The 72,089-nt window shown below is 28.7% G+C and overlaps 4 protein-coding genes across 10 annotated transcripts in view; 1 reads left to right on the top strand and 3 right to left on the bottom strand.

The window, feature by feature from the left end:
* The window catches only part of LOC111035021 (neurogenic locus Notch protein), a 48,940-nt gene extending 41,001 nt beyond the window's left edge, over positions 1 to 7,939 (bottom strand). The window contains exons 1-2 of one of the 2 annotated variants that reach the window (XM_022316502.1): positions 7,328 to 7,939; positions 1,467 to 1,554 (exon numbers count right to left, since the gene is read on the bottom strand). In XM_022316502.1, coding sequence (XP_022172194.1) covers positions 1,467 to 1,554; positions 7,328 to 7,418 — 179 coding nt within the window. In that variant the 5' untranslated portion in view covers positions 7,419 to 7,939. The remainder of the gene's footprint in view (positions 1 to 1,466; positions 1,555 to 7,327) is intronic. The other variant, XM_022316503.1, reaches the window with a different exon arrangement.
* Positions 7,940 to 16,856: 8,917 nt separating this feature from the next.
* On the top strand, positions 16,857 to 24,614 carry LOC111035019 (hyaluronan mediated motility receptor). Of its 2 annotated transcripts, none has more exons than XM_022316501.1 (10): positions 16,857 to 17,067; positions 20,771 to 20,892; positions 21,690 to 21,836; positions 21,907 to 21,999; positions 22,055 to 22,240; positions 22,303 to 22,418; positions 22,500 to 22,687; positions 23,122 to 23,299; positions 23,765 to 24,065; positions 24,163 to 24,614. In XM_022316501.1, the coding sequence occupies exons 2-10, from the start codon at positions 20,839 to 20,841 to the stop codon at positions 24,337 to 24,339; spliced, it is 1,440 nt and encodes a 479-aa protein (XP_022172193.1). In that variant the 5' UTR covers positions 16,857 to 17,067; positions 20,771 to 20,838; the 3' UTR covers positions 24,340 to 24,614. The 2 variants fall into 2 exon arrangements, with proteins under 2 accessions (XP_022172193.1, XP_022172192.1); XM_022316500.1 differs by lacking the exon at positions 16,857 to 17,067 and adding an exon at positions 19,982 to 20,209.
* Positions 24,615 to 38,703: 14,089 nt separating this feature from the next.
* On the bottom strand, positions 38,704 to 49,977 carry LOC111035018 (polycomb protein Pcl). The gene is made up of 12 exons (XM_022316499.1): positions 49,506 to 49,977; positions 48,717 to 48,768; positions 47,673 to 47,801; positions 47,400 to 47,597; positions 46,539 to 46,673; positions 45,569 to 45,741; positions 44,940 to 45,135; positions 44,000 to 44,067; positions 43,657 to 43,827; positions 43,121 to 43,244; positions 41,796 to 41,927; positions 38,704 to 41,741 (listed from the first exon to the last, which is right to left on the bottom strand). The coding sequence occupies exons 2-12, from the start codon at positions 48,738 to 48,740 to the stop codon at positions 41,031 to 41,033; spliced, it is 2,061 nt and encodes a 686-aa protein (XP_022172191.1). The 5' UTR covers positions 48,741 to 48,768; positions 49,506 to 49,977; the 3' UTR covers positions 38,704 to 41,030.
* A 6,828-nt stretch (positions 49,978 to 56,805) lies between these two features.
* LOC111035022 (rho GTPase-activating protein 190-like) lies at positions 56,806 to 59,816 on the bottom strand. 5 transcript variants are annotated; one of them, XM_022316505.1, is made up of 5 exons: positions 59,479 to 59,816; positions 58,269 to 58,455; positions 58,026 to 58,173; positions 57,509 to 57,598; positions 56,806 to 57,325 (listed from the first exon to the last, which is right to left on the bottom strand). In XM_022316505.1, the coding sequence occupies exons 1-5, from the start codon at positions 59,511 to 59,513 to the stop codon at positions 56,931 to 56,933; spliced, it is 855 nt and encodes a 284-aa protein (XP_022172197.1). In that variant the 5' UTR covers positions 59,514 to 59,816; the 3' UTR covers positions 56,806 to 56,930. The 5 variants fall into 5 exon arrangements, with proteins under 5 accessions (XP_022172197.1, XP_022172199.1, XP_022172200.1 ...); XM_022316507.1 differs by having other exon boundaries at positions 59,692 to 59,816; XM_022316508.1 differs by having other exon boundaries at positions 59,620 to 59,665.
* Between the last annotated feature and the right edge of the window lie 12,273 nt (positions 59,817 to 72,089).

Raw genomic sequence — 72,089 nt, 5'->3', positions numbered from 1 at the left:
ATAATTATTATCCTGGAGGAAAGCAAACCGTCCACAAAACGAGTTCACTTTATTTTTTTTTTATTTCTAGTTATAATCCAAAGAGTGAATTAAAAAAAACACAGCACAGACAAAGAAGTGGAAAAAAATATATACATTTAAATTATACATATTATTTTTCGAATATGATGTACTATATACGTATACTGTATAAACATATAAAAGACCCTACATACACACAACTTCTATTCCAACGCTAACATAGACAGATAATTAAATTTCCAGAATAGTTCAAATAAATATGCTCTAAAATAATATAAGACTTGGGTACTGCAGCAACACCATTGGTACAATAGTTATAAAAGTAATAATTATGAATACCACCGATGTGTTTTTCAACAACATTATTACAAAAAAAATATTGTATTAATATCAATCGATTTATTTGATCCCATGAAAATCAATGAAATTCTAAACACATAGGGACAATGAATCGTCTTGAATGGATAATATTTAAACTATTTCTTTCAGTAATTGCAGACCGATTTATGACATGTTTAATGTTTATGGTAAATTATATACACCTTACTCCTTCTCGCCGACCAAACAATAGATCATTTTAATTTAATTTTAATTTTACCGAATCGTCAGGCATCAAACTATTCAAATAACCTAATGTCAAATAATTGAAAAATAATGATGGCAACATTTGGTTAACATTAAATTCTATACCCATAAAATAATACATTATAACGTATGAATGGTCGCATTCCAATGTATACCAACTGGTATCTGGTAACGGGTAAATTACTGAAGTTTGATTGGATGTTAGAAACATAATATACCTATACGAGTAAGATAGTACCGAGTATAATATATTTATATGTATTCACATCTGGGTGTAAACATAAGTATAAATTTATAAAAAAAATGTAATATATCTAATCAAAATTATCTTAAAACACTTTAAAAGAAACCATAATTATATATTTTAAACATACTTAACGATAGTAGAATGATAAAAAATTAACAACTATCAGATCGCGTTACAAAAACATATCACATAGTATGTTAACACACCATCGTAAACAGCTTAGGTTAGTTATTCCATCATAAAAATATATATTAGTTTGAAGCCATTAAATTATAACAGTATTTTAAATCAAATGCAATCACGATAATTCCCAAAACCAATTGAATAGTATATATTTGTCCAGCCCTCACTTCTATCTATATTTAAATAGACTAAAATTTAAATAAAGTATTATAGTAAGTAAGCATTATTTTAAAAACACGTTCGGTCAATGACTGTTTTTTTTTCTGTAATTTGAATTGTTTTTACAATCGATAATTAACCATGAAACGATTTTAGTATACTCTCGAGCCAAATTGAGCAATCACGGTATTTGTGCACGGACATTGGTAAGCACACAAAACAATGGAGTCTCGTCGCTTAAAATCTAATTGTTGTTATTCTCTGTACTCACTTGCAAGCGTATTCTCCGGTCCTTTTCATGTAACAAGTACCTCCGTGAAGACATGGGTTAGGCGAGCATGACACGATCCCGGTAGACCCTAAAAATAAAAATATAATTAAAATAAATATTGGACATCGTATTTGTGTGTGTGTACACAGTTATGTGTATATTTATATTTTATATATATATTCTGAATTAGCATATTCCTCTGAAAGAGTATATTGAGTTTTGTTTATTCAGCGTTAAAAAAACGAGGACATACCGGGACACACCTCTCTGCGGTCAAACAACACTTTGATTATTATTTTAAGTTAAAATATTAAATACGTTATGTACACACATGGTTCTTAAACATTCCTGTTTGACCGACAATTTCTTTAAAAATGGACACACACTGAGCATGTGAGAGAAAAGGGTTGTAAAACTTAATACCACGAGCGCGTGAAAATGCATTTCAAGAGGGCAGATTATTTACGATGGGTCGTCGTGGAACGAATTGGTTATGTTCCAAGAAAGGGTGAACGATATCGTGAGAAACCCTGTCTCAGGGTTTCTGTAAATGATGGTATCGGTACTTCACACGACAGCCGGTGATTTTTGACCTAAATCTGTCCAAAATGGATCATTGTTTATTTGTAATGACCAAATCCATGACGCGTGTTTGTGTAAGCACGAGCTCAAAATAAAAATTTTTAAAAAAAGGAAGAAAATTCAATTGTGTCGCGCTATCCTTTAGTGAGCTCGAGCCTGGCTACTAAATGATGAACTCATCCGGTCCAGGTCCGTGCAGGAAGTATTCCATTAAGCGATCGTTAATTCGCCAACAGCTAGGCAACTGTCCATGATATCATCAAGGCGGCGGTGGCAGCGACGGCGGCGGCTTAATAGAATGAAATAAAAACGAGTTGCTCATATATATATATATTATATGCAGTAATATACACATACGTATATTATTATAGAAGAGTGCAAAGACAAAGAATCATGGCCCGGTCGCAATTCAATTCACTCAGTCCAAACAATGCGCCCAAGCGCAATAATCATTACACACAAATACACGATGGTACTTTTTTATCTTAGTTTTTTCCTTTATATATATATTATCTACCGTTATTAGTTTTATTGCGCTGTTGATGAACCACCATCGAATTACACACACATAGCGCAGTTTTATAGACATTAATAGTATATAAAAATAAGAAATTAAAAAATAGAAAATCAGAGGTTATATTCAGAGACAGACACACACACACACACACACACACACACACACACACATACATACAGTCTATCTTTATATATAATGTATAGTATTGTTGTGTTGAACACACGGCCGCCATGCAATAACCGACCGGATTGAATTGAACTTGTGTGTCAGTGCGTATGTATACGTACCGATGTGACCGCATAATACAATACAGTATTATTATACACACTTATATATGTATAATATGTAATATACGAGCGGGGCTGGCAACATGGCGGATGGAAGACGCGTATATTACGTACACGACTACAAGGAGACCACCGAAAACCTTGGCTATTACTACCTGTTGTTCGCCGCCGCCGCCGACTATTACACATTGAGCTCACACGTGCTCATCCGTCGTCACTTCCATAGACGAAACGACGAATAACCATACGACGATAACTTTTATACCTTTATAGGACATTTATCGGTTTTGAGACATTTGAAAAAAATCCTTAATAATATATTAAGCCATAAACACGGATTATAATATATATCGATGTATAATTAAAAGTACACAACGCTCAGACAAACTGAAATGTCACTTTAACCATATATATTTTCTATGTATATAATACATATTTACATTTTAAACTTCAAATGTCTTTGAAAAACATATTTCATCTAGAAACAACAATGAACGTAATTAGTGTGGCTGAATAGACAATTACACAATGATGTTAATTGAAATCGATCATTGATAATATTTAGTAATTAAAATACGATAGTAGGTGGATAGGTGGTAAACGTCATTCAGACACATTTAGTTTAAAAATCAAAAAAATCATAAACGTCCGGCCTCCACGGTTGAATGAGACATTTAATTGTATTAGTAAAATATATTAAACTGATAAAAATTGTATACTTTTATTCAACAGCTAGGTACCGGTAATAAGGTGAATATTGAATGCCTATAATACAATAAACAATACGCAGATTCTACATTTTATTAATGTTTCCTTAAGAGTTTTTATACCACCGCGCCGTGCAATACGTTAATAACTAGGTTTTTACATCTACATAATCAACATAATACGGATTATTAATTAAGAGACACAATGATGTCATCTCTAATAAATCTGTTATCAAATAAGCACTAATGAGTACCTAATGGCAAATTAAGTCTCCAAGAGAACACACACGAAGAGATTGTAAAAAAAATATATTGTGATTTGTAGTTTTTATCTGATTTATTTTTGAGGTAATTAAATTATTGAGAAAATTCAATATTGTAAACACGTTTGCCGCCCTAATTAATCAACTAATAACTATAACTATAATAATTTATAATACAGCATAAGAATGATTAATCTTTAACCACAGAGTATTATAATAATATACTGAATTAAACAATTAACTCTAGGGAAATGTAAAATAAAAATATTACGAAGGTATCTTATATGATACTAACTTACACGAGTATTTGATTTTTTTTCATTTATTTATCAACAGGTTCAGTATATGAGAACGACATAACATTAACATATTATTATTCTCATACATTATACAATTAATTAAGGAGCGGTGGACGTAAGTAATAGAGTATACAACTTTAAGTAAATACAAAAAACTAAATCAATAAATATTTCAAATCTCTAATAATTAGTGAGAACGTCGTGAGAACAAAATCAAACCACATTAATCCAAAGTAAAATTTGTTCGTATAGAATACTTATAATACCTATATTATTATTATGTCATTTCGTCCCAAGTAACTTTTTTTTTTATATCGTCGGTCCCGAGGTCGGCGTTTGTTCTGCTTTCTCGCTATACCTACAAGTTACAATACACATACAGGTAAAAGTGAGTTTTGTAAACGGAAAAATAAAAAGAATCTGAAACGATTCAGTTCTAATCGGCCATTATCTAGTCGAATAGGACGGGCATAAGAATAAAGCATATTACACTATTACAAAACTGAAATAACGTCTACGGCTGAGAATCAATTAATTTCCACTCAAATTCGCTGACGTGCACGTGTGGATGTCCGGGGCTTCAGAGACATACACAAGGTGGGTGGAAATTGGTGGCTAGGTCATAGAAATAAAAGACTTATATTCCGCAGAACACCGGGTCCGCAGCCGAGTAATTTTGACGTTGTCATCGCATTCGTCCGCCGATCACAGCATGCTCGTTTTGTTTTTTGATACGATAAATTAAAAAAATTGCATAGTCACGAGCTCGCGCATCTTAAACCGTCACCACCAACAGTACAGCACTGTTCTGTTCGACAAAAACGATGACATTTTGGTGGCAATTTGTTGCCTGTTTGCCTCGATAACAATATTGAATATAGTGTAATTTATTGTATTATGTTTATTTATATGACGTATATTATAATATTTGTACATAGATGATAACCACCGTCGCCGCCGCCAACCGATTGAAACGACTCGAGCGGGACCTCCGATTTTCGGTTGGGTCTAGTGTCCTGTGTTTTTGCGGCGCTCCGCATGAGGCCACTTGTTTGCCGAACGCGTGTTGGGCGGACGCCCGAAAAATACAGTGTATACATATTATAATATGAAACAGCTGCAACTTCATACTCGGTGGCGGCGGCGGTTACGGCACACATACCGGACGGAGGAGTGAAAAACGTAGAGAGAGCTGTGGAGAGGAAGAGAGAGAAAGAGAGTAGAGAGAAAGAGAGAGAAGAGAAAGAGGAGCTCGTCGTCGTTGCGCAGATGTTCTGACGGACGGGCGGCTCGACGAAGGCGGCGGGTAGGGGTTGTTTTGTGTGTGCACGGCGCGTGAGGGTTTTTCGGGCGCCCCGGCCGACCGTGACGACAATATTCACCCGGCCCGCGTGCAGCGGTGACGGCGGACAGGGATACCCAAAGCACTGCGCCCCGTCGACTGGAGCGTTCCAGACACGAATACTTGGGTGGTGTGCAGTAAGGGGGAGGGCGAAAAACCGTTACGACTGGCCCCAACAACAAAACGCGAATTTCTAATGCGGGCCCGAGTTGATATGATTATTAATAATTATGCTATCGTGCGTCGTTACGATGCGTCAATACGAGTACGGTGCACTCGATTCACGAATAGGTATAAAAATATAAAAATTATTATTATTATATTATTACGATATTATACGAAACCAAATAGTCGAAGGATTTCCTAAAATATGCTATGTATTAAAATATGTACGTTGATGTCAGACGCTTGATTTAAAACTTCTATTCGGTTGAGTCATTTGCGATCAAGTTTAGATTTGTCGCGGGTTAGGTGTCCGATTGGATCAGTCGTGTAAACAAACATAATATAAAAATATATTATACCTTGTACTATAAAATAAATAAATGATAATACGTCAATACCGTACGGCGCGAGTCCGACGAGACGCATAATAATAAACGCTAATTGGACGATAACAATGTTACGCGGACTGGAGTGTGTGTGTTTGGTCTGGCGTGCAATTCACCAGCAGCCGCACACTAATTTAAAGCCAATGAACCAATTTAAATAGCCGATGTTACAGACGCCACGGTCACGGTTGAATATAAAATTTATAATAACATTATCATCATCGCCGTTGTCGCCGTAAAACCGTTTGTCAATCGCGCGGCCAAAGATTATACGCATCTACGAGTAGATTTGCGCGGACAAATTCACGTCGATAGCGCACACGTTGGGAACACCTGAGTCTTGGAAGTTATTACATTATATTTTTTTGGTTTCATTGTGATCCAGCTGTATGATGATGATTAAAGGTGCACACACGGACTGCTCTCGACGACTATCGATGTAACGACGACAGACACGCGCACGTCGAGGCTGATGTCACACAGGCGACTTGTTGATCGAAGACGGTGTATAATATTATTATACATATTTCATTGGATGATAATCGTTTTCAACTGAATAGTACTGCTTTGTTGTTATTAACTTTTGACTAAGTATTGTTATTATTATACCTACACGCCGTAAATGTCAACAATCGGCATAGCGATAGCGTTTGCGTCTTTGCGACGCCGATAACTCTGCCCAAATTTCAATCTGATAATGGCCTTAAGTGACTCGTAATATTCTGAAAGTATCTTTTGCCAAATCCACCACCGGAAACGTCTAGAATCCAGCGTTCAAATCTCTAAGGTCAAAAGTCGCAAGTTGCGTAACGCGTTCACAACAAACAGTCGTCGTTCCTATCTCCCAAAATTACGTTAAATAGCAATTTAAAGCGTCAACAGTCATAAAAAAATACCATTATTTACAATTATTAACATTTTTATTTCCCAAACTCCCACGTAGGATTTTAGGTCTTAACATTTTTGATAAATGAAATGAAAAAATTTAATATAATAGGAGTACCTACATACTACATACGATGAAAATATTACATAATATTATATCAAAGACACATCATTATAAAGGTTCGAAATTTGACCTGTAACAGCATGAAACCGATCAATGACAACAGGCAAAGAATACCCGGTCTAAGTTGGTCCAGGTAAACGAGGGTTTTATTGTCAAATATCACACAATATTTTACTTACATAACTCATACGGCAACAAGAATAATTTTTATCAAAAGCAAATGGCTATGATTCAAATTTATTTTTCTTAAAATATTTCAAAAGTTCATCTAATAATAATTATTGTTCTATTATTTTTTATTTACCTGATGCTCCATCGGGTCCCGCAGCTAACGTCCAGAATGCCAATAGTATGCACGTACCGACGAAAGTCCGGCCTGGATTTCTTCTCCTCATGGTTCGTCGTATTACTTGTCGAATAACGTCGTAATCGGCGCACCAATACGAGGTATAATTAAAATTAACAATAAAAAAATTCTATGAGATTTATCCGAACTCAACACAACACATGATTACCGTCCGTCTCGCACGCACTTTTTTTCACACACGAACAACAAAAATACGCATCCGGCCGACGGAACAGAAATAATAAAAAAAAATTTATTTATTTATTTAAAAGAGCACAAGCGATTCGGATTGAAAATCAAATATAATTTTATTATTACTATAAATCATAAAAAAAATGTAAATGCGGCTCAGACAACTACACGGAGCGCACGACACGACGGATTATTTGAAACTGCCAGACGGTCGGACCGCCATGAAAAATACCGATGCCGTATTCGTACGCCGCGGGATGGGGGCAAAGGACACCGGATGGGTCGACGAATTTTTGGTCAGAATTTGTCCCAGTTTTCGCAGAAATTTAGTTTGGGATGATGTCGAGCACTTCCACGATAAAAAATTGAAAAAAAAAATCTAAAAACACACGAAAACGAGAAAATAACCAAGGAACTGCTCTCGTTCGCTCCGCGGACTGGTTCCTTTCTTCCCTTGGGCGTCGTACGTTGCGCTGCCAAGCGGACGCCGTGCTCAACGACAACCACCTGCTCTTTCCAAATCCAGTGGTTATCAAAATGGTCGGTAAGCTTAACTCCTAGTGCTTTATTTTCTCCATCCGCCACCGTCACACATGGTTGATTCGAAATGCTGAAAAATAATATTAAATATATGTAAAAATTTCAAACGAAACCGACTAGCAAACAAAAGGAGTAGGCACAATATGAATTTAATATAAAAATGCGTTACGGTTGATTTTCTATTTCGCTTCTTCGCACGATACCTATGCCTACTTCATATAGATTATTATAATATTATATAAGATCTATATTGGCGTACAGTCGTTTAGATTTTGTTCATAAAAGCTTAACTTAAACAAGAAAGTCAACAACTATTGAAAACTCTCTTTATTTAGCTTTCTACGTCATTAACATAAGTTTTTTTCAAACGGACAGATTATATAGTAACATAGTATGAACATATTAATATAATATTATAATCTAATCGGTGTATATAGTTAAGATATACTAACCTAGTAGGTACCTTATAGGTACTAATGAACTACGAGTATAAGGCTATTTTATTAATTATATTCAGTTTTTCGTTGTCTTTGATAATAATATGAACTTATAAAACAGAAATTATTGTCAATCTATTCCATTATCACTATCCGTTATTTAGTCTCAGTGCATCGAAATAAATACATTTTAGATTTTCAAAGTAGTACATAGTTTCATAAGTTACATATAAATATAATATGTGAACCTAGTACCTACCTTTATGATAATTTTATTATATTTTCTATTTCCAATTAACTACAAAATTTAAATTATAAAATTTAATATTATTAAAATTAGCTGCTCATGAAGCTATATTTTAGTAATTATTTATTAAACATTTCACTATAAATAATAGTCATATATTCGTGTAGGTATACTATTTATTCAATCACACGTTTTAATCAATTATAATTATTCATTAAAACTCATTAAAGTGGTAAGTTTATTAATTTATAATATATCATACGAGTAAACGACTATATATTATTATTATAATTTATAATACGTGTAAATACATTTCATTGGTTTATTGCTTGTGATGAAAACTTACTTTTTTTCATAGAATTATGAAAATATTTCAAATATTCTTACTATAAAATGTTTTATTTATCAAAAGAAAAAAATCTTAAGTAAGTATAGCCATATAAGTATATCCGTGAACAATATTAATATAATTTGTTGGAAATCAATAACTTAAAAAGATTTTAAGTACAATTTACTCAAATACCTAGTCAGTCAACAAAATAAATGTATTCATTTTATTTCATATACAGAAATTCAAAACGGAATTTTACTCTAAATATCTAGTCGTAACCGAAATGTATTATTTTTCAAACAACTATAGTCATCTACCACTTTAACTGTGAGTTTAAATAGATTTATTAAATATTTTATTAGGTGTTAAATATTTATAACATCATTGAATCATATTTTTGAAGTGTTAGCAAAGCTTACGTTAGTCAAAAAAATTCCCAGACACTTGTATAATACTTATATTATATACCTTTTTAAAAAGCCAATCGGTTATTATATATAGTGGTATTTGAGTGGACCTGTCAATATGTATATTATGTTAAACCCGTTATAAGCGACCGTATCTGTGTTATTTTGATGAGACACTCATGCACGAGTAAAAATGTCTGATGCCTATTTTTTTTAAGAAAAGTCGTGCGTGTTTCGTGTATAACACCAAAATCAAAGGATATATTCTAATTGATAAAACAAAATTTCGATTATAGATCATTGCTATCATTTATGGTGCTCCAAATATCATAGTAATTCATATTCATTATACATTTTTAATCGGGGAACATCTAATTATTATAATAGTAAGTACAGTATTAACTACTCAAAAAGTAGTACTCACAAGTTACATAAAAAACTACTATCACAAGTATTCTAATATCAGTTGATTATTTATAAATTAATTATTATTATGTACACACAAAGACACCAAATAATTTTATTTTCTGATTTGAAATTTGAGCACTCTACACTCTTTATATTTTGTCGCACCCAAAATCTAGAACAGGAAACACGGGTATACTATAAAGAACTCCAATTTCGATATTATATTACAGACGTAACTACAACATCATTGCACAACGTGCACTTAGTCGCTTACTTAGTAATTCTACTCTAAATAACTCGTGTCTTTTTTTCTATTTATTCTTTATCCAAAATGTTTTTTACATCTTAAATTTATTTACACGGCTGTTAATTTGTTTCTAATAACCTAAACCAAGAGGCAAAAAGTCAAAATACAACTTTATTTATTGTTGGTTTTGAATTAATGTGAAAATCAATTTATATCTTTTAATATCTCATACAATATTATGTTTTCACTATATTATTTAAGTGTTCCTACCCGGCTAAATGTCTATACACAATTTTAAGAGTATTTAGTTATCTTCCTCCTGTGACCTGTATATTAACATTTTAACATATTTTTGCACCTATTGAATAATTAATATATATCATTACACCTAGTAAGCAACCTTTAAATTTCCTTTAATATCTACTTAAAATATTTAGTTATAATAATCATTATTCATTAATGTATTTTTGATTATCTACAATCAATTTGAATGATAATAGGTAGTAATGATTGTTTTTTACTGGAAATGACAATACAGTTTATACAATAACAATATAATACTGTATATAATGTGAACTACCTAGAAATGTCCAACCATTAATAATAAAATTGTAAAATAATACAATTTGATAAAAAAAAAATATATATTTTCATGAGCAAATATATAATTTAGAGCTAAAATAGTTTAACTCTAAAATACAACTGATTAAATTTAGGAATAAATTGAACATAGAATTCAATTTTCTTATTTGTAGTTGAAGTCTATTTTAACATATTATTCTGACTGATTATTTAGGTTTCTATAGTTCGTATACAAATATCTTAAATATCCGAATAGCAACTTTCACGTATAATATTATTAATTTTTTTTTTAAATATTGTAGGTATATAAACTATAAGGGGTTTATGCCCATATTAAATATATTAATTAAATATTTTATTATAATATGTCTATCTGATATCATACATTTATTAGATATCTATACATTAAATTATGCCCATTGATTAAATATAATATTATAATATATAAAATATTTTATATTTAATCAATGTCATATTTAACTATATTTTATTTTTCTTGCAGTTAATAGCTGCCTGTTTAGTGTTGTGTGTTCCATGCACCTATTTTGTATGCATCCATGCTTAACGTTTAAGTCATAGACATATTTTGAACATAAATATTTCATTTGATTAGAAAATATTATACTATACCATAATTATTTTTTGTTACCTATATTTCATTTCAGACTCGTAAAATAGGTATAGATGCCAGGAATTTGGCATGCTCATAAAGAGTACTATGCTTTATAATACTTGTTTTTATGTAGGTATACTAAAACGAAACAATTGTATAAGAAAACCTTATACATTTTTTACACAGCTAAACATGGTTTAGCGTCTTACAATATGCATAATGCAAATTATAAATATTTATAAAGAAATAATAAGATAATAACAGCATTAAAACTTTTAAGCTTTTATAATATTGTTTTAAATGATAAATATTTAACATATTATACTTTATACCTACCATATTATTTTTATCATATTTTATAATTTTACATCTTAAAAATTAAATGTTTAAAAAAAGTTACGTTTATAAAAAATGTAATATATATTACATAAAGATGCATTTAATCGTTGATATAAATTTCAAGTATTATCGCGATTAGCGGTTATCACGATTTGTGCATTGTTTTTTATACGCTTGAAATATAATAGACTCATAACAGTGAATAACACAATTCCTTACAATTTGTGTACGAATGAAATGGTATACCATTGCATACTATACTATATAGTATAAACTATAAACGGTCATGTTTGCGTGTGTACATAATGAATAATGATAAACCGAGATAAGTAATGGAGACAGTTTCATGAAAATAACCTGTGTCCGCGTTTTAATTGTACAATATAATTCTCGTTCAACGTTCGTTTATTATACATTCGTTTCTTCAATTTCATTACTCGTTATGCGACAAACATGATATTATTATTATTATTATTATTATTTTGCATTTTAACTCGGGAAAAAAATGTCGATGTAAACTCGGTACCTATGTGCAGGTAATAATATTATGTGCCCTGCTGACGTCCTTCTGCCTACACACCTAGATGACACTACAGTTATACCTTATACCAAGATGGATACTCAACGTTACTACACATACACTGCCACAATACGGACAATACGAAGACAAGAAGTTACATTACTACGATCGCACCCCAATTATATACACACATGACTAAAATATTCCTAGTCGTTAAATTAGTTTTACTTAATATTAGGTACCTACGTTATAATATCTTGTGCAATAATGATCAAATCGTTTAATAAGAGTACGAGCTCGGTCATAACGAATTCGACATTTAATAAGGTAGGTAGGTATATCAAGACGTGTTTTTCTGAAAAGTTATTAATTATCGTTTACCCGACTCGTAAATAAAGTAATCATTGTAATCACACGAGGATGCACGGACAAAATTTATGTTATAATGATCTTGGGTCATTTTTTTTTCTAAGTTTATTATTACTGTTTGAAAACATACTCTTGGGTCCTATATAAATATTCAGCCAACTGTATGAAATCACTATCTTGAGTGGGTTCTTTATGAGTTATGACTTATGACCATAAAAAATATGCAGGTACATAGGTACATCGAGAAACATTATTTTTAAAAGTTAAAAATAATTTATAGATTTTATGACTCTTTATTATAATAAAACAAATGCATTGGTCACGAACAGTGATATGAAAACGTATTCTTAATAAAGTAATTAAATGAAACAAATACACATATTGCACCATTCATGGGTGCATAGTTTATTTCGGTGTATACTGTATTGTGTTCTTTCATAGTCTTATACTCTGTAATGAATATATATGATATGAATAATGAGCTAACATTTTTTAGACCATTTGTTTTGTTCACAAATGCTGAAAAATTGTTGCTGTGCCTATATTTTACTGTGACTTATAAAAAGTTTATTGTTATCCGTCTTCCACAAACACAAAAAAAAATATAAACATCATATTATTTTTGTTCTTTAACACCGTTATATTTTTACTGCCCTGCTAGTAACATACAAAGGTACTTTGTTACCTTTATGGAAATCCTGTCTGTGGATGTACGAAAATATTTTATAATAACATAGGTACATACCATAAATATATACCTACTTTAAAAAAATATAAATGTATTGTGTGGACATAAATTATACCTACAGAAATCTAATACTGTCCCAGTAGTTATCTACACGTGTCTGTTTTGGTTTTAATAACTTATTAACAATATAGGTAATATATATATTAATTATAAACATTATAGATATTGATTATATTTTATATATTTTCGTCTAAACGTTCGTGATGACGTATACGTATAATTTACAAGTGTGTAGCATTATAAAAGATAACCAAATAAATATACATATATATATATATAATATAATGTTTGTTTAATAATTATATCCATGCGCATAATGACTACTGATTATAAAATCAAAAAAATCGAATATAAAATGTGTAGGCATTGGTATATTCTTTGATCATTTAAGTTCAAGCTAATAATTAAATTAAATTATATTTACAACATTAAATCTCCCAATAACGGAAACCTTTCAGACATCAGTAACTAAACAGATCGTTTTTTTTTCGTTTGAACAAAACAAAATGAAAAAAACACGATACGAGTTATAAATATTAAATAACGACTTTTATAATTATTGCATTAATATCCAATGTAAATAGCACCATCATACGGAAAATTATGTAGATAATTAAATTAAATCACACCCAAATGTTTTTAAACGTGTACAGGAATAATAGTCTGATTAAAATATAAACAAATGAAAATAATGCCGACCTACCGTATTCCAATCGAAGAATATACTAATAGCTCAATATAATTGTCTATTACATTTTCTTATTCTTGATAAAATATAAAGTAAATAATTATAATTTATATTATATTCATTATTAGATTCAGACTATACGATTTTGATTCACAGTGATTTGTATATTTATTTAATATATTCAACAGTATATTTTATACGGAGTGCAGCTTCCAATTACGTGCTTATAATATATAATAAAATGTTTTTGTTTTGCAGACAGCGATTTGTAAACCGTTCTCAGTAAACCAAGGTTTTCATCTTGTTAGGCATTTTAATAGATTGTTTAATACAGATAATCGTCAGAATTATCAAACCACGAGATCTAGTAATAGTTCTTAAGCCCAACAATGAATAGTGATTGACTTGAGCAGAAATTAAATTACCAAAAACAACAACCAACAACGGGTAGTTTACTTATACGTCCAACTTCTAAGAGACGTCGGTACATTTTTAGTTGATCCGATAACCATCGATTGATGTTCGATGTAGTGTTTATCAATTCTGATTGATGCACAAATAAAATGTGTTCTCCAGGGTAATGAGGAATTGTTGGATGGCATTTATGCATGTTGGATCAAAATGATGAAGTCAAACTGTCATTAAGCTAAAGGTTAATTGAAAGCCACTGGAAATCCGCTTTCTTTGTTAGACATTTAGTATGATAATAATAAATATCATTAATGGGAGTTAAGTCTTGAATAAGTGTACTTGGTAGGTATAATTATATGTGTATACATTCTTTCGCTGTAGGTAATTACAATAAATATTTTAACAAATATATTTCGATAAAAAATTGGATTATTCAAAAATATAATACAACAATTATTCAGATAATATAGTAATACTAAAATAGCATAAAATGTAAATGCTTATAATAATGCTAGCTATAATATAGTTGGACTTAAGGTTACCTATTAGATATTATAAAATACATTTAATTATTTAAAACTATTACAAAAATATTTTCATGAGATAACTATTTTTACAGTAAGTAAGATATCAATTATTTTTGTAAAAAAAAAAAAATAATTTGAATAAATGATTACTTTTAAAAAAGATACCAACGCAAAAATAAAAGAGATTATGTTCCTAAAATACTCGGGCATGTGAATTCAAATAATTCAATCACTTTTTAAATTATAAGAGTTTGAACCTGCAGACTCGAAATATTAGGTTTGATAAATTATACCCAAGGATTTTATGCAATCATTTTCGAGAAAAGAAAACCAGTCATCTTTTCGAACTATTCCATATTCAATGACCATGCGGCTGTACAGTGTACACATATTATATTAAATTAAACTCAACAACAATAATGCTAAACATTAAATAACCAACTTAAATAATTTATATTCAGGTATCTGAAGATTGACGGTTATTTAACATTTCACATACAGGTAGGTACAACTGTATAGGTATTTATTTCGTTCTTAGAGAGTTGTAGAGGTAACCTATACTTAAGACAAATATAATACACAAATAAAAACGCATGTCTAATTATATTAATGAATTATTTCCTCTGGTTATTATGAATTTAGTTACTATGAATAAATATAGTAGTATTTGTATTATAATTATACAATAATTATTATAGTAACATCACAAGTTCAGAGTTTAATCTATCGTAAATCAAATACTATTTACCTACCTAACAAATGTTTGTATTGACTTTTGCACAGTCACTTGACAACCATAGTCATAAACAGTATAATGTCGGTTTATAGGATACACAGAATATTGTGCATTTAATAATAGTTTAGACTGACTTTTGAGCCGTGACGTAAACATTGGTGCCCAAATGGCGTCAACCCACACATGTTATGAAACGGATCACCGATCATCGGTGTGATCTTGTATAATATGTCCACATTGAACACCTGATATAATTTTTAATTTTGTAAGTTCTTCATAACTATTTATATTAAGTGGTTTCAGACTTGTAATTTTGTTGTTCAACAAAATCATTATAATATAAATATTGAATTTAGAATATTGTTAACGATTTTAACTGACCAATACATCAAATGTTTTCTAATCATATCATTATTCATACTATTCCTTACAGCTATATAAGTATATTATAATATTATGTCTTATATAGAATATCCAATAGGTAACTTTTAAATACTTTTACGTTTTTAAAACCCCTTCAGCATTATAATACCTATAATGTATTCATATAATCATATTTCAGTTTCGTAATGAAGATCAAATTATCAAAGTATTTACATATTAATACGTACGATAAATTTGAAACGTTGAAAGTACAGTAAGGAAAAACATAAAATTACAACGATAAATAACATAAAAATATTATATTCATTAACTACCTTAGTTTTATTTTACAAAATAGTTAATACAATAATACTTCTTATTTGCTTACAAGTTCCATGACACAATTCGAAATAGACATTTAAAGATAGATAAGCTATACGAAAATATAAATTATGATGGGTAACGATTAGGTAGTGATTACATGGGTACAAAATACAACTAATATACATTTTACATTAGACTTCTTCGTTCTTAAGTAAATGCTATGGTTAATTAATATAAAAATACGAATCACATACAATCCTACCAATTATTTATTCGGCTAAAATAATATCAATGAAAAATAAAATATAATATATTTTACGCTATTGAATATTTCTATTACAGATTTAGAGACGTGCTTATCATACTGTAAAGTGTAGATAGTGGGTATACGTAGGTATATGGCGAAAAATTAGATTTCATGTACGTATGTTATTACGTATATCGTTAAATCTTAAAACCGGTCTCATTCGATTAGTCATGATGAACTATAGAGGAATATAACAATATAATAAACCCATTGAGTATAGATACATTATAATTTAGTATGTTACTTGATGTGCCATACACGTGATTCGTTCATGAAGAATGAGGATACCAAAATAACGGCGTTGCTGCAGACCCATATAGTTTCTGATTACGTCTTCGCGACCACGAGGTCAACATATACTTGTAAGATATTTTTTTAAACGTAAATAATTAATATTAGTTATTACTATAAACATGAATGAGGATTTATAAGTATTTATTTCTAATTAATTGTGCGGTATGAGTGTATGACAACAGATAATTGAATGAACGTTACATCGTTACATACCTACACTATTTGTTGAAACTTGAGTAGCTTGTAGACCTTCCTCTTGTTGAATTAATCTCAGTAATGGATTTCCGTGGACTCGAATCATTAGGTACAGAGACAATCATATTAATTAGGCATAAGATCAACTTGTCAATAACAATTTTCACTGACTCAAACTTATAATTTGAATCTTACTTGAAGTTTGAAACATTTACAAATTCCATTTAAAATAAAATACATTTTTATTTTCAGTTAAGTAACGTTTTTATTTTTTTTTTAAATTTACTGCTGCATACAAGATTTAAAAATAATTCTTATGAAGTTCTTTTAACGGGTTACCTATACTGAAGTATTAGACTTTATGTAGTTTCTACTATGTATTATGTACGAGGAATAATATAACTATTCCTAAGTCTATTAGAGGCAAATGGCCAAATAAGGCAATCAGATTTTACAGTTGTCTCACAAATAAAGCAAGTTTACACTGCTATTGCAGTTCTCAAGTTTTTAATTATTATTTATTGATAACATTATGATTCAAAACTGTTAACTGCTATAAATTGTGATCATAACATTTTTAAGTCCATAGTAGGTATAAGAAACAAGAATAAATTCAAAGTTTAAATTTCTACAATTATTTATAGTAAGAAATCCTTTTTTACTGTAGATAAAATGTAATTAAGTGAAGTTAATTGATAATACCAATCACCTACAGCTGTTACAAAACTATTCAATTTACGCAAAGTGTTACACAACTTTTACGTCTATAACTTATCCTGGATATCTGGAGTCCAGAGTTATTACTAAACAGAATACCACAAGTCTCCATACTATATAGTCGTATAATCGTATCATTCTCATATTTATAAATTAAAATGTATAATTTTATTGTATGTATATTGTACAAACATGTTTGTGATTATTATTATATGCATTAATTTATTTTTCATCGGTACTCTAGATGAAAATATATACTATAAATTTAATTAGATACCTCGTTTATAATTAAAAATTAAAAAGAAACGCACTTGTCATTTGTTGTTGCAGTAGCAACGAGCAGATGTTATTATTTTAGATCACACAGGCATGTCTCAGCTCAAGTTATTAATACAGTAATACAATATTCAATTATTTCATTTAGCTCATTTAGAGAGTACAATTTAAATTTAAAAAACCATCATAACACATGATATTCACGTGGACATACTGTTATACCAACACATACTTATGTACTTGGCATACATGTGTTGTCAATACTATATAGAGAAAATACATTTTAACAAAACAATAATGTTGGTGTACCCAAATAATATTTTTAGTTAAATATGGTAAGATAAACAACCGCTAAGACTCTTAATATATTTATGTATACCAGATACCTGGGATGTTTTTGTTTCAAGAAAAACCTAACGACCTCGTTTTGCTTTTCAATAGCACTATGTCGATTTGTCTGAATATATATATATATATATATATATATATATTTTATCTTCACAACAATTCATTATTGTACTTGTCCCCAACAGCGCCTCGATCAGAATATCAGATAGAATTTGTTGGTTGTACGTGCTACATATTAATATTTATGAATCCAGAATATTGAGCAAAACGAACGCCTAAAGACGGAATACGTTACTGTTCACTGTAGTGCGGCGTATTATCATAATTTATTTTATATTATCTTCCGACGTTCGTATCCTTCCATATTCTTGAAATATAAAGTATGATATAATATATTGTCCTTAATTTTTAACTTTTAGAATCCTAGTCACGAGCAGATTTGTATTGATGAAGATATATTTAAAATAAAAAAATAAGCAACTAAAAATCATCCTCACATAAACTAAAAATTAAATTAATTTTATAACGTAATATCAATAAATATTATCGTTTTAACTTGAATCCAAATTAATCGTTATCATAGAACACACAGTCTAGTTAGGAAATTACTAATTTAATTATCTATAATGTATTAACTATTAAATATAATAGAATCATAGGTATACTGTCTATTATAATATTCAACGAGTTAGTATATAATATAATTTAATAAAAGATTATTAACATCGCTTCGTAATTTCACACATGGGTATAATATTTGCTTCATCACTATATTTTATGTACCTACTACCTATATTATTTAAATTATGATTAAAGCACAATCAGCTGTTTTATACTCAGTTAACAGAGACGTATTGTCGTGTTGTAGATTTTGGTATCATTAAAATTTGTCCCCCTTCCACCTAACCAATCTAAGCTATATTATACAAAATATAATTTTTTTATTAGTAATTATAAATAAAAACTGGGTAACTCACTACTGCTCGTTGTAATGTGAAATAAGTAATTTAAACAAACCAACTTAATCTAAATATTTTTTTAATGTGGTTCTGTATAGAAAATTACAATACCTACCTATAAGTAATAGTGGACATTTTTAAGTATCTATATGATAGATATTTATTGAACCACAATTAAATAACTAATCGAGGAAAATGTGCTGTTTTTGATTAAATATCAATTTACAAAAAAATTGGCACTTCAAAATTAAAATACTTATAAAAAAAATTGCAACTATGTATTTCGTTGATTTTAAATAGCTGAACAACAAATAGCCAAAACTGTGTAAGTTATATTATTACTAATTTTTATTATCATTGTATATTATTTTATTTTTGGGAGATAGTCATGGAATCAAACACAAAAAAAATTAGTAATTTTTGGACAAAAAAAAATATTTTATAGATAAGCTACTGAAGTAGAAAGGGTAATAGTTATTTACGGTTCTGTTATTGATCAAACTGCATGTACCCACACCAAATCAAATGAACGCAAAATAGCAGTCGTTTTTTTTATTCAAATGAAATGTAACCACCGAGCGCAGTATTATTTTAATGCGAATAATATCCAATAAATAAATAATAATTATGCCAAGTAAACGTGAGAAATCATTGGTTCCTACTGAAGAACTAATAAAAAATATAAATGAGCTTAAAAAGAAGATTCAACTTTCTGGTAAGTAAAATATCATTCAACTGAGAACAATTAATAATAATCGTTAGATAAATTAAATAAATGTCAAATAATGAATATGTCATTATTTTTATTTTTTTGGAAACATTCTGATAATTGATAATAATTTTTATCAACAATAAATAACTCAATATAGAAAAACTAACACATTACATAGTATATACCAACACCCATAATAATATGAGACATTTACAATATATATTTTTTGTATGTATAATAATATGTAGAATATTGAAATATAAAATTTTTTTTTAAAAAGCAGAACAAAACTATTGTTTAGAACAACAAATCCAGTTACAGTTATGTGTGGTTAACCACGATCAGTGTAATCTTGTTTTCAAAATATAAAATAAATTGAAATTTCTTTATAGTTGTTCAATATACAATTTTTCTCATCCAATTATGAATTAGGCTATTAACGCATATGTTAACCACAGATAAATAAATATCAATAGATAAATTACATTTCATTATCAAAACAAAATGAGAATTACGTACAAAAATGGGAAATTTTTTATTAAAACATTATCATTTACATTTTAGAGGGACAAAAAAAAGCTCAATATGAAGAATGCGGGGAAGAAAAGAAAAAAAACAACGAGAAGATTCAAATGTTAAAACGTGACATCAAAGAAATGTACCAAATCAAAAGACAAGAATCCACGGTAGGTAATAAACTCAACTCTAAAAGACAAAACTACAATGTGATAATTCCTTAAAAAGCCTTCAAATACGATTGCAATTGTTCACTAGATATTATCAAATATGCATTAAAAAAAATACATATTTTATAATAAAATTTGGTTTAAGTATAAATTGAAAAAATATGGACTCTAATAGATTTATTATTTTACGACCCACTCTTATTGCTTAAACATCGTAATTATACATCAAATAAATGTATACGAACATTTTATTGGCTGATAATAATTATTATGGTATACCTATATATATACCTACTCTACATTATAATATCTGGTCGTATAAAGATCAAAGTGTGGGCATCGTAATACAATATTGCCCACGTTATGATTCACCAATAACACATTATCTGACGATCATCAATATTTTTATTAATTGACAACTTTTAAGACAAACAATGTATGAATTTCAAAATATATGTAAGACAGGCAGGCAATTATCGTAACAAAATTGTTATTTGTAATTTAGAAATTATAATTTAAAAAGAGTAAGTATATGAAAAATATGCAAACACAATAGTTTATCTAAGCACCTTTTATTATGATATAAACATTTAATAAGCTATAATATTTTAAGTGATATCAATAGTAGTATTCAAATTCATTTAAGTCCCTAGGCTCCACTCAAAAGTCATATCTCATATAAATTACAGTAATATGCAGTTTTGATATAAAGGCAAAAACAAGTATTCATATAAAATAAGATTTCAGCGTTGATTTCAATAATTGTTATAAACTCACACATAAATATATTTTTTCAGTGTGTAGACGCATTACCAGATGCAAAACCACATGAAAAAATCATAGTCTTAAAGAGAAAAAAATATCATGAAGCAATAGATATTTTGGATATGAAATTGATAGACACGAAGAAAAAAACAGATCTAATTAGACATGATATCAAACAGGTAGGTAGTGCATAATAACCAGTTGTAACCTAGATCTGTTTTTATGAGGTTCTTGACTGCGGTGTTATAGAAAAGGATCAAGTTGAACGACTTGTTCGGGAGATGGAGTGACGTGCGGTCAAAGGTTGTTTCTACTGTAGACAAGGATTCAAATACGACTAAGGTATTATAAAATATTCTTAATTTTTATATCTAAATTAATTTTGTGAAATTCGTAGACGCTTTCGGCACTTGAAAATCGATCACATCAAATCGAAATGAGCCGAATGGAAGCGTCACACGTGACACGTAAATATAGATCTATAAGAAATCGACTTTTGGAAGACTCTGTAGTTTTCGATTCCACGTTGAACAAATTAGAAAAAACAATAAAGACTCAACAACGGGAAATTCAACGACTAGAAGTAATTGTGCATTTTATCTGCAGTCAATACTTATTTACATTTATAATTTATTGTTTTAAAAGAAAATCAACGAAGAAGCCATTAAATCAAGGGACAAGACCAGGTTAGTATTGCAGAAAAAAGAAACTAACGCAGCTAATATTGCGAAATTTCGTATGAAGCAAGTAGAACAAATCAGGTGAGTTGAAATCTACATTGGTAAAGATTAACTATAGATTATTTAATGTATACGTGTCTATAATCTATATATTATATATAGAGCGCAAGTAGAAGAAAGAAAAACGGAACTAGAAAAATTGGAACGAAAAATATTTCCACCGGGACACAGAGCTACACACCAGGATTCGATTCCTAGTTCTTCGGAAGAACAACGGTTGGGAGATAATGGATCATCGGATAGTCAAGAAATTACTGACATGCCATATTTCAAACTGAAACAAGTCACTGGTAATGATTGTGTGAATAAGACTGTCAGAAAAAAGTGGTATGATCAACGGAGTTGGGTGGACGACCGGGGCGTGTGTCATTCATTTTGAATGCAATGATAAATCGTTTCATTGAAAAATGTAATTCCTAGTTGTGCTTGGTAACCAAAGGATGATCAAAATATTTTTTAAATAAATGTTTTCGATATTTACTTGAGTTTTAAAAAAAATTTAAATGTTCATCTTAAAGTAGTAACGCGTTTGCAATAATTATAAAATAGGTACACATCAAATTAAAATTTAAAAAATGTTTAACTTACATAGTCCTTGGTCTGTTCATAACTATTAGTTAGATACAATAATAAGCTAATAATTTACATAATTATAATAGTAGTTGTACCTATATACTACCTATTATGTATACCCACAAATAATTGACTTTACTTAACGCCGCAGGTTCAATTGACAGCGAAGACGTACGAAGAAAGTTTGTATCACAAAAAGAAACTAAAGAAAGACTAACTACTTTGAAAACTAACACTGAGAATCAAAAAAAGGATCTCCAGATCAAATGCCAACAGCTTAATGAGGAATTTGAACAATGTCGATTTTCTGACGCTCAAGACAAAGAACAGTAAAGATATCAAAAACATTTATTTATCTTCACTTATTTAACCATAATATATTATTATTAACCATACAATTATCACAAAATAGGCTACGAAATTAAAATTACTTACATTTATTCTGGGCCCCACTCACTCAAATACTAATTAAATATTTATTTTGAAAATATAACTATGAGTATCCGGGGCATTTTTCCTTCTTTTGACGAAACAACACTGTTATAAATTTATTCTATTTGTATAAAATTAACGAATAAATTAGAATATCCCCACACATTTTTTAACAAGCTGACTAATTGCATGCACAACAGTTTTAAGATACACGCAGTATAGATAACAATATTATACACTTTGTATAATATTAATAAATTATTAACTATAAGCCAGCTTAGTTCAAAAATACTCAAACATAATTCACTCTAAATTAATTATTTCATTGAATATTTTTTTCTTATAAATTATTGTTAATGCAGGAACGATGAAGAAACCGAAAATCTGAAGTTTAAAATTATCGAAGAGACGGATAGACTCGAGCGTTTACAAAAAGACAGGTCCGAATTGTCAAATCAAATCGACTCGACGCTTTTTAGACTGTACGAGATGTGCCTGGCATTAAAAGAAGCAGACAGCGCACCAGTGCCAGACAAATGTCCAAGTATTGATAAAGCTGACTGGTTAATATGCCTGCTACAAACCAAATATGAGAATGTAATAAGAAGTTGTGGAACTACTGATAAAGATCAACGTAATGCGAATGTGAAGATTAAAAACAACGTATGTACATTATAATGCACTAGAGCTATAAAAATCAAGAGTAAGATATGTAGGTACATTTATAATATTAAAAACATATTATTCTGCATGGTATTAGGACGTAGCAGTGCTGTGGTCATTGGACGACAATGTCGTGGAATCAGCGAACAAGGACGAAGAAGAAAAACCTGTTCCCAATAGATATCTAATTAAGAAACAAGCCCAAATCATGGTTGATTCCAAGAGTAAAAAAAAGGGGGTTAAAACACCAAAAGGAGCAACGCAAAAGACTTGACCAACTACCTCGATTTGAGAATAAATGGATTTATACAAACCGTCATAAATTATGACTCATAATAAAGCATTTACGCGTATTTACAGATTATTACCTACTATATTGTGTTACAGCATTTATTAATCTAGAATATTATCTACAAATTATTGAAATGATAATAATACTAGTGAAATTCACTGATGGCATTTTCGTATTATTTTACAATTGATACAATTCAACACAATTTATAGTAGATGTAATGATTCCATAAGAATAATTTGTAAAATAAAATTCGATTTTATACACACATAAGACAATAAATATAATTATTTTATTATCCAATAATTAATAAATGTAGGTCATCATTGATTATATTATAGTATTATACAACACAAGTTCACTCATATACATTATACATTATTAAACCATACGATCATCATCGATAAGAAATAAGGATTGCCAAAATTGTGTCACTATGGGTTTTCCAAAGTTGGATAGGGTTAAAAAAAAAGTTCTAAGAATAAAAATAAAACAGCATAAGATCTACTTAATTAAATGCCAATAAAAATTAAATTCCAAAATAATGGTTAGGTAATAATAATGTGTATTTGCATTGTGCATAATAAACAATAATAAACAATGTCACTGCCATAAGACTCTCTTAATAATAATTAAATACAATTTATTTCGAAAAAAAATAGTTTAATATCTGAGTATAATAACTAAGCTCAGATTTCAATGCAAATTTAATTTTTGTTTGTAAGATCTACAACAATATTTTCTAAGTACTACATTTGTTTCATCCACCATACTATTTTTCTTTAGCAGCTTATACTAAAAGACAATTTTTTTCGAATTTCTGAAATATTCTGTAATTGAAATACATTTGAAATTATTAACTGGAAGCTATAATCATTGTATTTTACCTTTTATACGAGTTATCGACGATTGTAGAAATACTAACACAGACTAATGCGTAGGTATGTCATATATTATAGATTAGTATAGTATACATAAACCTACTCAATATACCTATTACCTACCTGTATTGTAAATCAATTAATGCATTTCTTTCAAAACACTGATAACTATAAACTAGGTACCTATCAAAGAGAATCACGAAAGTCGAAAACCTAATCGTTTTGTAGAAATCCACTAAATACGTTAGTATCTGTCTGCGTATACTACGTGAAGTTTTTATGAATACAATAAATGAAAAATTGTTTAAAAAAACTCGAATCTGTATTTAAAAAATAAATAGGTGTAAAACATTAAAAGTATAAAATAAATGTTTGTTTTAAATGTAATACATTTTTGGATTTTAATCATTAGGTATATAAAGATATTGTATATTACCGTTAAGAGCATTCTTTACTTTTTGAAATTCATAACTGCATTTTTTAAAGAACATTGTTAGTAAAAGTATTTTTAAGCGTATTAAAATCCGAACCTTAATAATAACTCAAGTAGGTATGCATTAAAATAATAATTTACTATTTTATTAACATACATTATCTATTTAACATAATTGGGGATTATCATTAGATAATTTTCATGTATTCAGCTTACATATTTTTTCTGTTTTACCATGATAAATAATGAATATTGTGTATAATTATATATACATATATATGTATATTATATATATATATAAATACATTATGAATTATGATCTAGGTACTTAGCACTGATAAAATAATGGTATATCCATTTGGATAGATTACAATAATTTAAGAAAATGAAATGTCTTTATGTGAATACATTATAATATATTATAGAAACCAAATATTTGTTTGATAGGTATTATGCCTGTAAAAATTTAAAATACTCATCAAATAAACATTAATACAGGAAATGCTCTAGTTTTTACTGAAAGCCAGTCTGTCTATTAAAATTAATCAATCATTAAAATTTTGAACAAAGGGTAGTTATAAATTGTAATTAAATATAAATTATAACATCGGTACACAATTAAATTAGAATTAACGTCTTCATTGTTGCAGTGAAACTATTTTAATTATAATGCTAACTTGGAGAATCATACTACCTATACATTATATTGTTATAGAGTACCTAAATATAAAATAATAAAATAATATACTTGTTAACCAGAAAACTGGTGATAATTATGTAAGCATACAGAAAAATATTGCATGTCATTTATAAAATGCAGAAAAATAAAACGTCTTCAAGTGTTTTGGAAAAAAAGAGGTATGTATATACGAGTATATGCAGGTATGCAATTCAAAGATGACAACTGAATGAAGAAATTAAATATAAGACAAATTTAATTGGTACAATTATAAGTATTTAATTTAAATTAGTATTAAGCTGTGGAAGTACCTATTTTAACTGAGACATTAATATTCTTAACAATTGTTTTAAAAAAAAAACATTATTAGGTATTCATAAAACTTAAATGTAGTCTATAGATACCCAACTACTTTTATAAGACAAACATTTTTGCAAAAAGGCAAAATGGCAGTATTCAAAGAAAAATTAATGAAATCTTTATAGACTGTAGGTTTTTAATAAGACCATATTATATGCCTATTGCCTATAATATCCATACTTGAAACTTACAGAAAAAACGCAAAACCACATGCTTGTCATGATATATTTTTACTGATGGGGGAACTGAGGAAGTAAATGGGGGCTATTGCCCTAGTGTCAAAATTTAAGGTATTTTAGGGGACGACATTTTTAAGGAATGTTTTGTGTGTATGTGTGAGGGGAGCAAGGTTATCAACCAATGTATAATATGCACACGATATTTCAATATTTATTTTAGTTTGTTCGTTACTCTTGATTCGGCACTGATTGCCTGCTTACAGTCATACATATAGTTCTATACATTGTTCTCTACACTTAAGAACCGATGGATGACAAAATAGTCTAGATTGATAGGAGTCAACTATTTACTGGTGAAAAATTTCGGTCAATTTCTAGTTACGTTGGGTCCAACCATACAACAAGGGCTTACGGAAAGAACAAAATTAAATATATCAATGGTCAGAAATAACTCAACAGGAAAAACGATCACGCCTCGTAGAATAGTCGGAGCTTAATTATTTTTTTTTAATTTGAAAGAGGAAACTTTTATTAAATCACATTAGATTCCTATTTTTAATTACTCTAAATAACGATAGAAAAATACCTAAATTTCTAAGTAGGTGCTAAAAAATTTATAATTTTTTTTTATTACTATCCTGAAAATAGAGTTTGTAAACCGAAGACAAATGCAACGTATATAGTCTTTGTAGTTGAAATGAAAATAATTTATCAAAATCTGACTATTTACTCGAGAGATTTGAGGATTTTTCCTGTCCTTACAAATTCTTGTAGTAAAAACGCTGCGGCTCCAACATAGTTAAATGTATTATTATTTACCATATTAAAACATAGTTGGTATAGCTATACCTAGGTACATATTTATAATATAATGTTATCCAGATAATTTTATATCAGTTAAAACTAACAAATTTTTTGCCTTAACTATTAATTTTCATATTTATTGTTATAGAACTTGAATTATTATTAAATGAGGTGTTTTTATTTGACTTTGTCTCCTCACCCCCTCCTATTTTATATTTCAGGGGTGACGCTTTGTGTAACTCTGGCTTTATATATATAATACTGCTCTATTCATTGATATGATCAAAATATTGAAAAAATATCAAACTATTTTCTATTATATTCAAAGAATGATCGAACATAATTAGATTACACTATTATAAAAGAAGCTTTTTATTAAAAACTCAAAGTAGAATCAGTCAAAGAAATAATTTGCAATTTGCGAGTATGCCAGTACAATGTACAATGTTTGGTGTGTTTATTTTTTATCCGTGAGAAAAATTAAACTAAAGAGTAAAGCAATTAAACATTTTTTTTTTTTGTTTTGAGATTTAAATATTAATGATAAAACAAATAAATCCTGTTTCTCTTGTTACAAAACCTTGATGTTTAATTACTAATGAATAATGTTATACCTATTACACAGCGTTTCTATAGCCTATAATATCTACCCGATACCATTGGATGGACAATTAATAGGTAGGTACCTAGTATTATACTAATTAATAAATTAATACGTTCACCTCACATTGTAGTTGAAGTTAAGACCGTTTTGAATCTTGATAAAATCGTATGATTTTTTTCTTTATTTAGTATTAAGTATGCATCTTCAAACATGTAGCAATCAATAATTTTTATATATTTTATAGATCTTAACCCGTTTTGGCGTTAATCGCGCACATACCTAGGAACCTATGGTACCTTGTACAGTTGTACCTAAGTGTCCTAAGTATATAGTTTACATGAACTATTTTGCATGCTTGTGCAACATACAAGCTTTTTATTAACTACCTATCCAACGACCAACAGGCAACAGTATATTAAATATATTCACCTATAGATAAGAAAACACATAAGTATTGAATATTTAAACGCATATATGTGCAATTAGGTGATTCATGGCCGTAGGTATTCCAATGGCGGAGATTTCCAACTTTCCGAGACCCCTGAATTATCTTTAAAATTATTTTTGTTCTATAGGTATGATTTTTTTCCGTAGAACATTTCTATACGTGACACTCTTCTCCCCTCAACCCACCATACGTCCACACACACTCACACCGGTAAAAATTATGCTGCAGGACACGGCCATGAAATAATTAGTCTTTGGGAATATCAAAAATTGCTATTAACGGGTTAAAACCAGAAAATTACTTTAATTCGCATTCAACCGTGCAACACGACGTCGCGCATAGCATATAATATAATATAATATTTGTAATAAAAAAAGACATGATACCACATCGCGTGCCTATACAATAAATATTTTTTTAAGTATATAGTGTATTATTTTAACGATCAATATGATACGATACATAAAAAAAATTAGAAATATTATTACAACAACTTAGGTACTTCCGAGTTCCGATACAAACTCACAAAAACACTACTCTTAGAGTTGAAAACGTAAATAAGTCAACATTGCACCAGCCATCAGAAAAACTAACATCTACCGCCATTATTATATATTATTTAATTTACACTTGGTAGGATGGTTTGGTTCTTTTTATCGTTCAACGAATGTTCTTATAGAGACTGAAAGTATAATATAGATAGAGCCCCTGTTGAGTGATAGTCACAATCGACCAAGTACTCCGAAAAATTCTAAAAAAATACATTTTCGACAGTAGTCGAAGAAAATTACTTGTGACAAAATGTCCCCGAGGAAAAATCTCTGCAACGGTGAAAGATTTTTACAGTAGAAAAAAACCTCTAAAATTTAAAGTAGATAAGTACTTATTAAATAGTTTACTCCCCATGGATCTACTTATACGAAAACTTGATCACAGATTCATACTGAATATATACTGACAGTCCTTATATTATTTTGTATTAGTTTAATTAAAGGAATCTACCTCATAAGTAATTAATATCATATTACAAAATAAAAAAATGATAATTAATTAATAATTATATCACCAATTAATATTTAATATTGTTTAACTTAAACATTAAACCCTTCGGTTTTCTATTAATTAATTTTTTGCTTGAAGAATGTCTTTTTAGACAATTCAGTGAACATTTATCCACCTAAAATAGGTCATTATTAGGAAGATCTTATATTGTGAAATTCTTATGTTTTTACTTTCTATTCTTCACTTGTATACAATACTTACACAAAAAATATTTTGGCTGAATTAATTACCTATTTATGAATTATTATGAATTTACAACTTAAGCATTGATCAATATATAAATGTATATAGGTATTATAATAAAATTCTTAATCCCTATTTAAACTACCATAATATAATAATATTAACGTACCTATTATGTTATTTTATTGAATTTTACTCAGGTGGCAGTCTGCCAGTCTGTATAGGTTAGATATAATTAATCATCAAAGTTAAGTACGAATTTAATCAAACCGTATGTTATTTTATTTGTTACGAGATAAAATGCAAATATATACCACGCTACAAGTCAAATATACTAACGCTTCGTCATAATAATGTACTTGGCAAGCACCTACCTCTTAGGTGATTTCTATGCGCCCAACACCAAAAACGTAGTATAGTGTACTGTGTACACAAGTTCAATCAAATTATTATTATTATTTATATACCTATATTGGTAATTAAATCTTCAACAACAAAGGTTGTCAGCCTACAATAGCTCAATAACTAAAAATAATTATTAACAGGTATATAATATTATGTCCTCGTACACATATGATTACATTTATTTGGAAGATTCACAATTCATGTTTTAGATTTATTGAGTGAAAAAATGTCGTACGGATTGTTTCAGTGTTCTCTTCGTTAATGGCTTGGTAGTTGAAGTAGTATACCTAATAGGGTTGTTAAGAATTTTGCGGGCTTCGGAGTGTAACAGTTTATCGTTAGGTGCGTATGCTCTACTGTGGGTATTTCGTTGCAAATATCACATTCTGGTGCTGAGTCCTTGCCGATGAGGCGTAGGAGTGGGTTAGATGGGAGTGGCCTATTCTTGCTCGACTGATGATTAGGTACTTCCTCTATTCTTTTGATGTCAAGGGGAGGGGATGTTTCAATTGTTTTATGTTCTCTTTTTAATTTCTGAGTTTGGTTGAGTGATGTACATTTAGCAAGTATTTCTGCCATTCTTTAGCGAATTTGTAGTGGAAGTTTCAAATGAAATTATTGTTTAATTCTTATAAAATCATTGTACAACTTTATAAAATAGATAGGTTTTCAACACCGGTATTGGCGGTATTGCGGTGACAGATTACACAATATCTGCGGTAGATACGCAATATTTGGGTACGGCCGTATACGAATCGGGTTACCAGCAAATTATTTTGGATTCATTTTTATTAGTATAACGCTTTCAATATTCGATGAAGCTCTTCTGGCAGAGACGTCAATTTTAGTATACACAGAGCAGTATAACTATAGATATGTAATAACATTATGTATTAGGTACCTATACGCATTAAGCACACTCAATCTTAAGACTCGTAGAAATATTTCATCTGCACGACTATGCCTAAAATATGTATCATGTACCATATATAATATATATTATTGTGTACCAACATAATTACACATCAAATTAAATTGTATTCGCAAACTCATTTCATTTTTTAACTTTTCAATTTCACGTGCATAGGTATGGTTGTATCATAGGTTTGGTATCGAATGAGTTGGTGGTTACCACTGTCATACAGGGTCGGCGTTACACAATTTTGTCGGGGGGGGGTGTGAGATCAAGTATTGCCGACTCAAAGTTTCTAAAAAAAAAAATACGTGAAGTATAAAAATTCCTGGTTTTTCTGTGTTAAGATGAAGTAAAATAGTTAAAACAAAAACAAAATATAGAACTAAAACATTTTAAACCATTTTATGCGTAGTTAAAATATTTGTTACTTGTATTTCATACAGATGTAAAGATACAATTGGCTGTCGGAACTATTTTAAGATCTAAAAAATAAGTCGTGTACGAATATAAATCAATCAGTGTTTATCAACAACTCAAAAAATTAAGTAAAAAATTTTTTTTAATTTAGCAGACGGCAGATGGCAGTACATCATATTATTTAACAAAATAGATTATATACGGGTACTTGAGATAGGGATTGCCGAATGCCGATTAGCGATGGCAATGATATGCCGACGGACTTAACGTTGTACAATGTACAAAAACAAGTATATATTATAGTATTATAATACGGGTCCTTACTCCTTAGCCGACAATATCAGTCGGCAGTATTTAGATTTCTGAATCGGTAAATTCTCAACTACCGACTGCCGGGACCCGTTCCTATATTAAATATTTTTTTTTTTCAAAAAGTATAATTTCTTACGGACAACGGCTCCCTGAAATTGCCGACTGATAATTACAAAAAAATTCAACAGGGGGGGTGTGACGACCCACCATACCCCCATTGCCGCCGGCCCTGCTGTCATACCGGATTCACGTGAGGCGATGCAAACTGTATAATATAGATACCTATATTTCTGGCTAAAGGATGACAGGCAAGTAGGTACCTATAGACACTGTGTAGGAAGCAAATGTAAATAATATATATTTCGCAGTAGGTGCACACACGCCACATGCATAATAATATATTATATGTTCGTATATTACGCTGCATTGGACAAGTCTACAAACTATAGTCACATATATATTAAAATATATACCTATCTACTTATATATACCACGATAACGAGTTCTCAATTAAATTTAAGGCACGCCTCGGGATTTACTTAGGTATTTATTCGAAACCGAGCCATATTCCCATAGCATAATAATATATCGTATCGATAATAATATTATTATATGTATTATTATATTATAAGCCTAAGTGTAGGTACCCCGCCCGTTTTTATAGGACAATTATAATATAAATTAAATAGAATAATACTATATGAACTAATATTTTAAAGACAGGTTGTATAGATGCAAAATATAATATAATATGTACGTCGCGTAGTGGTTCTTCATGCGGGATCCAAGGGATATGCTAAATTAACGTAACAAGCTATACCTAGGTATTGAGCTAGGTATCTACAAAATATTATAGAGAAGGAAATCAGAAATGTAAGTAAGGTGGTGTGATGCTTAAGTCGTGCAGCTGGTGACACTGTATAACAGTCATTATTCAATTATATCGCGTGGTTGAGAGTAGAGGTAAACGATAAACACACTTTTTGTATATTATCTATAAACGCAACAGTTCAATGCGTCGATGTAGTCAATAATAATAATATATTATAAAAAAAAAATTTAACACACTTAACTCTAATAACTTTTGTTATAGAAGCTAATTGATAAAAACAATGTACAAATAATATATAGGTACATTATACATATACCTATAGTATACGTACATTTCCCCAGCTCCAATATTTAATACCCACGTTATTTGTTTGAATTTATTCAACTCGAATCGGAATTTGTTTGACATCGGGTACCACGGAGAATTCAAACAAATTCAAACAAATAACGTACTAAATATTGGCAAAAAAAAATAAGTGGAAAGTGCATTATTTACTAAGAGGGGGCTGGGGAAACAAAAAATGTTGTGAAAAATTTTATGGGGAAAAAAAATTCATGAAATTGATAAGTGGAGGGCTGGGAAAATGCACGTCACTTTAAGCAGGGGCGGACTGGCTATTTTCGATCCAGCGTACAAAATTAGTTTGGCGCAAATATAATACATATTTTTTTTTAAACTTACTAAAATTAGGAAAGAGTTAAATATAAATAACACATCACAATAAAAGTCAAATTTAAGAAAGGCCTCGACAGTGGTAATTGGGGCCCGGAGTGGTACTCGGATTATAGCACCCTGGGCCAGTCCAACCTTGCCTATAGGCTATAGGTACACAACTCATGAACAAACATTCTTTTAACTCGTCCCACAATTTATAAGTAAATGAGTACATCATCATTTATCGGGTCTGATAGGTAGGTATAACTAAGATAAATTATCAGTTTGAAAACGGTTATTAATTATTTTATTAGTTGAACCTTGACCATTTTCTGATTTTTGTGTTGAAGAAAATGTTGAAGAAATTAAGTTGATTTTATATAAAATTATCGATCAAGTGAGTAAAATTGATTTCTTAGAGCATGGGTAACAAGAAACTCAAAAACACAAAGCTAATTATTATATTCAATTAGTATTTAATAATGATAGTTTCACTTTTATTACTATGAGGTTTCCTTTTTTATTATCCATATTTAGATGACTTGCTTTCTTCTTTTAATGAAAGGTTCAAATCAAACTCAGACATTTTAACTTCACTCACTTGCTTGTTACCTTATATTTTCTAAGGTAAGCAATGGCCAGTAATATGCGTTTATTGCAGATGTTAAACCATTGTAGCAATTTAAAGGATGAGCAAGATTTTCAATTTAACATTTTGACGAGGTTGGTGGAGTTTACTTGATGACATGCGCCCAGACTTTAGATACACGTCAATTAATATCTATGAAAGAGTTATTTGCAATAATTTTAGAAATAAAAAGTATAAAAATGTTTTCTGTTATATTTATTTTAGAAAATGATCTTAGCACTACACACATCGATGTATTAGGTATTAGTGCGTGTCTTATTTATTTAACCTTACCTACTCGTAACAGTTGCTCATAAGCATTGACATCTAAATCAAAATTAAAACTGATTAAGACTTACCTGCAAAACTCGATTGGAAAAGAACGCATTTCCGCAACATAATCAGTCTATTGACTGTTGGAAGAGAAAACACAGCTAAATGCCTAAATTGGATATAAACAAAATTATTTATAATTTTTCTGCCATGAAAACACGAAATGTTAAATTTTACAAATATATTCAAATAATAATTATTAAAATATTAACTATGACGCACTAAAAAATCATTTATTTTAAAGTTATAGATAATAAGGACCGTTGTTTCGGTTTTATTTGAAAGTAAGGGACCCAGTCTGGACATTTTCACATTGTTATCGAGTTGCACCACTGCGTTAAACTGGCTTATGATTCTTATACACAAAATTTAAATAAAATATCTATTAAAATTCTTTAGACCTATGGTAGTACCTACATAAATATTTAACGGAGAATTTGAGTAGATAGCGACAAATTAAATGGAAGAGTGAAAAAACAGCATCAACTAACCCAAACTGTATGCATTATTATATATTATTAGATATATCTTTCTTAATGTCAAAACATTATTGAAAATAAACTCAATTTTACCTGTGGGCTGTAATAACAGCTTCCGTAGTCTGAAGCGTCATATCAAAACATATGTTAAACCTATTTGATAAATTCTAGAAGTGAAAATCGAATTAATGATTTGGCACCACTTATTGAATATATTCACGGGCCGACGAAGTAAATATCGAAAAATGATTGATTTATTTGTCTCGATAAAATAAAGTCGATTAGGTTTCCAAATTGAACTTGATTATTAGGTATTATTTTCTTCGTCATGCCTTATTCAATTTAATTAAGTACCTACCTATCTACCTATAATTTCTGGTGCCAAGCTATTTAGTTGTAATTTTCATTAGGTATAGGTACCCAACTATAATAAAACAATATTTATTATTATTTTATATTACCTACTTACCTACTTAAATTTTAAAACGGTTGGTTTATCATTCTAACGGTAATTATAAAATTAGTGCCTCCCCACAAAATAAATTTCTGGCTACGGTAAGTTTAGATAGGTACCTATCCACTGTAATATACTATATATATTTAATATTATATATACACGAACATACCTAAGCGTAAAATAGGTATATTTTAGATTTTAGATAATTAGTAAATTGCCTGTAGACTATATTATTACAAAATATATATTGTGCCTACAAATAATGAGTAGGTAGTTAGTGCGCTAGTCACTAATAAATAATAAAAGTTTACCGGCATCCAATAAGTTTTTTTTTTATAACTAGTTTAAAGTTGTTAAGTACCTAATTTTCCCATAGACACTTTGTAAAATATAATATTTACTATACATCACGAATTAAATAAGCGATTAATAATTTGTAGTCCAAAATTGTCCACCACTTCTCAGTATCAGTAGGAGAACCAAATAACCAATTCACTTTAACACTCCCTTCGCTAATTTCGAATTTTTTTTTTAGAAGACATGTTTTTCAACGCTGATTTCGGAACTGTTTGATTTTTTTGCAGAAATCAGTAATCTGGAAGTTATAGTCTTCCAAAGTTTACGATTTTATGTTTATACGCGTGCACGCCACACTACCTACTTTACTGCCACATACAAGCACGTCATGATCTGCTAGTATTGCCACTCGCTCGCTGCGCTAAGGTTGAACAAAAAAATTGAAATATCCCTCGACCTGTTGTGTAAAACCACCTTGTGAAGGTCTTGGAACGAAACAATGTTGTTGGAGATTTCAACATAGTCGATAACTAGTCTGTTGAATTAATTTAACTACGTATGTATATTATAATCTTAAGTTGCTACAGCGAGGCAGTGAAGTAGTGTAAAATCGCAAACTTCGGAAGGATACATCTAACTTCCAAAATAATGGTTTCACCAAAAAAATGTTAACAGTTTCGAAATCAAAGCTGAAAACCACATCTTTTAAAAAAAAAATTCATGAGAGGCGTGATAAAGTGCATCTACGTCAGTAGATATTCATTGTATGTACTTATATCCTCTACATCAGATGAATGAGTAGACTGCAGAAAACATATTGTGGATGTTAGAGCAAAAATAACAGGCCGACAATATTCGACTAGGTAGGTCGTTGGTATACCTATATATTAGCTGTTATTTTTTTAATATTTATGACGGGTAGTGTTTACTTATATTAATATATAATATCATTGTCGTTGTGTAGCAGGGGCGTAATATAGGTAACAAGCGTGAGCATGATTTAATCCCCAAGACGGCTGACTCGTCACAGGTAAAGACTAACTAGGTACTTTTTTTTCATAGGTACCTATAGTTGGTGTGTAGAGTGTACCTACTTATGTCTTATACCAATAGGTACTACTGTAACTGTAAGTAAATTTAGAATTAAACGTGTGCATCTAATATTTTACGATAAGGCTTAACTTTCAAAACCGATTGGTTTTGAATGCATTTATCTAGTTGTCCAAAGTCCAGCTAGACATACATTTTATAAGAAGTCGTTCACTGATTCAAAATACATCACCGCCCACCGACACACTGATGCCATCCTCAAACTTTGGAGTTAATCTTTAATATTATTATTACCTAATGAGGTCGGTATAGGTACCTATTGTAGTGCTGTTAGCTTAGCATCATTATTTGTATAATATCACACAGGGCAGTACAGGTGCCAGGCGCCTCAACCGTCCGTCGAGTCTGAAAAACCGCCGTTTCGGTCGATGTATTTGTTCACAGTAAAGTTGTTTGACTACCTTTTGTGTTAATTAGTTTGTGTTAATAAAGTCATTCATGTTTAAGTTTACTGTTATCATCCTTTCAATATATGTATAAACGAATAAAGACGTCGTTGTTTAAAAGTTTGTTAACACTACAGAAAATATTATGTCACCATATTCATATACCAACCTACCTATTAAATTATATAGGCCGAAAAGTGCTGCGTACGTATTGCTCAATGGGATACATTTCCCAACCGATTGACTAAAGGTAAAGAAGTACCTATGCAAATGTTTGCACATTCTTACAGCGAACCTACTATTCCTGTCTGAAGAAATAAGTACGTGGAAAAGTTACATGGAAATTTACGTCACTTTCTCATTTATAACACTCTGAATATTCTAGACTCTAGTAGTTCTTGGCCATACTATATTTATTAATTAAAAAAGTAGTAACAGACTCGACTCATCACTATTGATAATCGAATTAAAATCTTTAGCCTACATATTTTTGGCAAAAATCCACGTGGTAATAAATGTTGTTCTTGGATAAAGGAAAAAAAATTATTTCATCATAATATCATAAGCCAGTGACCATAATATTAGTGGCCGAATGAAAATCGATAGGTAGACCGCAGTGTACCGGAAACAGCGGCGGCCGATAGAATACATTTTGCGGTAGATGTAGACCGCATATTGGAAGACAGGCACCAAATAAATAAAAGATTAATATAGATGATGGATAGGTAACAAAAATACAATTACTATTAAATAGGTAACAGTCATATTATAATGGTAATCACAATATTCAAAGTAGCGACAATAGAAATAATTCTAAATGATATTGTGATTTATCCAAAACTTTGCTATATTTATATATTATAAATCTAGAAAAAAATCATAAAATAATTAAAATTCAGAAGTAGATCTGTTAAGCCAATTATTAAAACAATAGATTTTCATTCACAAACTTAAATTAAAATAATAAAAAAAGAAGGTATATCATATATAATTAAAATATTATTCAAAGATTTTGTTCTTAAACTATTATTGATATGCCAACTTCAAGACTTGCATATCTCACGTTCTAATGAAATTCAACTTATTTCTCTCAATTGTATATTTTTATAATATAATACACACATATTCATATGTAAATACTATTTGAATACATAAAAAATATTATATTCATTAAGGATAATCACAAAATATTTTATTAAGACAAGTACCTATTTGAAAGTGGTGCAATTTCCGACTTAAAATATACATCTCGCTATTATCGACAAATCAATGAGATACCTTAGAGGATACCATACCCATTTCCCTACTTCTGTGTACATTAAAAAAGTTTTGTTACACAGAAACGGCTGTTTTATTACTTATACTGAACAAATTGAACATTTTTTTAACTAAATCACTTTAAGAATAACAAAGATGTATTGGCCATGCAGAAATTTGGCATAAGACTGAAATCATTAACAATTTACAAATATGGGACTTTTAATAGAAATTACTGATGTAAAAATATTTTTTCACATCATAGAATCACTGTTTGATTTACACATATTGCAGAAATATAAATACAAAATATATGTATATTATTTTAGTGTGAATAATTCATTAGGTATAAGTAAAAAACTTGTATTTCTATTCCTCAAACGCCTTTCCTTACATTCTATTAAAAATACATAGGTACAATCACATAATAATATATGTATATAAATATATATTCATACATGTTTATATATTAATAAATAATCCTTTATAATTAAATGTCACAATTCCTTTAAAACAAAATTCTTTAAATACATTGACAAGAATTATTTTTATTATAATAAATAATCATAAATCATCACACATTAAGATTTATTGGGTTCTGAAAAGGTATTTATCATCTATAATAAGGCTACACAACTACATTTTAATTATAGTTATATTAAGAAATTGGGGCAAAAAAAAAAATAATAATAATAATTCGTTCTAAGGTATAAAAGCGGTATTGCAGACTTAATTAAACATACAAAATTATAAATAGATAATAAATGCATTATACACTATTTAAGATAATATTGAGTTTTTACTTCATACCATGTATGATTTGGAAAACTAAATTAATGTATTTGTATTGAAAATAATATTTATAGGAACATGCATCATATTTATGTCGAAGAAAATAAAAAAAAAAATGTTTAAAATTATAATTTCAGGTAGCCAAACCAAAATGTAAAGCCTAAATGATATAATTAACAGTCATCTCAATGGCAGTGATAATTTACATAATTAATCATTGATAATTTTACATAAGAGAACATTGATTATTTGATATAAGATATTTCAAATAGTTACTGTATTTGTACTTAAAAACCTGTCATAGAAAAAATATTCATTCATAGAAAAAAATATATAAACGTATTTGTTATAAATACGAATAGAACAAGCTTAATATGTATGGCAAAAAATTGTACTTTAATGTAATTATATGTAAAGAAAAATATCAAAATATCATCACAAATTGAAATATGTTTCTTAAGAAAAATTAATTTAAATGGTGGACAAGAGTATATATCTTTATGAAATTCCCCAAGATGTTAAAAATATCAATGTTATGGGGAATAAAATTCAAAACAATACAAAACGCATTAAAAAAAAAATTTCGAGATCTACAACACAATTTCAAACCCATAGAATGTATGAACAAAACACTAGAACATTTTATAATAACTACCCATAAAAAAGTCACTTATTTTTAAAGTTCTCAAATGCCATGACCTACCGCTACCAGAAATAATCATTTTCACGTTTTGGACACATGTTTCAGTCTTAACTCATACAATTCTTTACATCGATTAAAATTAAAAATGTTTTCATAGGTACAAATTACACTAAATTTATCTACATGATACTAGATAACCCATCAGTATAGGTATAAACAATTGAATTACACCCTTAAATCATAAACAATTTTTTCTATTTAAATTTATTACAATAGTTTTATATTAAATAAATATAATATTAATGGGATTATGTATTTTCATATTCAATTAAGTTAACTTTTTAAGAACAATTTTAAATTACCAAATCAGAAAATTATATAACTTTGGGATGGGTTGAGGACCAGTAAAATGTGATGTGGTAATTTCACCCAAAAAATTACCATAGCTATTGCGCCAATATCACTAAACTATAAATATGAACACAATTTAAGTTAAAAAATATATAATAATAATGAATACAACTTGTTCTTTTTTCCTCGCTTGTTTTTTTAAATTTTTACTTAAAACCTTGTGCGACCGTACACATTCAATAGCTTATGAAAGTAATTAATAAGTAGTAGGAAATTATTATAGGCATCAAATGTATAACAAATTTGTGCCGAACAATAGATATAGTTATAATTTTTAAAAAACAGTATCCAAAACACAATTTATTCAGAATAAAACTAAAATGTGTTTAGATAATGTTGAATGGTATAAAACTGAGCCAAATCCAATGTATTTTTATTAATACACGTTAGTATATAGGAATCATTTTTGTATCAACTAATTATTGCCAACATTCCATCAAAAATATAATATTGATTGTAACAATATAAATTTAATACAACTCTCATCACAATAGCTATGAATAGGAAATTAAGAATCAAAGCAGGAACGTTGATAATAACAGTAAAATACTAAGTTTGGTAATAGTAACAGAATATAGATGCATAACAGCTTACACAATCATCATTAAAATTTGTTATTAATTGTAATAACATTGTATTTTCTTTCTATGGGAATTTGAAATATATATTAAAAATCATATTGTAATGTTTACGATTATATAGAATAATATACTAGTCCCATCTAATTAAAAATTCTTCTGACCCATCTGGGTTAGTTCTTTTGCATAATATAGTATATTCTTCACCATTAGCAATTCTATTACTAGCACCAAAATACGAATGTACAAGAGTTTTGAGATCAGCTGTAGAGTCTACAGCATTCTCAGGTGAACAAGGTCTATTTACAGAGTGACTGTGATTTGCAAAGAAATCTGAATAAGATTTATACATTGGGCGACCATTACAGTTGGTCTTAGATTGGCGTTTTGTTGGAGTCGAACTGCTATTCTGTAAGCCATTTCGACGTAACCTCTTACGTTTAACTAAATACTGTCCATTACGATCAACGCGCAAATCTTTTTCACTTAAACGTCGTTTGGTAGTGCGAACTTGGGGTTGAGTAATTACAGGTGCTAAAGAAAGTGGTAAAGTAATTGATGAAGCAGAACGAGTCTCACGAGGAAGCGATGATCTAGCTATAGGCCGTCCATTTAATAAACGGTTAACACTAAGTCTAAGTCTCTGACTACGGCGGCTTTGAAGGTCCGTTGTACGCAACAAATCAACATCATCTTCGTCATCAAGGTCTTCATCATCATCTGGTTCATCTTCACTAGTCAGTTCTTCTTCAGATGCCGATATATATTTTTCTGGAGTGCTCTCAGTTGAACTGAGATCGAACGGTGATCGGCTTTCAGGAACTTTTTCTTTTTTTATTGATTTCTAAAATTTTAATAAAATAAAATTGAGTCAAACAAAAACTTAAATAAATATTACTTTAACTTTATTAGTAACCACACTCGAACTTCGAGAACTTCGTTTATTTGTCTCTATTTGTTGTTGCCTAATCCGTCTTTCAATTACAGATCTTGGAACAGGTACAATTGGACTGGCACTTTTAATACATACCTAAGACACATAAAATATAAAAATTAAAAAAAATCAAGCTATAGTAGTAGCACTAGTAGGTATTTAAAACTATGTCTATTAACATAAATATAAAATTATTATTGTTTATTAGTTCTTACCATTAAAATGATATATTAATGTTACAAATGTTACATTAAGCGCTACATATCAATAATAAGTGCAAGTTATTTGATGTTTAGTTGAAAAGAGCATACAATTAGAATTTATAAGTATAATAAAAATTATGAAAAAAAATTTCTGTAGTTTAGATATGACGTATACAAAAAATATAAGCAATATCAAAAATACATAATGGAAGTTAATAACAAATTTAAAAAGGTGGACAAGTCATTACAATGGATGTGTTAGATTTAAATTCAATGATAAGTCATTGAGTACGAAAAAATAATTCTGAGCGGAGACTGTCATCCTATCATTTATGTGCAGATAATCAAATTTCAAAAATGACTGAATGGCAAATATTGTAAAAATTTAAAAAATTCAAACACTCGTAAAAAATAATTGTTACTTCCCGGTAAACTTTTTTTTTGTTAATTGTAGAACTTATGGGGAATCTTTGACTAAAAATTTTAATGTGAGGAGTAATGAAAAGAAATTGTTTAATGAATTTTGTCCAAATGTGAATTTTAAATGCATATAAAAAATAATCTATGTATCTTTCATACTATTGAACTACTTTTTAAGCATCTTATGAGGACCCTTGCATTCTATTACAAAGTTATTTTTACTAAGTGAAAATTTTTGATTTTCTGTTATAAACGGTAACCTAAATATTTACCAATGAAAATGTCAGAAATATATGTTTCTTGGTCTGGACTAGGCTTAAGAATAGATCAAAAAATTAAAGTAATTCATAAGTAATCAATATAACATTAATTTACATTATATTGGGATGATAACTCAATTTTAAATATTATTAGTCTATATGATAAATTTTAATAAATATAAATGGCTAATAAACTAATGTTATCTGATATAAAGATGTCAATATTGGGAAAGCGAGATAGGAGAAATGTCTGATTTTACAAAATGTTCACTATCAACAATTATTACAATTTTACAGTTTTTGGTTTACTAGAGGATATAAAATGTTCGAAGTTGAATGTTAGATTAACATAGCCAATTGTGATTTACATCATTTTTTTTACAAAGAATAAATATTCAATACTTACATTATGTCCAATTGATGGAAGGCCTTTTGGTAACATCACAACATGTGAATCTTGATGTAAAAATTTCAATCCTTCCACTGAATACATTGACTCAGTAAGTCGTTCATTTATTACAAGATCAGTCCTAAGATAATTTAAATTAAATATATCAAGTTAAATTTATGCTCAATATTAAACTAAATATTTCCACAACAAATCAAAACTTTTAAATTCAATTTTCCAATAGTATGAAACATCAATTTTTAAATAACCATTTTGTGGAACTTAATTTTTAATTAGGTAAATAACAGATGGTGAACAGATGAGGCAACAGTATTATCAAGAACCTTCTCCGGCTTCAAATTCATACAGAAAATAATTTAAAAAACAAATCTATTAAATCAGTTGTTGTTAGCTGAATTTAAATAGAATTTAATATTATTAATAAGTTCTACAAATTGATTATCTAAAAATGTTGATAAAAATTAGTACAACAGATTTTTTGATTGGCCAAAATAAATTAGGATATAAAACTTTTTTGATATTAAAATACTTACTTTTTTGGAGGTGGTAATATATTGAGGTTAAGTTTATTGCGCAATTGGTGATGCAAAAGATTCTCATTAATTGGAACTTCTGCGGGTAACGTAAAACGTGGGGGCTTAGGTGGCAACTTCAGTCGGAGTCCCCACATGTTGGTGGGTTTTTTACCCTGGAATTCAAACCTACTGTAAAGTGGACAAATATAAATAATCAAATTTAATATAAATATTTAATAGAAGTTACAATGCAAAGCAAATTATATCATAATATATATACACATGGTAAACCATTTAGTTTTCAAAACTGAAAAATATTATGACATAATAGGTTTATTGATAATTTAAATTATATACTAACTGATTGGTGTCTTTGAGCAGGGAATTGACAACATAAACTTTCCTGTCATCAACAGGAACATTAAGAATCTGTAAAAAATTGTAATACCAATATAATATTAGCACAATATATTTTTCAAAAGTATTTTAATATAACTAATTACTCTTAACTATAACCTATAGTTAGATATTAAAAAATTGATAAGGAAACCGTACAACTAAAAACTATGTGATAAACTGATAACAAAAATTTATTTCACAAATTATTAGTATTGAGTAGTAAATTGATCTGAAAATATTGATTTATCAAGGGCAACATCAAAGCATACCCTGACACTTGTTTGATAAGTCTATATTATATTATATTCAATATGGTTAGCCAAACAAAAAGTTTGTCCATATCAAAAAATAAAATACACAATAACAAAAATAAAACTGACCACTTATTGGAGCACAGGGTAAAAACTTACAGATAACAGTAAACATAACCCCATTACATCAGGGGTCAGCAATAGGCGGCAGCCTGCATCTGGGTTGTGGTGGGAAAATAAATTGACTGTCCAAAAAATACTTTACTTTAATATTGATTTTTATTTCATTATTTGTCTTTGTAGACCTAAAATAACTTACTAAGCACAAAGTTTTTCTGAACCTCAAATTTTTTTTTCAAATCATCCTAACCCCGCAGAAATTAATCGTCAACCTCATACTTCAGACAATATCAAATGTACAAAAATAATATGAAATCAGAAACAGTTCATTTATAAGTGTATTCTTTAAGGCTATTGAGGCTAACATCCACGTATATTATTTAATTTCTTATGCACAATACAAATATGTCCGAAGTATTTATTTATCCCATGTGCCGTATGGCAGACTAAGAAAGTTTAAATTATGGTTTTACAACTTTATTTATTAGTTTTTATCAGAATAACTTATTTACTATGGAAAATAAAACATACTTTAGGAGGTAGATACATTGAAGTCCAATGGTTATCTAAATATGGAAGTATATTTATGTCCACATCATAATATTTCTGTGGTTTATAAGCTGTCATATTAAAAAGAGCAAGATGAACTAAATCTGACCATTCCAATTCAATACGACGTACAAATTCTGTACCCACATTGCACACTGAACACAAAAAGACATAGAACCTGAAACAAAAATATTTTAAGTGAATAATTACAATGTAATAAGATTGTGTCAATTGTTCACCCCCCCAAATAAGTACTAAATACAAAAGTTTAAGTAAAACTAAAAAATTAGATAATCAAAATGTACTTATACTTAATAAATAAAAATGGAGGTTACTAAAATTAAAAATATTTAACTATTGTTTAATTAAGGCTATAAATAATATTTGTTTAAAAAAAATGAATATTAACATTCTAGTAAGACTAAACAGTAAATAAATGACTTAAATGCAATTTATTCAAGTTGAGAATTGTATTATATTAAATAATATAAATAACTAGTTAGTTAAACAAAACATGAAGTAAATATAAAGGTGATTTTTAGTTTTTTAATTTTCTATAGATAGAAGAGTTTTTTGCAAATATTTTATTCAAATAGATTGTTTTAGCTTACCTATCGCCGAGATACAGAGGATATATCAATGAAGTGACACATTTTTCATGAAACCATTGTAAACATTTACCACATTGCAGCATATTTATGAACCAGTCACCCGGTCCTCCACAATAGCAATAGGTTCCTAAATTGTTAATTCGGTGATGTATATCCCATTGTAAAGCGTTCAACTAAAAAATAATAATTATTTTAAATGAAGAGATTAAATTATTTATTAGGGCTAGGATTTCAATGGATTTGCATACATTTTTAAATTTATTGGTCATTTTATCTATTTATTGCAGAAATAATGATCAAAAAAAAAAAGGGGTTTAAGATTGAAACTTATAAAAATATTATTTTAATTTTGTACTAACACTGAATATATGGTTTTAAATAAAATTATAAAATAAGGCTCCAACCAATTAGTCGATCACATACAAATTGTATCTAAGATATCAACACATAAAGCATGTACTAAAATGTTAATTGTACACACTCGTGTTTCTTTGCTCAGTATTTTGTGTTTTGTAAGAAATATTTTCTTATCATGCAATAATATTGTGTCAGTAGTGCATATGGCTGATTGTAAGATACCTCTAGCTGTTCCACAAGTGTTTACATTTTATTTTTTATATGCACAGAGTAGATTTTGAATTAAAAATTAAATTTAGTGATTATGAGGAATTGTAAAAGAATATGGTAATGAAATTTATTCCACTCATTTATTTTTATACTTGTAGTCTGAATATGTTAAACTTTTATTACACACAATTTTAACGGGTATGTATTTCATCAGTATAACATTTTTGTTATTTGAAAATAAAATAGTATGATTTATTAGTTAATAATTAATTTTTTTGACTTGTATTTTTTTTGGCATTTTTGAAATTTATGGGTAATAAATGCATTTTTTTAAAGGGAATTTTAATCCGAGCACTGTTGACTAATAATAAAAATTAGAATTCTAATAATACAGAAAACATACATCATAAGGTAGTTTAACAACTTTTGGAACAATTGTGCTCGATACAGAATTTGTAACTTGCAGTCTATTAATCTGTTGTTTTTCCTTACATTGAAAACATATCCATACAGTAATATCTGTAACTTCAACTTCCGGCTGAAAAAATAGAACCATTATTGATCTTATCTTATTTTTTATAGATACATTTAATAGTTAATACAAATTGCATTAGCATAAATATGTAATAAATATTAAATAAATATTTTTTATCAATTAAACCTAATAACAATTTAATAGAACAATCAATATCCCACACATAAAATAAACAATACCTACATAATTACCAAAGAACTTGTATATTGCTGAATTAAATAACATTTAATATTTCTTTTTAATAAGACAAATATTAATTTAATATAAATCAAAAATGGAGCAGTAGCCAATAAGAATTATCAACACAGTTGAAAAACAAGTAATACAATTTGATGTCACTCTAACAAAAAGCAATAAATTACAATATATACATCATACTGTATTATTATTTCATGTTATTAGGTACATTCTATTAAGGGGATTCCACTCAGTGATTTTGTCTTTGCCTAACACAAGGGTAAATCACTGGGTGGAATCTCCTTAACTGTATGATATAAGAGTTAGAACATAAATATATCAGTAAAATACATGTTGATAAAAAATATTGAAGATTAGCATGATTACTGATGGACCAATGAACAAAATTAATAGTTTTGTTTTTTATGTCTTATTATAGTTTATAATATGAAAATTACTATTTTTTAATAACTGTTTAAAAGATTTTACAACAAATTTTTATCAACCCGCCTTTTTTATATTTGAATAGTGGGTAGTAAAAATTATATTTACCTTGTGACATTTACGATGGTATACATTAGCACATTTATCACATACACAAATATCATCTGGCATAGCCTCGATATTGCACACATTGCAAAATTGGGTAGTCGTACTCGTACATGTCATCCGTGTAACATTTTTTAAGAATACCCATTTTACTGTATTATCACCAAACTTAACTAAACATTTAGATTCTTTATACCTCAACTAAAAGTAAAAAATAATGTTAGTATATGGCAAGTTTATACTTAATTGAAAAACATATAATTAAATATTATTTACTTTTGCTATAAATCCTAAATAAAATCGTTCATCATTTAAATGAACCAATACTTCTTCTCCACAAATATAACTCTTGCTTTCAACAGTTGTACTATCAGGAGTAGGGGCCTCGGGGCTCTCCCTTTTAATCTAAAAAATATACAATATCAATGGTAAGACTAAAATCAATTTCACTCTACAATAGATTCTTTTTTGTATAATAAGTGTAAAAAAGGATACTTGTACCATTTAAGTTTGATCTGGAGTTAAAAAACATAAAATTCTAAACAAATTATCTTGGACCAAAAATTAAAATTGAATTTATAAACTGATGTATACTTATTAGGTAAGTACCTGCATATACATATTTAAATATATTTTATCAGTATTGATGGAAATTTGCCCTCATAAGTTACTTATTAAAAATGAAAAGTGATAATATTTAGGCAGGTGCAATACCTTATTAGAAAGATGGAAAAATATATATTTATGGTTTTGTTTGATTTTAAAAGTCCAAATAACCATAATTCAATCAATAGGCAACCAAAAAATAGCAAATTATCAAAAATCAATTGTTTAGGCGCCAAGTGTTTTATCAATATAATTTGAACTTAAAAATTATAATAGATACAGGAAAATGATATGGATATTGAAAAATATTAATATATTAATGCCAGATTGCATGAACAATCACTAAACATTTAACAAATCAATAGTGGGCTATTGATCCCTTAAACACGGTTTAGCGGCCAATGATTGGTCCATTAAATTAATAATTTTTTCATGCAACCCAGCATAAATGTACTTATGTTATAGAAGATCTTTTATTATTTAGTTTTGTTATGGATAATTTTTAAAAATAAATTAAAAATGTTATGATAAATGAATAAAAGTGTTTAGTATTTTTCTATTCTCAAGAAATATACATACTACTTTATAGTTACAATTGATCAGTTGATAACAATCATGTTATTTTCAGAGATAAAAGAAATCAATATTAAGAACAATTCTATATTCTAATTAAATGTATGTAAAAATATAAAAAAATGACAGTAAATTTCTCACAGATTCCTTTTTGATCTGCAACATTTTGTCAGCTATTCATTGTCGAATAATCCTGCAAATAATACAATATAGTTAAAACCCATAAAACTGTTTCAATACCTATCAATAACAATAGGTACTTTCTAACTAGTCAATCGAGCAGTCTACTAGCCACCTACAATAGATGTATGGAATAGTCATACCATAGATATTCTACTCTGGACAAACTATTAGAACTTTTCTGTGGATAGACTGTACTACTGATAGTGAACAAAACATCAAACGCAAGACCAGTGATCCTAAACAGGGTTGTTGCGCCTAAATCAGCGTTCGACATCCGGAAACAAGTGTCTGTAAACACAGTCTCAAACTTTCCGGCCGTATAATACCTACGACCACAACTCGACTGTCGAGGCAACCAATCGCACCATAGACATAATATAGATGTTTATCAATCAACATTGACATCCACATTATGGTCTACGACTCGCACACACTACCAAACACACAAACACTATCACATACACACATGCAGCTTATACACATCCATTCAAATATTTCACACACGCACACATACACACACACACACACACACACACAATTTCCATTAGTACACAAATGTACTGGACTTGCCATCGTCACCGGGTTGAACGATAGGGACTATCTCCACGGCCAGAGCAAGCCTTTTTGGAGATGTCCACCGTTACTATTGCGGCCCGAAAGCACGGGGGACTGGACAAAGGCGTCCGGCGGACAGACAGAGACACGCCGCCTCCGACCTAGACCAGGACACGCCGTGGCCCAACTCACCATAAACGCAAACGACGACGACGACGAAAACGGCAGCAGCGATCCAATTCCTCGACTTCTCGTCAGCCTTTTGATTACATCTTCGATTGGACCGCGGCTGGGCTCGACGTCTGCGGTTGTGTTCATGGCCCCCGTCGGATCACTGAACTGCGGCCGCCCCGGGTGGCACCACTGCGCCGCCGCCGCCGTCGCCGCCACCGCCACCTGCCGACCAGTGTTATCAGTCAGCCTTGGTCGTCGGGTGGGCCGCCTCTGAATTTGTTTTTTCCTCGCGAAATGCCCATCAGAATATCAGACTGCGTGCAATTTACAATGTTTTTACTTTTTTCTCAGTGTTTACGACATAATAATTTAATAACAATGTCGTCGCCTACCCACAGGTACCTACGTGGCTACGTGTATTTCTGCGCGTTGTGTAGCTTATAATTGTCACGATGTGTTGATGTTGACAAAGATTGCACACGACTATAGAACCATTAGATCGTATTTCAATAATAATAATACTCGGTATAGATAATACAAATACGTCATAATATTATGCTTAATTAAATTGTTATCAACGTTGATTTAAATAACTAATAAGTAACGGTTAGTAATTGAGACTCGAGTGATAATAAGAATATGTAATACCGAACTAATCTGAGTAATTATAATAATTATTTATTTGATAAAAGTTAAAACCCTTTACACACCTGATCATTAATTTTATCTTAGCCTTGAAAAAAAATTGTAGATACCTATATCTACCATCGCAAAGTACTTTTTTAAATCTACATCCCAACATCCCATGCAGTATAGGAAGCGACGGTAGCATGGCAGAATTAAAAGCACAGTAACAATAGTACAAAAAATAATTCACAAATCTTCGATTTCCCAAGACCAATTTTTCCTACCTTACTATTTTGAATAAAATAAATTATAACTTTATCACTTAAAATTATTTTCTTTTTTAGTTGAACACACTTACATACGAGTACCTACATTATAATTTAAAGCACGGATTTCTATTAAATTGCATATTTTTGGATTTTTGTCAGTAATCTTTACGAATCATAATAGTTTGAAGTGACTTGACTTTTTTTTGCATATTTCTGAATATTTAATGGTTATTACATATTTTTACGGAATTCAAAATGTATTGCATATATTGATGCAAAATTTAAAAAAAATCAAAAATAATTTTTGTAGGCACTAAGTAGTAATTGAAATAATATCTATAACTATTGATTACGACTTAGATTTATATGTCTAATCTTAATAGGCCTCATGAATGCTCGTTTTTTTGTCAAAAACTACTAATTCCAACGATACGTAGGTACGTATCGACAATTATCACTATTTTTATTCTGAAAAAATATTTGAGTTCTCTTTAACATATCAAGGAAAAGATCTAGCCACATTTTTAACTGATGTGATTTAGATTGCAATGAATGTTATTAAAATTTCCAAAAATTTACTAAAATTTCAAACATTAATATTTGAATAAACTACCTAACTAAAATCATACAAATATGCCTCGATTGAACCCCCTACATGTTGTGGAAAATTAAAATATATATTTTCAAATCGCTCTTGCTATTCCTGGATCGAAGGAATTTAGATGTGTTTCATTTCCAATGTACCTGTTTACCAATTGGTCTAATTGATCTAATGAAGCCATATGAATTCTGAATGAAATCTTAATTTGTCGTAAGCACTAAACTTTACTTTTGAGTATCGACTTCAACCTTTTTTTTAAAAATATAATATAAACACAAAAATAATAATTATACTTTTAATTTTGAAGAATGGAAATTGTACATTTATAATTTATGCAGTTATACCTTATAAATTATAACTCGCCGTGTTCTACAAAAACTGATGTGTGTGCTACTGTCTACAGTGCAACAAAATTCTGTCGAAACCAGTCTTTAACAAGCTTTGTATCGCACCAGCAGCTCCTGCCTAACGAAACGCATGCGATTGATAGTGCATCAGTTTTCCGAGGTTAGCGATAAATCATAATATTATGTTATCATCTATATTATTCACAGGTGTCAGGTTTCTTGTAGAAATACTTAGCTACTATTGCTTACACAGTTATTTAGAATTTATTGTATTAGTTAGTATAATATGTATAGTATTATTGTATATTAGAATTAAATTAATTTTTTTTTATTAGTATTTACAGAGTATATTGTATATTTGTCTGAGTTAAAAAAATTCTGAGTAAAACATTTGTAAAAATGTAAAATAATAACTATTAATTATATTATTACATGTAGACTTTATCATCTCTTGATTTTTAATCAAGTAAGTATGGTAATTGAAATGAACAAAGTCTGAATCTTGAAAACTTAAAGAATTTTGTGTAAAGATAAAGGAAAATAATAAAAATGTAACTCAGTAATTATGAGTATGGAGGTAATTAAGCTAGCTTTAATATAAAATATTAATGAAAGAGATCCGATATCACAATCAAGCGGTATAACGATTTGAATTTTTAATTCACAAAAATGTCGACGTGAACGGTCTCAAAATTTATATTCTTTAACTTTTCTCCTAAGCTATAATAGTTAGAAAGTTGGTTGACAACTCATTAAAAATCGATTGTCAAGTAGAAACAAATAGTAAAATAAAAAATTTAAAATAAAATAATTTATTTTTTTACAGTTAAAAAAGGAGCTATTTTCAGCTAGATTTTGATTTAGCGGAGTAGATTTTCAAAACTGGAAAACAGATTTTGTTGTTTGGGGTTTTTTTAGATTCACATTAGCAAGGAGAAGTACAGTGAAAATTTTGAGAACTTTATATTTACTACAAAGCTTTAAAGCTGAAAACTATCAAAAAACACCCAATAAAATGTATTTTAATTTCTTTTAAAGCTCTGTAGTAAATTTATTACTTAAGTTAAAGTTCTGAAAATCTTCATGCACTTCTCCTATAGTCAATATAAATTCAAAAAGATCCCAAATAACAAAATCCCCTCTCCGGTTTCGGAGATCTATCTCACTAAGTGAAAATGAAGGGGCTGTTTTGAGGGGCTGTTCAAATCGACATTTTTCTGGATTCAAATTTTTATACCGTTTAGGAGTGACATAAGAAAATATTCATATTAGGTAAATTATTCGTCATCAAGTTTAATAAATAGGTAATTTAATAAATAAAACAATCAAAATGACTTTAATACCTTTTAAATTCAAATCAGTTATATTCAACCTACTATATTCTACTATATAATCTAATATCTTCTCAATAAATTAATTTGCAATTAATAATTTCCTTAGTATTTCCAGTATAAGTGTATAACTATTAATTGATGTATAATAAAATGTATACTTAGTAAGGTACCTAATATAGGCTGACAGGCCCATCATAGGGTCTGGAAAGTTTTGTAAAACGATTTATCATTGAATTCAAATTTAACAAAACCGTTACCTACAGCTAAGAGAAGAGTTACACTCGACACCTACTTGCCACTTTTTTATTAGTATTATTACTGTTGTTTATTGTTTGAATTGTAATAAATTATTTTAAAACACTGGATAATACTTTAAAAATATTTTTATATTATGCATAATAGAAAAATTAATACTTTATTCACGTAGTGATTCTAAATATTTTACAAAACAAACAATAAAACGTAGCATCTTACTTGATATTTTTTCTCTGAAAAGAAAATCTATAAATCATAAATATATTTTTGGGGGAGGGTTACCATGGTAACAAATAACAATAATAAATGTTATAAGCGTTACGAAAATCAGTCAGAAAAAAAGTTGTAGCCAGCCCAAAAGTATATTTATATTTCAAATGAAATATTGTTACCTACTAACAAAGTTTTTGTGCTGTATACAATTTTCGTTTCTAGGTGATTTCGCGTGGTCTCTTCGGGTTACAGTACCTTTTTTTTTAAATTTAACGAAAATCGTCTCCACCACCCTGCCAAACCCTAGCCTCTGCTTTTCCGTCGACGCCTCCTAAACGCACCTATCATCTGAGAGGAGCTCCTGCTCTGGTTCTAGAATGATATCAGGGACATCCTCGGGTCGTAACCACCGACTGATACACTGTTCAATCTCATGCTACCCACCGCTCAGTACAATGGAACAGAGTATGTTCCACTGAGTATTCCAGCTGCTAGCAGTGGTTGAATTGAGTACAGTACCTATAGGTTTCCCCTAGGAACCGATAGTTAATATATAATTACGTAACCATAGCGATGTCGTTGATACATTTTTAAATCATAATTTAAAAAACATATTTTATATGATTCTATGTACTGCAGAGTATATAATATATTATGCTACACTATTATGTGAACACATAAAATAACTAAATTTTTTTTATACACACAAATTCATAAAATATAATATAAGTATTGCAATAAATACTTATTTTATTCTGTCTTATAGTTTCTAGAAGAAATATTAGGAATGAATATCTTCATGCGTAGGTGGCATATTGTTCAAAAGTCAATGCGAGTTACGAATGTTTAGAAAAAAAACTAAAACCGGTAAACTCACTAATAACTCGATTTAAAAATAAGATTTTTTGACTAAAGGACGATGTAGGTTATTGAATGTATACGAACGGATACTGTTGTTAGAACCTATATATACATATATGTAAGCTATACTTCGATGTTATGTGGGACGATAAAGATTTCCCTTGAGATTCCACTGATGATATTAATGGTGGATATTATTTATATAAGCTGACTCCATCGAGTATCACAATATATAGGTACCCTAAATATGTTCGTATTTTACAGAAAAATCTTTTTTGGATGGGACCTAACAGCAAAAGTTCAAAACCAGTATCAGGCTTACGCACTCACAACAATTTCGTATTTGCAATAAATAAAACATATAATATATATTGCGATTTTTAATATTTGTGTTTTGTATGAACCCATTAGCTATTATAAGTTTATACATTTATACACTATACGTCTATACGGCACAATTTTCTCCTGTCCTTTTTTGGAATTAACAAGTACCTAACTACATATTTATGTTATATTGTAAATTGTAATACATATAGTTTATGCACTTATATCAAAGTACGTGACGATAGTTATTATTATTTCAAAGTATTATTCTAGTTATAACGTATTCACCGTTAAGCTTAACGTGATCAGTACTTCGACGATATATTGCCTATTAAGGATTTTTAATTGGACGACATTGATATGAATTTAGCGAACAGCTGTAGCCCAAGGTTAGATCGATCTGAATTTTTGCCGATATACATTTTGAATGTTTTTCCCTTACAAATTGATTTATATTATTTTAAGGAAATTTGTTGTTTGTAATAGACAGAACTATTCAGTATTGGTTGAAAATATATATGTTGTCACTATTGCGATTTGTTTTACCTAAACATAAATAGCTAGGTCATGCTACTTTAAACGTCTTACAATTGGTAAAATATTATATTTATATTGATTATGTAAAAAAAAATGTACTTATAAATAATATAAAGTATTTATTTCATGATGTTTGTATTATTTTTTTATCAATAAACATTTGACGATAGTAAATGGTTTTGACTTTTGATTTACCTTTTACTCTTTTATTTTTTTGAAACGGAATGTTGGTAACGAAACATTTACTAGTGAATTAGTAAATTGTCAGTTTTTGTAATATAAAATATAATAGCCATAATAATTTTACTTAATACCTATCAAAAAATTAATCGTTACAATTCCTTATAAGTTATGACTATATTATACGGGGATAAGAAATTGTATTATGCAAGATAGTTCATATCAACATTTTATGGTTCTTGCTCAATTCATAATTTAATAATAATTGACCAATTTGATGTTTTTTTTTTATTTGTAGAACAAATTTAACATTGTTTAGGTGTGATTGTTGTTGGAGGGGGTGTAGGGGCGTAGCACCCATGGTAATGTGACGGTTAATTTTGTGTGGAACGCTCTTTCATCCAACATCCGCTATGAGTCCCCCTTTAAATTTTAAGCACTGACCAAAAATGTTAAGAACTAGTAGTATAATAAATTCATTACCTACACTAATAAGTAATAACATTATTATATCAGTCTGTAAACTTGAAGCGTAGTTTATTCGATGACCTTTGGTCAAAAGATTAAATATTCAGATGGTAGCTTCAAATATCAATCAATCATACAATTTTGTATTCCGAAAAATATTACAACATTCAATAATTCGCTCGATACTTGTTAAGTCGTAATAGAAATTAAGATTATCAACAATCAATGGGCCAACAAACCATCTCATTTCAATGTACAGAAAAAACAAAAGAACATTAAATGAAGACAATATAATTCACTGACAGGTCATAATACATAGTAGGTAACTGAAAAAATCTGTACATTTTTTTCAGATTTATTTAAACCCCATGTCATAAAAATTAAAAACACGAATGTTGAGCGTACACAATCTGCAATTGAATTATTATTTTTAATTTTAAGTGACACATGTCAACATGAAATGTGATCCACGTATGACAATATATTTTTAACATGGATTTTATTTGGTACCAATCTTAGATCATATACATGATATATATGATATATATATCATATATATCATATATATGATCTAAGGTACCAATGTTTAAAATATATAGCATTTGTAGTAGTATGTGTATTTATTAACTTCGTCGAGTAATACAACACAGATATCTACCTACATTATGTCATTATCCACGACTATCTTCATATAATCATATACTGAACAATTAATTATATGATGAATAAACTTGTAATTTTTGTGCGATTTGTACAAATTTGTGAATAGCGTGTAGGAGTTATTCGTCATTCGCTATCCGTTATTCATCGGCAAAGATTGACCCAAAATGCCAAAACTATTCACGAATCATTCATGGTCTATCGCTCAGGTAGGCGGTTAAGTTAAACGATCAAATGGTAAGTTTCGTTGTCATTTGCCGGGTATCCATGAAAATTGTAGTAGTTGACTTATTGAGACCTTAACACATCTTTCCACCATTCTAATTATTTTAATTCTAAATTCATATAATTGAAGCCGAAGTTAATTAATAATTACGATTGTAACTATTAATTTGATTATATGCTTACGTTTCACACAGTTTAAGAAAAATCTAGTGTTTTGTACTTAATTTCAACTTAAATGTTTACATAAATTCAAGTTCTTAGAAATTCATTAATTGCTTACAACTCAATGAATAATAATTAAATGCTTATATTAATACAAATTATACAGTGGATTATAATAAATTGAAATAAGAATTTAGGTTACCTACTAACTAAAATTTAATTCCATTTTATAGTGTAGGTATAACTATTGAACAATTACAATTTATACATGCCTTAAGAGATAAGTAAAAAAAAATGTTATTCGTAGTTAGGTACTACGTTAATAGAAAATGATAAACATTTCTGTATTTACTTGTAATTGCACCAACGTCTGGTTTGCATCAATAGTAGTTTTTAATAGATTCCAAATAAGGAACTATTTTTGTACGGCCTTTAAATCTATCAATAATATGAGCTAGAGCAATAAAAGCGGCATCAACATTAACATTCAGATAAGCAGATGTTTCAACGATTGGTATAGCTTTCTTAAATTCGTTACGAGATACAAGTTTTTGAACTTCTTGAACATATGCTTCATTTAATTTATCATTTTTGGTAGTTACTAATACCACAGGTTTTTTTGTATCCTTTATATTTTTTAATATAGTAGTCACAGTTTCTAATTGTTTTTCTATACTACGACCAGGAACTTCACTGACATCAAACACGCATAAAAAACCATCAACATTGAATTTACCGGGAGGTAACACTTTTTGTTCAAATTTTTCTTCAATGCCTGAAATCAATGGAATAATATGTTAGAACAATATTGAAAAAAATACTTTTTTTTAATCTCGACTATTCATAAAAATGTATATAATAATATATTATATTAGGATACATTAGAAATAAAATAAAATATATTAATTCAACTATTTAAAACATATTTGTATTCAAATATGAAGAGTTTTGAACATACCTAATTGGCTTCTACAAATGTACATTAATTTTTCAGCTGATTCAATTTTAGTGGCCACGCAACGTTTGATGTATGGGTCCATTTTAACTCCTTAAAAATGTATACATATATAATAATTTAAAAAATATTTAACATAGCATTTTTTTTCTTAAATAAAATGCATGTATGCCGTATGGTATCAAATAAATTTAAAGATAGTAGTTTTGACCTTTAATAATAAAATTAATATTATTACACAAAAAAATATAATCTATAGGTACAGTTCTAATTAATAACGGATTAACTCGATTTTTTTTCAAACCTTTAAGTTATTATTTTTTTTAAATGCTCCTGGTACAATGATATTAAACAAGCTATGATCCCCTCAAAGGCATACATGTACTAAGTTTGGCCTTAATATAAATAAATAAAAAAGTCCCAGACTCTCAGATAGACTAGCCTGGACTGGACCAACATTGTTTATACTTTAAACCTTTACAGATGTATATAAATAGCTAAAACGAAATGGGTTATTTACCATTAAACGGTTGAAATGTTGAATCATCTAAAAATTCAGTTTGTTCAATTACACGAAATGTGTATTCAGTACCTTCTTCAGATGTTTTCATAACTTCTCCCCAGTATAAAAAATTATCATTATTAACAACTCGTCCACTAAAATCAGACTAAATATAGAAACAGAATTACATGTATGTTTATATTAAATTAATGTATTATTGTCTATTTTGTGATTCATAATTTCATATGTATAAACTATTACATTGCTTAGTAAAGAATTATGATCATCTTCGAAGTCATTAGATGATGATCTCATAAATCTATTACAAAGGCATGATTTCCCAATTCCCACTGCTCCTTTTTCTTTCTCTGCGCCAGAAAGTCCAACAACAGCAACATTAATACAGCGCGGTTTATCAGTTTTCTTAACATTTTGCTTTTCCAAACGACTATAGTTATACATATAAACAGAATTATGACTTTTGGATTAGAACATTATAGGTTCATATTTTATACTTCATAATATAACTTATTTTATTAACTATATTGTTTTAAAATAGGTAGATAACTAAATTTCCAACTACATTTAAGTATGCTTAGATAGATACTATATGAGGAAAGTATTAAGATAAAATTAATGATCTTAGTAAAATTTATAAAAATGGATCATGAAGACAAATATTGTAACTCAATGTATATAGCAATTAGCTTTATTTATTTATTATTATTTTATTATAGGTATTAGAGCAGAAAGCAAAAAAAAATTCTTTTTAAGATATAGGTATAGGTACTAGGTAGGTACCTAAATATATATATTTCCAAATACTTTTAATATTATAATATACTAAAATTAAACAATTACTTTAAGAAGTAAATATATGAAATTACCGAACTTAATTCGAAAATTTTTTTATTGTATCAAGCTTTATACGTTATTAAAAAAATTATTCAAATTAAAAACACTTGATATCAGCATGTGTTGTTTGAATATCTTACAAACGTAGTACAAAGCAAATTTGCATTTCGAAGAAACCATTTTGTGTTGTAAGTCTTAATATTACAGTAAATTGACTTATTAAAAATGTTAAGGTAAGAATATCTGTGTTCTCTTAACAGTTTTTTTTAATAATTTAATTTTAAAGCAAGTGATAAAGCCCGTTTCACTGTCACGCGTACGGTATACGGGGCTATAAAACGGGCCTTGCAAGTTAGTAAAATATTAAAATTTTAAAATGCTCGTAACTCGATTTAAAATTAAAATAATAATTAAAAATAAAACCCGATAATAGAACATAGATAATATTCTTACCTTTAAATTTGATAACAGGTCAATTTACTGTGTTATTAAAAGTTACAACACAAACGGATTCTGCGAAATGCAAATTTGCTATGTTCCACGTTTGCAAGACAAGGATAACACACGTGGACATCACGTCCTCTTGATGTAATACCAATGTATCATTGAATCATACCAAATCGTGTTGTCCTTAAAACGTTGGTAACTCATAACAATGTTTTGTTCAGTACAATCAAGACGTAGAATTTAAGTATTTAACTGTACTGTATTATAATACATATTTTTAAAAAAACCAATACAACATTTTATGTTATACCTAGTTATTAGTTAAGTATATGCATTATACAATTTCAATAATCAAACTAAAAAAATTATAAAAAATAATTACAATTATAACTGAAAGTTAAATAGAATTTGAGAAAAATTCACAATATTTTATTGCATATATTGAACATAATGTGTTTACAAAGGTAAAAATTGTGTTGTACTGACGGTATTAAGTGATAAAATGATAATCGAATGAGTATAAATGTGTATTCACAATATTTATCGATTACACTGTGTACCTACCACAGATTATGAATCATAAGCCGTAAGCATATAACTCATCATGACGCATAATTTTTAACATTATCATGCAGTTTAAATTAGTCTTGACTTTTAAAATAGGTAAATATGTGAAGTTTAATATTATTTTTTTTGTTCAAGGTTTCTTGGTCATCATTTGGCATAATGGTGGCATAGACAATAGCGTAGTGTGTTCTCACCACAAAAATTATAAAAAAAAAACATATATATATATAAATAATAATGCTTTTTTATAGTTTTATACTTAAAGGTTAAAGTTATAATTTCATATTTTGTAGAAAGAATCTTAGAAGCATGGATCCGTAGATTTAATTCGTATTTATATATTATTTTTAAAGTATTATTATAATAATTTCATTTTCGTTTATTATATAGAAACCTAGCTAAACCGATGGGTAGTCAAATGATTTTGTTATGATGGGAGGGGGGCTGAATTTTTAAACATGGACTTTGATCGTTAAAACATTTTTCTAAATCTTAATCTTTTAGTCTTAAAATTTTTGCGAAAAGTGTATCCGATCAATGATTAATAAAAAAAGAATTATTATTATTATTATTTTTGTATTAATTTATAAGTGATATACATCATATTATAAATATATATTGTTATAAATGTTGGAAAGATCTGTCCTCCAGTGGGAGGTGAAGAAAATGATGATTAATAATTATTTGTTTCTTTGTATCTGAATTGACTTCTTTACTTATACAATAAATTATAATATTATAATATTTGAAGTAAATATTATATCACACTTATAACTTATAAGTACATATATAAAAGTAGAAGATCCGTGATATATTATATATTTATATTATAAGCTTGTAATATTATACATATTTATAAATATCAAATTATACTTAACTCACACTAAGTCACACAATAATCATAATCAACTCTAATGCTAGAATGCTTATAACTTATAACCTATATGTTATTAGTAGTCTAAAAACTAAAATAATAAGTAGGAAATCGTAGAAAAATGCAAAATATAAATCATTCATAAACCATAACTTATTAACTTATTTTAATTTTAAGAGCTACTATTTTAAACAATTAAGCTTGACTAACTTATTTATTTATTTTGACACATATCTATAATGATTATTTAGTATTTAAACAAATACATATCCTAAATGAAGCTACAGTATGAAATTGTTGTATAATAAGCCATTTTAAATTAACGACATATATATACCTACGTTAAATTAAAATAATATTATTTTATTATAACATGTTTATTTTAGTATCGAATACTTGCCTTATTATTTTTTCGAAAGCTATACATCCGACATCCATCTAATATATAATTTTGATCATCGCTAACTACTTTGTAAAAAAATGTGTAGGCCCTAGGCATCACAATGCCTATTCAGAGTATAAGTATATGTATGCATATTGCATACTATATTCTAGTGTTTAATATACGAGCTTGGTCCTAGAAGAGGTCACGTTCTACTTCTGTACAATTAAAATAAATCCAATATTTTATTCTTTTGTACCGAAATATTATACCTGGTACCTACAAAATAATTTTATTTTTCAATGTATTATATACATTGTATTCCGGATAATCAATCCTTATTACCTACCTATTGTTTTTTATACATTTTATTTTTAATCAATAAATAGTTAATTTGTTAATTGATAGAGAGATAATATTTGTATGGATAATTATTGATTAATTAATTCTATAACGTCAACCGAGCGATGTCAACACTATATTTAAAGGATTTTTACAACCGTCTTCGTGAGCCAAACTGAGACAAAATTATGATAACTAAAGCTGATTGCGGCCGGTACCTACTGATGAAGAAGCAAAAAAAATGTAAAAAAAAAAACATGAAATAATGCTTGGTTTGCTGAAAAATTGAGTCACTCATCAATACATATACATACGTAAAATGATTGAAGAAAACGCAGTATTATTGAGACAACTGATTATTTGTATAGACAACATAACAAATTTATTTATTTACTTTTAAATTTCAGCGGATCAGAAGATCAAAGTACAATACAATATATAAGAGTAAAAATATGAAATATGACAGTAATAAAACTAATATTAATAATACAAATGATACAATAATATAAACACATTAAATACAACAAATTCTATTCACATAATTATTAAAATATTCCAATTTCCAAGGAAGTAAAGTTAAATAAATACATTTTTGTTTCGTTCACTAATGACATCATTCTATTGATAGGTGAGGCTATTAGGTTAAAGCATAATTTGTTCTTAGTTAAAATGCATTGAAAAAAAGTAGGACATCACCTAGTTCTACATCGAGGGGTATTAAAGTTGAGAAAACTTAATAATTCTGGACAATCAATAGAACCATTTACAAGTTAAAATAAAAATTGTAAGTAATTTTTTTTTCTGATTAACAAATAATGTCACTTGTACAGTATAAAACTGTACATTTTTTATCCGGGGTTCGACGTGATAATATGGTGATTGTATACGGTAGTAGTTTAGGATTGAATAATTTCAATTTTTCAACACATTTAAAACAGCCTAACGTTTCCAACGACTACCTATCTATCTGTTACATTTTTGTCTTTTGATACACAACGGGGGATGTGTCCACGGAAGCTCTAGACAAAAATATTGTCTTCAATTTTAATGAAAGCCGTTTTAATATGTCTTATCTTTTATGTACGCCGATAATCGTTTACTTGTGTCTGAGTGTTTCGTACAATCGGACAGTCGTAACTCGCAGCCGACGAATTTATGAACAAAATCTATTGTCCCCGTTGCTATGGCCGGCTAGTCAACTGATGTCTGTATTGAAGACCATCGAATTAATTTCTGACGACATCGACGTGCTTGTATACCGACGTTTATTGTTTGATGTCGAATGTAAAAGAAAATTGGTTACTTATTGTCTTTCTTGTTCCATTAGTGGTTTTTTGTGGGATTTGATACATAGACTTCGCTATACTACATTTCTTGAATAAAAATCTGCAGTGGTGTGATATAATAAAATGTGATAAGTCAGCAAGATGTTACAATTATACATTTCCGGAAAACTATTCGTAACACTAAAGACATTAGTTAGACTCTGACAGAGATACAGCCAATCCGTAGAGACTCGGAAGTCGGAGATATACAAGGTGTAACAAAATTACCTAACAAATGAAATAACTTTTGTTCTAATCAATATTTAAAAATAATAATTGTATATATTGAGTTATTGATCGAATGCAAGACACTCACCATTCAAAAAGTTTTAATGTTTTTGAAAATATTTTTTTGAATGATATCGAGTAGTTACACAGTAACGTTTTAAAAAAAAAAATTATATTTTTAAATATGTTTTATCCTTATTATTTTAAAATTTGTTTTACTTTTTTGATTCACAATATACTGTTATAATTTCATTTTCGAAAGCAGAATATTTTTCTCAGTATTTCAATACATACAAATCGAATTTAGGATGAGTAGTTTAATTACGAGCTATAACTTTTAACTTATAAGTTATCACTCAAAAAGTTGTCAAATATACTTATATAATTTGAATTTTTTTCAAATTTAATTATTCAAAAACATTTATACTTTTTGAAATCATTAGTGTTCACTGTTCAATGATAAAAGAACACCTAGTGAGTATATAGATGTTTGTGCTACTTGTATAGTATAAAATTGTGTATTTCTTAATACTGGAAATCAAAACTTTTCAATTTGTATAACAAAAATATACAAAGCAAGATTATAATAAACAATAGGTATTGTATTTTGGTGGCAATATTATTATTTATTGTTGAAACTTCAAACAAAATAACAATATTTTAAGATTGTAAATGTAGATCTACCAACATAAAAATACTGAACAGCTGCTTCCATATCACGATTTCATATATATTTACAGGTTACTCAAAGCAGCATTATTTTTGATGACCAATGTTTATCCTCGATTATGGACTGCGAGAAGCTCGACTAGCGTCCAAGCGGAAAGAATGCAGTTAAGCAATGTAAATCTTAATCATATTATGTAAAAATATATATATAATTACGTACACCAAGAGCGCTAGCTGTACTTCTTCCCATGGCGAACAGCTGATTTTTGGAGATAAAATGCGAACACCACTCGGGAGATCAATTTCTATACGGCATTGAGTAACCTGAATAATATATTAAATCGGGTTCTATATTATACTATCAGCTGTTATTTGTTATCAGCGTTTTAAATTGTGCGGGTAGTTGTAACTATTTGTAGATACCTCATCATTTAGAATGATTAGTTCGTGTCGTTCGTGAAATATTTTATTCGTATTATAAGTATTTATAAAGTATATACACAATATACAGTAATATTACAGTAATAAACTAATAATAAAGCCGTGGACTAGGTACAAACCGCTCTGCTGTGCAGTAGGTGTCGTGTGTAGTGTGTACTTCGTCATTGAGTAGGCACTGTAATGGATGTGTTCAATTTAAATTCAATGATGCACAATTATAGGAATACGATAAAAAAACTGGTCTGAGCAAAGACAATCCAACTTATTGATAACCAAGGTTACCAAACAATTATTTTTAATACTATAGTTTTAACAAATGTACGTATTCTTATATAGTTCCTCCGATTATTTTAAAATTACCGAGATTCTTCAATTTTGACTTCCCAAAAGTTTCAACTAATTACCATTATTTAGGTAGATACCTAAGTGTCTTAATACCTAACTAATAAGAAGTCCTGTAGTAAGATTATTTGAAATATATTATATGAAGTCGTACAGTATAATACAAAAATGTAGGTAGGAATAATGCTTACTTTTGTTCAAAATCTTTTTTGCATAAGGATTATTAAAATATAAAAAAACAACTAATTTTATGAATGTATGATATATATTATGATGAAATATACATTTTAATCACAACAACCTATGTAATGTACATTTTAATATTAGTAATTAGTGTGTAATTATTAATATTGGGTTATTTAACATAGCACATTCAAGTGTATGATTTAATAATGTTTTTAAATTTCATAAGAATAATAAAATATCAATAGATTTTGGTAATCGGTAGGTAGGTTCATAGTATATAATAGTATTACATCAGAACAATGTATTAAAATATTTTTTACTTTTTTTACTCCCACGACATAATTTAGTGCAAGATTGCCTGATAACTTAAATTATTTAAAGTTGCATAATATTAATAGTTTAACTTGTTATAAAGTTTAATACAGCCAGACATAAGACGACGTAGGTATAAGTCTATCCAAATGGTTGGTAATAGTAAATTATTAAATAATTTTATCCGTTAGACTGTTATAGTAGTATAGTACTACCATCTATTACAACTTGTCTAGCTCAATAGACTATCAGTAATAGAACGTAGACTATATAATATTTAATAAGATATAAACACATAAATATCTGTAATTATGTCATAAAAAAATTGATGTTACTTGCTAGTAATTAACATGAATGTAATTAATAATTTTAATCTATTTCATATGTGATGTACAATACACAAATGCGTCAAAGCGCGTTGTAAATATAGTTGTGATGCGTAGGTACATATATTAAATACTATGATCTGAAAAATACATAATGTAAGAAAAATATTTAGTCTTGAACCGTTTACATTATAAGGTAGAGTAAAATGATAATCTCATTTGAACGTCTGGGTATTTTTACGTAAAGTAATCAATCATTCAAATATTTTAGCTTAAAGCAATAATTAGGCTATTAGGTACTAAAATTTGTTATCAGAACTTTTTTGTACATAACTATAGCTGAAAAGACACGTTCATGTGTCTAAACTATTGTATAAACTAAACAGAATATGATTAAAAAAAAACTGCGAAGATTGCATAAAATATAGTCAGTGGTTGGGACTTCAGGAATAACGCGCCAATATTGTAGCAAAGCAGAAGTAGCATAGGTACTACCTACTTTATTTGTAACGATATTAATATAGCGTCGCTATAGTACACAAACATGCATAAAAAAATTATAGTTATTCGATATTTTTCCTCTACAAGAAAAATCTACAAATTTTGAATATATTTTTTATTAATAAGACTTAACTATGACAGCAAAAATCTTACGAAAAATCGGTCAGAAACAAAAAACGTGTATCCAGCCCAAAAAACAAATTTTTGTTATATTGTTATTTTAGTGAAATACCGTAGTGATCTAAACATTTAAAGATACCGTAGAGAAAATTTTCATTTGTGGCTACTTACCTATTGGATGCCAATTAATGTATTTAAAATAATTATGTTACTAGAACGCCCACTGCTCACTCAATGCAAAATAAAACAACACATGATAACTATAATTATACAGCGATTATGATGAGTGTGTTTTTGAATTTTTCTGGTATAATCTATAGTCATTGATATTTAAGTCAATGGTAGAAGCACAGATTATAGGTAAGTGTATGAGACAAAATTATATTTTATTATCACTTTTTATTGTTTTCGACGTACCTTTAAGACTTGAGTTTTGATGTTTGAAAGTATTTAATATTTTGTCCTTTTAATCAAAGAACTGAAGCTACTTAAACTACTTGAAAATTAATGAGAATAATGTAGCAAGTGAGTAATGTGCTATATTAAAAAAAAAGAGGTAATATAGTAGTGATAGTGAGCAACTTTTTTGGGAAGTAGCTGTACTATTAGAGTGCTACAAAAAAAAAAACAGTAGTTTTCTCAGCATTATATAACTGACCACAGAAAATAGTTAGATATAGACTTATTTTAGTTAAAAGTTAATACCACACTATCATGTACGAAACTACACATAACATATTAAACATACCTATTACAAAAATTACTACCCAGCAATATGTGATGAACTTAAAGTACTTAATGGCTAATGCCTAATGCTATCAAATTACTATAGCTTGTGTTAAGGCAAGCTATTGATATAATCTCTTTATATTTGTTTTTAGTATTAAAAGTGTTTTAATTCTTAACTCTAAAATCACTTAGAACTATTTATGATGGACATATTCGGTGAATGCATTTTCACGTCACATGTGTTAATGACAACACTACAACAGTAACATTTTATCTTGACATGCTCTTTGGAATATACCTTACCCATAGATTTATTACCTATATAGTATATGTACATTGTATATATATATGTAGTCCTAGTGTAAGTGTTATTTTTAATAATATTATCTTTTTTTTCTATTTTTATAAGCTGTTTGTATTAAATTGTATACCTAGGTATTTAGCTGTTTAAAATTTCAGATTGGTGCAGTAAAGTAAAAAATAATTGATAAAAAATATCAAATATAAATCAGATAGTTATTACAGAAAATCAAAGAAAATCAAAGAAAAAATAAAATCCACAATAATACGTATGTAATCTGTAATTTTTATCATAGTGTTTAACCAATAATATCTCTTTTATACTTTTCTATTCGATTCATAAATACTCAATCATTTTAAAATTAAAATAACAACTATAATTTGTCAACTACGTACGACTGTACAATTCTAAGCTTCATTCAAGAAATTTGTTTCACAGTATAATAAAGTGAACAATTAATTGGAAGTTAAGGCAATCAACAACAATGACTGACGCCATATGAACAGATTTCATATACATATATTATGATACTATATTTACTATGATATTAATAACAGCAATTAATCACATTCGAAAATTTTTAATTGATTCTATTCTAAAAAGTCTGTATTTATGCGTTGACAATGTTTGTCCTAACAAAAAAAAATGTATATCCTAAAATATATATTTGAAAGAATAATTGTTTTTTTTTTAAATATAAGTTACAAATACTTTATGTTTTAAAATATATAGGTACTTACATTATGTATGTAACCTATGTAGAATATGTACCTACATAATATTAATTATAGTATTACATATTATACGAATATTTTTCTCTACAATACCGTCCAGGCTCAAGATATTTATTGAGCAGAAACATCTGACATACTTGCTATGTGCCTTGTAAACTCCATTTCGTGGCCTGAATTTCTATTCGACAAAAGAATGGAACGTAAAATATAAATGTCTTTTAAGTATCAGGGGAGAATATCAAGAAAGTATTCCCCTAATTTCTAATTATATCAAATGTACAATGACATTCGATAAAATAATAAATTTGTTTTGAATGTGATTCAATAAGGTGATACAGTAAGGATATTTAAATGTACCTATATTTAGTTAATTTTTTGTAGGTTTATTATAATATTATTAACAGGCCAGAATTTATTGTAAATTGTAATAATATAACCAATATATTTTTTTTGTATTGGTAGTATACAATATAACATGATCTATATAAAGTGTTATTAAATCAGTGAATCAGTTACATATTATGTTTTTGAAAATAATTTGGCAATGTTACAGATATTTTTGTAATCTGTTGCTTCTCATTTGATGTATTATAAATATAATATAAATATATTTTAATCATAAATGCATTTTTCTTAAGTACTAAAATTCTTTCAGCACAAATTAAATGTCTAGTATTGGGTGCGGTAGTTATTTTCACGCGATAGTTTATAAGCAATAAGCATGTTATTATGTTATTATATTATTATAAATATAATATTTAATATTACGAGTGCACTGTGTAATCATGTTTGTTACATTGAGTTAATGATTCAATAATGTATTAAAATAGGTAATATTAATTTAATTCATTATTATGTGTTAATAAATTGTAAGTATAAGAGTCTATAATAACTATAAATATTTTATCAAGACACAATTTTTATAGTCGTATTTGTATAGTGAACTGGCCCGTTTGGATAGTTCCACACGCAGGTGTTTCATATTTATGTGTATAGGTATACCGTGTACAGTATACAGGATATTATTATTTTTCTTTCTCCAATGCATACATATACTACAGGTATATAATAACATGTTCACTTACCTCTACAAATATGTGTACCGAAACGTCCATAAATAAAAATTGGGGACAAAAAAGATGATAAATATGAGATTTCAAAGGTTCTCATTGTGTGTGTTCAAGTAACAGCTGTAGAGTAATACAATATACCACATAACCTGCCGGATACCAACAGTATGAAGCTTGCTGTGCGTGTTTGATGATAGTTCCATTTTATAAAAACGTGGATCACCACAAACATTTTCAAAATAATGAAACAATTTATGATGTAACTGTATTAAGACACTTAAAAGTGCCTATTAAGAATTTTAATGAGATTTTAAATTTATGGCTTTTTATCTTAGTACACCAAAATAAAGCATTGTTTTGCGTGGTTTGTCTCATTCTCAAGTATGGTTTTATGTTTTGATACTCTTATGTGGTATTAATAAATATTAATAAGTAATAAGATTTAGTAATAACTAATAAATAATATTTCATGTACCTACATAAGATATAAGATTTTTTAATAATTATGATATTGATTCGGTATATTAGTATACTACTATATATATTACCTGCAGTAAGTACTGTACTAAGAAGATACTTGCGACGTGCCGTTGCCCGTTGAACATATTATAACTAAAACAAATTTTAAATTTCTACCTACTACATGTACCGACGGGTGTACACTATAGTGAGTACAGTGGGAAAGGTGAACGGGGTTTTATGATGCCTAATCATAAAGGTGGACATTTTTTTTTGTGGGAGGTGGTTGGATACATTATGATAAACAATAACATAAAACAAACATTTAATTATTTACAGTCACATAGTAGGTACTGAAATATATATGCTGTGCATCATGGTTTATAAATGTTCACCACACCACTGTAGTAGTAAGCTGTACCTCAGTGCCTGTACCTGTTTTTATTTCATTACTAAATGTAACGCTATATACCTAATGATAATAATAATATTATATACCTACCATAGTATAATACGGATAACCTACATTTTTTTACTCGTACTTTATTATCCACATTATATCCAGATTATCTGCATGTTATCGCCGTGCACGTCATTGTATATTTATATGATTTCCGTTTTCAGTATTCATAATGGAAATAAATAATAGTATATATAATATTCTTAAACTTCTAACTAACATATTGTATGCAATGTCTGACCGAGATGTTAAGTAGTATTAAGACGAATATCGGAATATACCTATATCACCAATGAGGTAGCTAACGTGTGGTTTACGTTATATTCACAGTTCCGTTAGGTTAGGTCATTTTAATAATAATAATAATTCAATGAACAATAAATATTGGATTTTTTAAATTGTTTTTCTGTTGCCCTTGTAGCACTGAAGACGTAGGTACCTATAACTGGCAGCGAATTCTCGTACTTCGTCAACTTTATTTATTACCTCTTTCAAATGCATCGATTTATTCAAACTAACTTGATTTGTATTGGATCAATTCGAATATTATAGGGTACAAGTATGGTTATTTCAGGTACAAATAAACGCATTTATGTAAAAATTAAGCTTAATCTAACTTATATCTTAATAGGTATCTAACTCACATACACACAGAGAACTTTTGAGACGTTCATATTATATAATATACAATCAATGATAATATTATGTGTAGTTGTATATTATAATCTATGATGCACACGGCATCACACGATTACACATAGTGTACCACGAACTGAGAAGTTCAGACGAGATAAAATACTACACCATCGATTGGTTTTCGTTTTTAACACCTTTTAAAAACGACCGTTAAAAAATTGTAGAAGCGTGGCCGACGAAAAAAAAACGTCAGCGCCAAGCAATAACTTGTAGCTGTGATGTATATATACGTCATATAATATGTATATAATATATAATAACGACTACGATTACGACTATATGACGATGAATATATTTAGACCGATCTGACCGAACGGCCATAGGGGGGGGGGGGGACAGCCATATCGCCTCGTCGGCAATCGATGACAATTGGACCGCATCCAACGGTGGCGTTGGCGGAACAATAATCGCGCCGAGCCTATAAGCCGTCAACAACAACTGTTTCTAGTTTCCAGACCGTCATGTCGTCATGACATAGTGACTTGGCGCAAAACTCGGGGCCGTGGCATGACGTACACGATATATGAGTGGTCCCTCTTCAAAAAAAAAAAAAATTAATCATGATTATAAAATTAAATCGTAATCCAGTTCATTTATTTTTAATTACTAGTGCAGTGTTCGTTGCACTATTCAATTATTTTTCGATTTTTGTTATACCTTTATGATATGATCAATATTAGTATACCATATCACATATCGGTAATGATATCTACCCTAAATAAAATTGTATGTGCCACGATTTGACGAGTATGGCATACCGTACATTTTACGACGCTCTATAAACATTATTTTGTATTTTTAGGCATTAGCCAACGATTGTCGATTAGTATCGACTTACTGCCCCACATGAAATCGTATTATACACTGCGTCACTGCGCATGCAGGTGCCTCGGATTTTAAAAGCTTATCTTGTAAACGTAAGTACAATGTAATGTTGTAGAACGCATCTCTTAGTAGATAAATTAATAACATACAATATTAGGTATAGGACTGAATATCCTAAATTACTTTTATTATAAATTATAATCATCCCAAATAAAGTAAAATCAGAATATGCACACAGCGACCAATAGAATAGTGAGTCCAGCTTAAGACGTCTAAGTGGCTATTCAAGTTTACTCAGATAATATATCCACATTGAATATTTACTGAATTATTCACTATTAGGTAAAGGTAAAGTATGATAGTGTTCCTTTAACTCAGAAGATGCATTTGTATATTTGACAAGTCCCATAGGAAAATGATGATTGATGACAAATGTATACTATAAGCCAAAGAAATATTATGTAATATTAAATAATTAACTTATGCAAGAATTAAAATAGCAAACATATATACCCATAAGTGAACCGTGATTGATTCAGCTTTCGACATGTCCAGGCTTGAAGTAATTGAATTTATACTATTGGTAGGTAAAAAAAAGAAAAAAAAGAGTTTCAATTACATACTAAACCGGTACCTATGTAATCTTTTCAGATTTATTTGGTTGTATTATAATGCACATCTTTCGTTCTGATAAATATGCACTTCATGCAGTCACCCAAATTGTTCGACGCCCTTCAAACATTCGACAACACTCTTCAATTTGAGGGAGGAGGGGTGGCTAACCTCACTTAATTCGCATCGTGGACAGAAGCGACGAGACCTTTCGTACGAGTTTATACATTCATATTGAAAATAAGTTATAGGTATACCACGAAATATACATCATAGCTG

This window comes from Myzus persicae, unplaced genomic scaffold (assembly GCF_001856785.1).
Source record: "Myzus persicae strain clone G006 unplaced genomic scaffold, MPER_G0061.0, whole genome shotgun sequence".
NCBI lineage: Eukaryota > Metazoa > Arthropoda > Insecta > Hemiptera > Aphididae > Myzus > Myzus persicae.
Note: the sequence above shows the minus strand (reverse complement) of the source record. Positions and strands in the feature narration are given on the sequence as shown.

Excerpts from the sequence above, each read along its gene's own strand:
- LOC111035019 (XM_022316500.1), top strand. The coding sequence starts at position 20,122 with ATGCCAAGTAAACGTGAGAAATCATTGGTTCCTACTGAAGAACTAATA. Across the intron at positions 22,241-22,302 it reads GGGAAATTCAACGACTAGAA|AAAATCAACGAAGAAGCCAT; the intron begins GTAATTGTGCAT and ends TTGTTTTAAAAG. Across the intron at positions 22,419-22,499 it reads AAGCAAGTAGAACAAATCAG|AGCGCAAGTAGAAGAAAGAA; the intron begins GTGAGTTGAAAT and ends TATTATATATAG.
- LOC111035022 (XM_022316505.1), bottom strand. The coding sequence starts at position 59,513 with ATGAGTTACCAACGTTTTAAGGACAACACGATTTG. Across the intron at positions 58,174-58,268 it reads ATAATTCTTTACTAAGCAAT|TCTGATTTTAGTGGACGAGT; the intron begins GTAATAGTTTAT and ends TTCTATATTTAG. Across the intron at positions 57,599-58,025 it reads AACATTTCAACCGTTTAATG|GAGTTAAAATGGACCCATAC; the intron begins GTAAATAACCCA and ends TACATTTTTAAG.
- LOC111035018 (XM_022316499.1), bottom strand. The coding sequence starts at position 48,740 with ATGTTGCAGATCAAAAAGGAATCT. Across the intron at positions 45,742-46,538 it reads TTGTTAAACTACCTTATGAT|TTGAACGCTTTACAATGGGA; the intron begins GTATGTTTTCTG and ends ATTATTTTTTAG. Across the intron at positions 45,136-45,568 it reads CCTCTGTATCTCGGCGATAG|GTTCTATGTCTTTTTGTGTT; the intron begins GTAAGCTAAAAC and ends TTTTTGTTTCAG.